General features: G+C 40.0%; 3 protein-coding genes across 4 annotated transcripts; 2 read left to right on the forward strand and 1 right to left on the reverse strand.

Moving 5' to 3' along the window:
- Positions 1-2,493: 2,493 nt before the first annotated feature.
- On the forward strand, positions 2,494-11,741 carry LOC131228162 (uncharacterized). Of its 2 annotated transcripts, XM_058224002.1 has the most exons (8): positions 2,496-2,881; positions 7,760-7,907; positions 8,364-8,514; positions 8,625-8,750; positions 9,301-9,381; positions 9,490-9,682; positions 9,799-10,066; positions 11,196-11,741. In XM_058224002.1, the coding sequence occupies exons 1-8, from the start codon at positions 2,660-2,662 to the stop codon at positions 11,429-11,431; spliced, it is 1,425 nt and encodes a 474-aa protein (XP_058079985.1). In that variant the 5' UTR covers positions 2,496-2,659; the 3' UTR covers positions 11,432-11,741. The 2 variants fall into 2 exon arrangements, with proteins under 2 accessions (XP_058079986.1, XP_058079985.1); XM_058224003.1 differs by lacking the exon at positions 9,301-9,381 and having other exon boundaries at positions 2,494-2,881.
- A 1,010-nt stretch (positions 11,742-12,751) lies between these two features.
- On the forward strand, positions 12,752-33,163 carry LOC131228163 (uncharacterized). Its single transcript, XM_058224004.1, has 2 exons — positions 12,752-13,493; positions 32,531-33,163. Exons 1-2 carry the CDS (start codon positions 13,372-13,374, stop codon positions 32,664-32,666), a joined length of 258 nt encoding a protein of 85 aa, XP_058079987.1. The 5' UTR covers positions 12,752-13,371; the 3' UTR covers positions 32,667-33,163.
- Positions 33,164-38,222: 5,059 nt separating this feature from the next.
- On the reverse strand, positions 38,223-53,218 carry LOC131227634 (respiratory burst oxidase homolog protein E). Its single transcript, XM_058223437.1, has 14 exons — positions 52,225-53,218; positions 51,971-52,130; positions 51,841-51,889; positions 51,645-51,758; positions 49,417-49,836; positions 43,039-43,422; positions 41,898-41,993; positions 41,042-41,157; positions 40,759-40,929; positions 40,500-40,659; positions 39,915-40,115; positions 39,315-39,443; positions 39,074-39,152; positions 38,223-38,953 (listed from the first exon to the last, which is right to left on the reverse strand). Exons 1-14 carry the CDS (start codon positions 52,769-52,771, stop codon positions 38,844-38,846), a joined length of 2,736 nt encoding a protein of 911 aa, XP_058079420.1. The 5' UTR covers positions 52,772-53,218; the 3' UTR covers positions 38,223-38,843.
- Between the last annotated feature and the right edge of the window lie 18,871 nt (positions 53,219-72,089).

A 72,089-nucleotide genomic window follows, 5' to 3' on the forward strand; every position in this document is an offset into this window, starting at 1 on the left:
CACAGATGGGCCCCAAACAGTTCGATGAAACACACGTGATCATTCTCCTTTATATCTGCCCACAGCTGGCGGAATGATCGGTTCGGATCTTATACAGCATGGATCAGACGGCTCTTAGACGTTGAGATAATCTTTCAAGTGCCGGCCTCACTCCTTGTAATCATCTCTCGCTGGCAATAGCATTCCTCTCCTGCGATTCTATCAACACTACAAAAAACACACAATAAGGAGCGTCCAGACAACATGCTCTGTGGGGCCCACTGTAATGTATTTGTTTCATCCACGCCGTCCATCTGTTTTGAAAGATCACTTCAGGGCACGATCCAAAATATGAGGCAGATAAAACGCTCAAGCAGACCACATCACAGGAAACAGAGGGGATTAGTGTTTACCGTTGAAATTTTCTTTGGGGGCAGAGCAGTTTTAAATGAAGCTGATATTTGTGTTTTCCCTTCATCGTGGTATGTGTGACCTTATATACAGGTTCAATGGTAAATAAACATCATGGTGGTCCCAGGAAAGGTTTGAACAGTGGGCGTCATTATCCCCAATGGTTCTTGTGGTGTGGTCCACCTGAGCTTTGAATCTATCTCATTTTTGGGCTCATAGACTAAAATAAGCTGGAAAAACGGATGGACGGCATGGATAGAACAGAAAAAATAATAATTACGGTGGGCCCTAAGGAGTCGGGCCACCAGGTAGTCTTCAGGCAATCTGCATCCGTGAATCTCGACTCAGCATTTTGCAAGATCGAAACAGAATGGATCCTAATGTCCGGTGATCTTAGCCGCTCATTTGGTGGTTCGGCCATGGAAGTCATGATCCTACTCGAGTGGACGGGTGAGCTCTTTCCCTTTGCACGTGAACCGTTGGCAAGTTTCATTCTTGACCGCCTGATTAATGAATGACATGGATGATCTGGACCATCCATCTGATGGATGCTAACATGGATATACCAAGGTAGAAAAATCATAGCAGTGAGACCATCCTACGCACTCAAAACCCGCCTTGAATCTGGACCGTTGAGCAATTACACCATCCACCTAGGTGCCTGCGCACCATCCATCACAGAATAAAAAAGTTCTACCCTCGATAAAAAAACCGATTTTATAAATTAATACCCACTAATTTAGTTTTTGCATTTGGGTACCTTTTAATTGACTTCACAACAAGGTCCCTTGATACATTATTTTTTGCATTTCGGTGCCTTTTCTAATTAGCTTTCCAACAGAAAAACCTTGATATTTATTTATTTATTATTATTATTATTTTGCATTTCAGTACCTTTTCTGATGGACGTTGCAACGAGGTGCCTTGATGATTAAGTGTTTTTTTTTTCTTCTTTACTTCTCGGCACCTTCTATTAAATTTCTTTACCACCTGCTATTTTAAATGGTTGATTTTTAATAAGTGACAGAAATAATCTTGTGTATAAATGACAACAAAAATAGGCCCCCGTTAAATGTCAATTAATTATCTAGCTTGAGCACTGTTCCATAAATAATGTAAGCCGTAGGCTGTAATTGGTATGTTTTTCTCTACGCATGCGTATCCTCTATTACATTCGTCTCTCTGGCTCTTCAAGGGAAGGGTTAGGATCCTTCCACAGCTCGTGCGGTTATACACAATTTCCACCATTCTTTAGTTCTAGCCCTTAAATGGAGGGCTAGGATCTTCCACTGGGTGCATGTACCATTCACTGTAACCTTATAAGATGGAGGAATTTCAGATAACCAGACAATGTGGGCTTCATCTACAGTATCTACACGCTTACTATAACGTTCATGAGCAGGCAAATCCTCTCCCGTGAGATGAGAAAACCCAAAATACTGAGGTGTTCCATTTCCATTGTAGTTTGTGGTGTGGTCCACATGCACTTTGGATTTGCCTGGTTTTCAGGCTCATGGCTCAAAATGAACTGATAAAAGAAATGGAAGGTGTGGATTAGACACATATATTAAAAGTGGGCCCACAAAATTTAGCTTGTCTGGTTTTTCTCAATAATTATTACTCATTTACTTAGATGAATAATTAACTAAACGACCCTAAATAAAAATACATTTTTTGACTCTACTTTAAAGTATAAGAGTCATAATTGTAACAAAGGTATTACAAGGCTACTAATTTAATATACAACTAATGATATTTTAATATAATTCAATTACCGGTTGCAACACTAAAACCATATCAGTAGAATAGCTATATTCATTTAAACATTGGACATTTAAATGAATAATTAGAAAATATCAATGAGTCACTTGTTTGTGATTCTTATATTTGTGGCCTAAGTATTATTTTTTTTGCATTTTAGTTAAAACATATATTTCAATGAACTTAATACTGTATTCATTATATCAAAGGTTACATATACATATTAATTTAGCATATAAAAATTGATTTAGTTAATCAAAGTAAGGCCCTGTGAATATACGGGAGAATTACAGTGCATTCTAAATAGAAGCTGATTTGGATTGCAGTCCATGTCAACCAAACACAACGGTAGATTCGGATATGGATTCCAATCCATCATTTCAAACGGGTCACAATGTTCTGAAGTATTAATTAAAAATACAGAGAAGGGGGAGAGACTCTATTTCTCCTCGTAGAAAATCCTGAGAGGGAGAGAGAGAGAGAGAGAGAGAGAGAGAGAGGAATAGGAATGGAGAACAAGAAATCACTCCTCCGAGTCCGCTTCCGAGTCACGGCCAAAAGACGGGGGCGGGAATCCAAGCCCTCCGGTCCCGCCAAGAACCTGCTACGGGATGCCGATTCCTACAACTCCGTCAAGAAGCTGCAGCGCCGCGAGATCGGACTTTCCAGGAAAATGTCCTGCGGTCGGTCTTACAATGCCCAGGAGAAATTCAGGAACTTCCACCTCCAGGTTAGATTCTTCTTCTTTCTCTTCTACCATTCCGTTCTGCCCGGTGGAATCCGTTTCGGTGCCGAAGACTACAATGAGCTGATGGGGTTCGCGATTGAATGTGGAATTAGGGTTTTTGGATTGAATTATGACCTATTTCATTGTTTAGGGGTGTAATTAGGGTTTGGGATTCTGCGGAGGCACTAGGGATTTTGATTGAATGCGGAATTAGGGTTTTTGGATTGAATTTAGACTTACTTCATTGTTTAGGGGTGTAATTAGGTTTTAGGATTCCGTGGAGGCACTAGGGTTTTGATTGAATGCGGAATTGGGGTTTGGATTGAATTTGGACTTATTTCGTTGTTTAGGGGTGTAACTGGGGTTTGGGTTTCTGCGGAGGCACTAGGTTTGTGATTGAGAAGTAGAATTTGGTAGGGATTGTGTGCAATTGTATGCATTGGATGTTGCTGGTTAGGATTAGCTTTTTATTTAAGTATTAATTAGGGTTTGGTATTTTGGTCAGATTATTGCTTTAGTTCTTGTTTTGGCAACTAAATAGGGTTTTGGATTCTGACTAGGGTTAGTTCTTGATTTAAATGTTGCAGATTATGGTTGGTTTTAGTAGTAGAATTTGTACGTTATTGTTTGTGGTGGAAGGTATCGAGTGTGTGTTTGGGCCAAGGTATTATGGCAATGGTAGGCATATTAACGGTTGAAAACTTTTTATTTAGGAAAAAATCTAAAACATTATTGGTAAAATTCTAATAAATGTGAAGATTGCAAATATGTTATTCTTTTCAGGTTTTGGACATATTTGATAGTGCAATGAGCTTTGGTAAGAATGACATATATTGGGCAAGTGTCTACTTGACCTAGTGAAAGTCGACCAAATAGGCCCTAATCGAACACGAGTCAAGCATAATTCAGTTGATTAGGGCCTGTTACACAAAGTACAACAAACGAAGATAGAACAATGAAAAAAGTGATAGTTTATCCCTTACAATATTTCTCAAAATGGTCCACTTCGCTTTAGTTCATCGATGCTCAAATTTTACATTTTGATCTTTAGACAAGTCCTGCTAGAGTCCTACATCCAGTTTAAACTTAGTTTCTACTCACTTTATGGTTGAAACGAATAAAGAAATGGAAAAAGTATACCGGTTATGGCCCATTTTTTCATAACAGACTGATTCAACCTTGTACCACGTAATGAGGGCAAGTGTTAATGAGGGCAACCGTTTCCTTTACATAATGGCCTTTAGGGCCACAATTAATTATTTTTAGTACCATGGTTTGGGTAGTTAGGCAAAATATCAAATAACTCTACCCTTTAGAAAGCATGGCTGGAAATTATGAATGCGGTTGCTTCCAATATGAAGTTTTAAATTTTGCCTTTTTCCACTGTGAGCCTTTGCCATGGCTAGTTCCAGAGCCCGGGTAGAAAAGGAAGGTTGATTTCCAGTGGGGAGCTGGTCATAGAACTTTGCTAACCTACCATTCAAGTGCTGACCCTAGAGTGCTGGTAGAAAGGCTAAGAGGACGACAATGAAGATGAATCTTGAACTTTTCAAGTCCAACATGCTTGAAAAACTGTTACCTGCCTTTTGTGACATACCAATCAACTGATTAAGTTTTTGTTGTAGATAAAGTCAAGATGGGGCCTTTGTAGTGTACACATTCTTGAAGTTCACCATGAAGATGTCCATTAAAAAACAAAGGATGATTCTTCTCAACTATGGTGAGGCTATATCTTAGAGATTCCATATTGGCAACAATACAAAGGTCCTGTCATACATATTGCAGCAAGACGGCTTTCCAATCTTTCTAAGGTGGCATTGACATACATGTATTTGACATTATATCCACCTTCGACCAACTAATAAATTCACCTTAAGCATGCACACATGAACTTTGAAGGAACCATTCCTTAGTAATATGCAATATAATAAGATATAATAAATGTTTATACTCACCCTCATTGATATATCCAACCATGCTTTTGAATTTTGGTAACACAACAATTGATATAGGACCAAATCTGGATCGAGTTTTGTCAGAGGTTCAACATCTCCTGGTGTATTCCAGACACGGCCTGCAACCTTCTTGCGTTGTGGCATAGATTCAGGCCAGGAAGATCCAGATCCTCCATTTGGAAAATGACCATTTTGGCTATTTGGTGGTCAGTTTGGCTAGAAAGGAACGAGATATGCTTCAACAACGTTTCGACTTCAGTTAGTGTAGTCGGGGCTAGGGCCAAGAGGCTGCTTGTTGAATGGGGGGCTAATGTCAAGGGTTTGAAAGGCGATGACTTTTGTTTCTTAGGGTACTAGCGTCTGTCTGCTATCTCAACAGATAGTTGTTTTCGTTTTCTTTTCTTTCTTTCCTCTGTTTGTGTTCCATTTTTCCTGTTTTAATGAAATTCTCTTGTTGCCTCTAAAAAAAAAAAACAATTGATATAGGACAATTAACCACTTGCTCTAAAAGCTCGAATTGTTAGAGCATGGTGAATCAATTCATTTATCTCATAGCCTAAGCCCCACATCTCATGGGTTAGGACCTCGGCCGAACTCCCCTCGTGGGCTCCAAATCACATGGGTACCGCCTCACACGAGCCACCCGCCTAACAAGGGTGGGGCCCGCCTCACACGAGCCATCCATCTCACACAGGCCACCCACCCCGAGTTTGCCCTTGCATCTCACAGGCAACCGCACTTGAGCTCGGTGTGAAAATGCCTCTGCATTAACAACACAAGCTTGTACTATACGTTCTTGTAAATATAGTGTGTTAGAGGTAGGTTGGTAAGGGCCTCTTCTCTAGATAGAGAGCTTAGGAATTTGGATATATATTTCAGGGTGGAAGATATTTCTCTCATGAAGTTGGAATGGTTCTATAAATAGATTTTAGGGGTTGCTTTGTGCAGTGGTAGACCTTTTTGATTGGATTTTGTCATGAACAAGTAAGCAACAATGAAGGAGGCGAGGATTGCACAATGTGTCTCAGTGGTTAGGGGAGTGGTGCCTTGGGACCTATGCTTCCGAAGAAGCTTTAGAGATCAAGAGACTGAAGAATTCATTTGTTTGTTGGAGTGGCTTCAAAGCATGAATCCTTCACTGACAAACAGGGACAGATGGCATTAGAGACTCGAAGCCTTTGGGAGATTCTTGGTGAAATTGTTTTATAATTTTGTTCGTAGGGTTGTGGGGGATGGGATGGATGTCCCTATGTCCATGACGTATTGAGGTCGGCTGAGCCTGAGAGTTGTTGTATTCGGGTGGCTAGGCTGTAAAGGGAAGGTTCTAACCATCAACCATTTGAGGATGAGACAAATGATGGTCAGGAATGGTTGTGTAACATGTTGAGTGACACATAATCTGTGGACCTTTGCCATGTTCAACTGTGAGCAGCCTTGGCCGCTTCCAGAGCTGGATTAAAAAAAGGATTGCCCACCTACCATTCAGAAACTGACCCGAAATTGTTGCATGCTTAAGGAACCATTAGCGTTTTTTGGCAACCAATCAGCTGATTAAACTGTTGTGGAGAAAGTCAAGATGGAGCTCTACACATACTTCTCGAAGTTCACCATGAGGAGTCACCTTCTAAAAGAAAGGTTGATTCTTCTCACAGCCCGTAGAGAAGCTATATCTTAGAGATTCTATTGGCAACAATACAAAGGTCCTGACATTTTTTTTGCAGCAAGATGGGTTTCCAATCTATCTAATGTTGCTCTGATATATATATATATATATATATATATATATATATATATATATATATATATATGAGACACTATCAATGTCCCTACAACCAACCAATAACCTCTCCTTAGACGTGCAAACATGAACCTTCAATGAACCATTCTTTAGCAAATAAGAATATGCATTAGAGTAAGTGTTTACACTCTGATTGATTCTACTTTTGGTAATACAAAAACATAGTTTTGTACTATAATTCCCTGTAAATATGTGTGCGGGAGGGAGGGTGGCATACAAGGTTGTTCTGATGTTATAGTATGTGCGAATAATGCAAATTCTGTGGATTATCCATATGCCTTTGCAACAGAGATATGTAGGAGGTTTTTGACTCTATTGAGATGGCTTGGGTGATGCTAGGATCGATTGTTGCCCCTTTCCAAGCTATTATGTAAGTGAGGCGGGTGTTATAGAGATTGTCTCTGTCAGTGGGGCTTCTGTCAATTTGGAAGGAAGAAACATTAGGGCCTTCAACAAGATGTTGGAACTGCCAGAAGGGGGTCTTTCAAAGAGCAAGGAAAGGTGATAGTTTAGGCCTTGGGTCTTAAAGCCTTTTACAGGAACCACTGGATGATCATGTGTGATGAGTCTAGGCTTATAGGTGTCGGATGATTTCTCATCATCCTCTATTTCTCATTTTGTTCCATCAGTGCATCTTTCTCATGTGTGATGAGAAGGGTTCAATATCATCTTTGCTATCACAAAAAAAAAATGGGGGAAAAAAACTTTGTGCGAAACTGTAATCAAACGTGGAAAAGATGCTTTTATTTTTCAGCTGGAGTGGGTGCTGATAACAATTCTAATGATAAATTACAATTAATATATTGCTCACCAAACGTCATCGGATGAAGAAGCACACCTCAAAAACGTGATTGGACATTCAAATGCTGTGGTAAGCCAAACACCTTAGGGGGAATCATTAAAATTGTAGGAAACGTATAAATTTGGATTTTCATGTTAAATTGGAAATGTTTGGAAGAATTTGCGTTTCAGTGAATGTCTAAAATTTGGCTGTAATACCTAAACATGGCATTGACGCCCTGGTTGGATTTTAGGAACTCTCATCGTCATTGCCATCTCTAATCCTTGTACTAATAGTTTTGCAATGCCGTGCAATAAATGCCCATCTTTCTTCTTCTGATAATGCAGGAAGAGTTTGATATGTATGACCCAGGGGCTCACTGCTTTCCAAGGTTGCCGTTTCTTAATAAGAGATCCAAAATCATAGAGATTGTTGCAGCAAAGGATGTTATATTTGCTCTGGCACAGTCTGGTCTCTGTGCTGCTTTTAGTCGGAGTAAGGACTTCCTCTTTCGGATTTTCAGTCTTCATTAATGGCTTGTCTATTTACTGATGGGGAGATCTAACCCAAGCAGCACCAATATCTTATATGGTGCACTGCTCTCAAATTGGAAATGCGGTAAAATGATCCGTGATCTGCAAATCACATGGACTGGACGATCCTTCCCGTCTGATTGGTTAGCCTTTTTCATTCAATGCCGGGCATTGCCAATAAAATATTACTTATATTATTGATATTTTGCCCATTCATCAGATCAGAAGTCCGTGAGATTTTCTACCTAAATTGATCCATGCTGTGAATCCTCCTGATAAATGGTCAGGGTCTGGACCGTTCTGGCGCGTTTTCAATTTTTGAGGTGGCTCAAAATGGGCTCCCGAAGTAGTGAGCAGTGCTGCAATAGATAACCTATCTACTGTTGTTGTTGACATTCTCATATGCTGATGTTGGCAGCAACGAACAAACGTATATGCTTCCTGAATATAAGTTCAGATGAAGTAATTAGAAGCCTTTTCTATAACAAGAACAACGATTCACTTATCACGGTATCAGTTTATGCATCGGATAGCTTTAGCTCCTTGAAGTGCAGAACTACACCCATAGAGTAAGAACTAAGACATTTGACTCACGCTTCAGCCTCATCTTCTAGTACTCTGGTAATGGTAGCGTTTATAAAGCCCTGACTGGATATATTTTTCATAAAACTCTTGACAGGTATATTAGGAGGAATCAATTGGACGCTGGATTTCCGCTCTTTGAATCAGAATCACTGAAATGGCCTGGTTTTGTTGAATTCGATGATGTTAATGGCAAAGTACTAACATATTCAGCCCAGGATGGGTAGGCAATTTCCTTCGTACTTGTTCTCGCTTTGATTTGGGTGGAGTCGTAGGGTCCTGATGCATCAGAAATTGTATAGTGCCATGATGCCCCTGGTTATGTACATGTGGTCCATGGTCGTGTGCCAAATCATTGATCTGATGGGCCTACTGTGGATTGGGATGCCCCAAAAATTCTACCAGATTGGAAGACTTAACCCTTCCATCAGCATCTTCTAAATAAGATGGTTAATAAAAAAAGAGAGCAACTGTCATGTCAGCGTGCTTCTGGGATGTCTTGAGCAGTTTGCAGATGGAAATCTTGGCTGGGATCTTCCTAACCCCAGAGTTTTGCAAGTTTGGATCTCTTCAAATCTATGAAAATTTCGGGGCGTCCTCCATTCACAGGTCACAGTGCAGTCCATTGGACCAGCTGTCTGGGCTCCACTTTAATACTGGTGCATCAGAACACCGCAGGTCCTGATGCATTAGGGCAGCTGCTCATTGTTTCAGATACCAACATTGGCTAATAACGTTATTCTGTGATTCTTGGTTTATGCACACCCATGCAGCATTTACAAGGTGTTTGATCTAAAGAACTATTCCTTCCTGTACTCTATATCTGACAAAAACGTTCAGGAGATTAAAATCAGGTCCAATACTCCCTCCCTCTTTCTCTTGTTGCCTGTTTAACAATTTGGGACTTTTGACCCAGACCCTTGACAGCCATCTGGAATTCTGATAATGTTTTGTGACTGCAGTCCAGGAATTATGCTGTTAATATGCTATAGAGCCCCTGGTTATGTTCCTCTGAAGATACTCTCCATCGAAAATGGGACTGTGTTAAAATCTTTCCATCACTTGCTGCATCGTAACAAGAAGGTTGATTTCATCGAGCAGTTCAATGAGAAGCTTCTGGTCAAGCAAGAAAACGAGAACCTGCAAATTCTCGATGTGGGTGGGCTGCTTTAGCTACACACACACACACACACACACACACATATATATAGAACTTGGTTTGGGTGTTTGATGTTCTTATCTGCTTCCCTTTTATTTGACCACTCGATCAGGTGAGGAACTCGGACTTGACTGAAGTGAGCCAGACAGAGTTCATGACTCCATCTGCGTTCATCTTCCTTTATGAGAACCACCTTTTCTTGACATTCCGGAACAGAACTGTTGCTGTGTGGAATTTCCGAGGAGAGCTGGTTACTTCATTTGAGGACCACTTGTTGTGGCACCCTGACTGCAACACAAACAACATCTACATAACCAGCGATCAGGACCTGATAATCTCCTATTGTAAAGCTGAGGAAGGAACAGAAGACGATGGAGAAGGTACATATGATAATTTCGTTTGTTTTCTTCTTTTTCTAATCCATGTCTTGGATATCTGTTATATCAATTCCATAAATTGCATCTTGTGACATCTGAGTTATCAAATCTAGATACCCCACTTGTGCTACTCCCGTAGCACATGTGGGATCCTGCTGTTTATGAGGCGGGCTCCACAGTTATGTTCCCTTGCCCAAAAAAATCAGGATGGCCTGCTTGTCAGGGGAGCTAGATTTCGTAAAATATGGTAGTTAAAAGAGTGTATCCAGCATCCAACATTCAAGTTACATGTGCATCCCACCTGATGAGCATACCGGCCAGATTTTTGGGCCAAGGCCATTGAATGCTGTGGCCTTCCAGATGAAGACTCAGTATCTCAAATGCTCATGCAATTTTGGCATGTGTGGTTCTTTGGGTTTAGCAGTAGCAAGTGGCATTTATTTCTAGTATGGACCCTTAAGCTGTCTTGATCCCATGACCAGTCCTCTTCCTTTGCTGTTTCCATAGTTCAAAAACCCAAAAATTCAACTCGGCTTGATGTCCAGCTGGGTCAGGTTGACTCGAAGACTCGACTCAACTTGATATTTTAATTTTAAATTAATAACAATAATTAAGTAATATTGTTTTTTTCCTAGGATTTTTGCTCCTTTTATTGTCTGTTTTCCTTGTTCCTGCTATTGTTTGTTTTCTTTTTTGGCTTTAGCCTAATAAATCTCATCTTTCAAAAAAAAAAAAGAAAAAAGAAGAAAAAAAAAACAATAATTAAGTAACAGAGCTATTTAAATGGTTATGAATATAAAAATTGACACACGTCATAGATGAAGTGCATTGCTTGCGTGTAGCAGCAGTTGCCTCTCTTGGTAAGGTTGGGGATTCAAATCTCACGCACTGCTTTTATTCTTCATTCCAAAAAGCAATCACCGAGTAACTCAGTTTGAGTCGTGGCTAGTCATGTCGAGTCGACGAGTGGGCAAGTCACTGAGCTCGCCAGAAAGTTTCATGGTGACTCAGCTTGGAATCTCGACGAGTTGAGTTGACTCAGCTAAGTTGTTCTGAGTCAAGTCACTGAGTTTTGGAACTATGGCTGTTTCACTGTCCCTCCCAGAGACTGATTTTGAGAATGTTTGAGCAGCTGGCGCAGTCGGATCAATCAACATGAGCAACATCCTAACAGGAAAATGCATTGCAAAGATCTCTTCGAGCGACCCCAATCTTCAGATCAGCCCGCGGGGCAGAACGGGCAGGTCTTGGATCCGAAGCACTGTCCAGGAAGCTCTCGAAGATGTTACTGCCCTCTTCTATGATGAGGACCGAAACGAGATCTACACTGGCAACAAGCAAGGTCTGATACATGTCTGGTCAAACTAGACACAGGTGGCCCAGTGTCGATCGCATGGTGGGTAAAAAGAGCACCCGTCCGCATTAATATATACATCCAGCTGTATCATATAGTCTAGATAAATGTGTATAGGGTTTAAAGTCATGGTTCTATAAATTGAGTGTCACACTCTTTGTTGGGTGTATGTTCATATCTTGTAAGCTTGACTATAGCTGCTTGAGAAATTGATTTTTTTTTTTTTCCCTTTTTTGTTGTTGCCATGGCCCCAAAAATTCATTTTGTCACATTTCTTACATCGATCCAGTTTTCTATCAAAGGATTCAGTTGTTACATTGATGTGTCTACTTTCTGTGGAAGTAAAAGAGGGCTAAAATTCGTGTGGAAAAGTACTCTCTCTCTCTCTCTCTCTCTCTCTCTCTTTTAAAGATGTGCAACCAAACAGCCATAAGTATGTCTGAGTGGCAGGCGGGCCAAACGTGCTCGACTATGAAATCTGAATAAGTAAGCCAGGAAAACTGCCGATCACTCAGCTGTTGTGGGGTCCATTTGGGTGTCAAGGGTTCACCCCGGTTCGGGGGTAGTGGATTAAGCGCAGCCCTGGCCTCACCCAAGACGGTGGGGCCTTTTACCATGGGGCCCACCTTTGATGTATGTATTCTATGCCCACTGTCCATTTGTTTTTTCAGATCTTTTTAAAGGTATGAGCCCAAAAATGAAGCAGATCTAATTCTCAGGTGGACCATATCATTAAAAAACAGTGGTTATTGACCATTGATTGGCCACATAAGTTTTGATCAAGCTGATATTTGTTTATTCCCCCCCTCCACCCCGGTCTATGTGACCTTAGCAACAGGTTGGATGGCAAATAAACATTAGTGAAACATTATAATAGGCCCTAGAAAGTTTTTAATGGTTGGGTGTTAAATCACCACTGTTTCCTATGGTCTAGTCCAACCGGTGATTCGATCTATCATCTTCTTCTCGGGGCTCATGCACTAAAATGATCTGAAAAAACAGACAGACGGCATGTATAATTGTATATGCATCAAGGTGGGCCTCCACAGCAAGGATAGGATATGCTATTTGGACGGATCAGGACCTGAACCTGCTGCCTGTTTGTGATAGGACGAACAAGTGCCTCTTCTTGATTTTAAGGATAGGGATCTTTTGTTTTTCAGGAACTAAGAACTGTGACCCACTTAATCAAGGGGTGTACTAGGAATGCTCAAGTAGGAAATAGCGATTTTATCAATTCTCAGTTCCGGTTTGGGGGGAACAAGTGCCTTCCATTTTCTGTAACCCTTGATTAGAAGGTTTCCATCTCAAACTGAATTTTGAGAGGCCCATCTTCATGTATGCATCCGTTCCGCAAGATCATTTTAATACATGGGTTAAAAAATTGAAGTAGATCCAAATCCTAAGTGGACCATACTACATGAAACAGTGGCAAATGACCATTAAAATTTTATGGGTGGTCCACTACTTTAGATGAAGCTGATATTTGTGTTTTCCTTTGGTAGAGGTCTATGGGACCTTGTTAGGTTGGATGGCAAATAAACAAGGTCGACCCTATATGAAGTTGTTAATGGTCAGCGTTCAATGTTCACTGTTACTGTGGTGTGGTCCACTTGAGATTTGGATTTGCTTTATTTGTGGGCCATACACTAAAATAGATGGAAAACGGATGGACGGCGGCATATACAACACACACATCGAGGTGGGCCCCACGGTCACGACCTGACTGAATCCGTGCGCAGTCTAGTCGGCTCCACCTAAGGCATGGCGCTGATCTCGCACACGTGTGTGACACGACTCACCTCTTCGATCTCTCTGCCCATTCTCTCCCACCAATCCCATAAACCCTAAAAAAAATAAGTCTCTGCTTCTCTTTCTGTCTCTGCTCGTGAAATCGCTGCTCGGTCTGCATTTTCGAGAGAGAGAGAGAGAGAGAGAGAGAGAGAGAGAGGAGATGGAGAGATTCAAGCAAGGTCTGCGGTCGCTGGCGGAGGAAGGAGGTTCGAACAGCAGCTCTTTCAGAGGCTCTGAGTTCTCATCTGGTCAGACTCAGGTCGTCGTTCGCAGAGCTCACGGGTACCCCTCCAACTCCTTCAAATTTCTCTTCTCATTTTCATTTATTCTCATCTAAACCCGCCCTCTTCTTTCTAAATTTTCTATTAGAATGACCCACCCTTGTACTGTCGTATTACCTAAAAAGGTGACAGAAAGGTTGTATATATCAATAAAATGGCGGGTGTGAATGGCTCTTTAATTCTTGCTTTTTTTAAAAAATATATATGTATTTTTAATTGTTTCTGTTTGGAAATGATCTTTAACTTCTGTGAATTACTTAAGAATTCAATTCCAGGAATTGGATTCCCTTAGAATTCAACTCCATCAGTCATGTTTGGTAGCCTGGAATTTGATTATGTGGGATCCATCAGTTTGGATGTTGTTGAAGAATTTCCAGGAATTCAACTGTGTATTCACATGAGAGTGATCTTGAAGAGGTAAATTGTATGAACTATACTGCCAACATGACCTAAGTGTGCAACACATAAGACCCAAGGTTAGATAGCCTTGGTCTGAAATATTAGGCAATTCGAATTATCAGGTGGCTCACAGAAGTGGGGCCCACTAATTTCATAATTCGAGCTAAAACCCCATACGTCCATGGAAGCCAAAACTATCCGTTTTAAGCTCATTTCTCCATGCCCAAATTTGATTTTTGACACATTTGAAATACACGTTAGAAAAGTGCAGGTGAATGATCAAATGATGAACTGCTAAAATCATTCCCTCCAATTCGTAGGGAACTGCATGAAGGCATCATGTGCTGTGCAATAAATTGGTTAGTGGCACTCTAGTCCTTCATCCAGGCCATTCATTGGTGGGTCCTAGCATAAATAGGCCACATCACTGAAACTCACTGATTCGACAATCTTAACTATCAAAGGTAACATTTAATATAGAAATGAACTGTAGAAAAGGAACATTACCAGTGGTCAACATTAAACCGGAAAAAAATTCAGTACATCGCAGAAGTAGGATTGTTTGATTTTTCAATTTTCACATGATGGCCCTTCCATAGTAATGCTCACCCCATGGACGGTTTAGATCACCGGACCATTTCGGGTGATGAAAAAAGAAAGTAATTGAATTAACCCAAATCAACCAAAGTATCGATGTTCTTGCTTTTGGGAGAAAAAAATTCAATGGGGCCTATGGTGGTTTGTATATTGAGATGAGGCCTTTGTGAACCATTTGCTACCATAGGCAACATATTTGCATGCGATGATATGATGCCAAAGATGATTTGGTTCCACACCAAATTTCCAAAGCTACTTTCCTAGAAGCGCCATGTTTATAGCCTTCAACAATTTGATACTACCCCTTGAATGATTTACAAACTTCCTTCCTTTCAACTAGATGTAACTTGTGATGATTCTCCATCCCTTTCCAAAGAAAATCTCTTTGGATTCTTTCAATCCTCTCTAATACCAATGCTGGGCATTGAAGAACAATATGAAATAAAGAGTGATGCAGGACAATTGACCACTTGCTCTAAAAGCTCAAACTGATAGAGAGTGGCGAATAAATCCCTTTATTTCATAGCCCAGGCCCCACATTGCATGGGTTAGGACCTCAACCGAACCCCCTTGTGGGCCACACTTCACATGGGTTTCGCTTCACACGAGCCACCCGCCTCACATGGGTTCCGCTTCACACGAACCACCCGCCTCACATGGGCCATCCACCCCGAGTGTGTCCCCGCATTCCACAGGCTACCCCACTCGAGCCCGGTGTGAAAATGCCCCTGCATTGATCACCTCTGGTAAGGAGTCTCAAACACAAGACCTCCCGCTCTGATACTACTTTGATGTAGGACAATTGACCATTTGCTCTAAAAGCTCTAATTGATATAGAGTGGCAAATCAATCCCTTTATCTCATAATCCAATCCTCACATCGCAGGGGTTAGGATTTCGGCCGAACCCCCTCCTGGGCCCCATTTCACATGGGTTTTATTTCACACGAGCCACCCACCTCACACGGGTCACCCACCCCGAGTGTCCTTGCATCTCACATGCTACCCTACTTGAGCCTGGTGTGAAAATGCCCCTGCATTAAAGAGGCTTGTTGGTGAGAGCTGACTTAGGGTAATCCTTCCCTGAAAAGAGGGATATCTCTCCTTCCATGCCGAAAGCTTCCTTTCGAATCTTTCTATTACGAGTTCCCCCAAATGCTTGTCTAGCTTATTGACACATGGGGGGAGGTTGAGGTATGTGGATGGTAGCTTTTTTCTTTGCGCCCACAAGAAGCAGCGAAACAACCAACCTCTTCCGTTTCTAAGTGAATGCCAATAATCTCATTCTTCTGAAGGTTAAGCTTGTAACATGACACCACTTTAGAGCATCTAAGGACCAATCTCAAGTTCGTGACTCGTGTCTCATTTTCATCTTAAGAAAGAATCGTGTCATTTACGAATTGAAGGTGTGAAATCTAGAAATCAACATTTTCAATTGTGAATCCCTCTATGACATTCACCAATCTAGCCATATATGTATCCTGCTTTGTGCTTCTGCAATCACACTAAAGAGAAAGGGGGAGAGCAGGTCTTCTTGCTGAAGGCCCCTAGTGCCCCTAAAGAAGCCCTTAGGAGTCTCATTGACAAGAATTGAACACTGGGCATATTACACGCACTCCATCATCCATTTACATCTCCAAAACCCATCTTTCTCATCAGATGGTCTCAAAACTAACAAGCCGCGTGATTGTAGGCTCTTTTCATGTCCAATTTGCATATTGATGAGGACATCGTGCACACGCACGCCCGCACACCACCACCCCTACGCACGTACGTACGCAGAAGGAGGACCCCACCATCGATCTGGCTCGATAACGACGTCCAGGGAGGGCCTCCTAGCTAAAAGACAAGTTTTGGTTCAGAAAAGTGGCCCGATAGTCAAGAAAAGCCCACCATGGGATCTCATGATCGTGGCCCACTCGTCGGATTGGTTTTATATTTTAGGTTTTACTTATTGTTATTATTTAGAACATCGTGAACGCTTTAGATTTCCTTGTTTGGTTTTTTATTTTAGTTTACTTCATCGCCAAGTAATAGGTGTCGCACATGGTGCGAGTTTTTGGGTATGGGGTTCTCCCTATAAATAGGCACCCCTTGTAGTTCTTTCCATTCATTGAAGTTAATAAAAAATTCCTGCTTTATTTTTTTGCTCTCTTCGTGAGTTGTGGAAGAATTCAATAGTGGGTGCGAAGCCCTCCCTTTTTGAAGTGCTAACTACCGTGGTGCGAAGCCACATCGATCCCAATTCACCCCCATCTTCCATCATCTCTTTTTTCCATCTTCCCCCACCATCCGTACTTCGAATTTGTCTTTTTGTTGCATCAGATTTCTTCATTGAAGCAGGTTTCCAGATTTCGGCCCGCAGGCGAGTTGAAACTTCGGCGGAGCACCACGCACAAACCGTACATCGGATCGAGCTGAGATTTGGAGGTTTTGGAGTCCATCCCTGGCCGACCAGGGCCAAGGTGGCATTTTTCTGAATAGTGGGCCCCACACACGTGCGGCCGGGATCACACGCACATCCGTTTGGGCCATTGTTGCTGTCCACACGCGGGATCATCTTTTGGCTCAGGTTTTTATCCTCTTTTGTCCTCTTACAGCCGTTTTTTCATGAATCCTAACCCTATATTACATGATCCCTAATTGATTTGCCCCTTTTTATCACCTTAGGGTTCCTTGAATTGAAATTAGAGAATCCCTTGGATCAGGGACTGATTTTTATGCATGAGTAGTTGATTTTATTTCCCTTTGACATTGTTTGGCTTATAATTTTATTGGTCCAGTCCTAGCCTGTGTCGGCTTGGACCTGCATAGATTCCCCTTTAATTGAATGTTTGGATTTTCATGTGGGATGTGGAATTTGTGTGATTGTTTCTGAATTGGTGTGATCTAAGCCTGAAATCTTGCATATCATATTTAATTTTCTATGTCCTGCATCAAATTTGGTATCAGAGCCTAGGGTTCTTGTAGGGGAATTCACCACATATTTAGGGTTTAGTTTGTTTGAGTCCTTCATGCATTCAGTCCATCATATATAGCTAAATTTTAGTAACAGTGTGTAGTCTCCTTCATATAGAGTCTCGTAGGGTCATTTAGTTTTTAGACGCATATAGTTGTCATAGCAGGTCCTTAGGTTGAGCAAGTCAATGTATGCCCACACGTACGGGTCGTGGTTTTGGTTTGTACCCCACACTAAACATGGAGCAACTACAAGAAACAGTGGCCAAGTTAGCCCAGCAAGTTGAGTCCTTGAATAAGCATTTGGAACAACACATAGATAAATGCCTCGAAGAAATAGAGGCTTCCTTTAGAGCAAACCTCACCACTGGGGAGGATGCCAAATCTCAGGCAGTTGGTCAGGAGGTTAGACCAAGGAATGAAGATGGCCAATGAGCTGGTCATGGGCGCGTACCTGTGCACCCACCCCGTGAGGGACATCATGATCAATATGACCCAGATGCACAACTCCTTAAGGGAGTTAGGGTAGATGCCCCTACTTTTGATGGCCACTTGGACCCTAAAGCTTTTTTAGATTGGTTGGCGGATATGGACCACTATTTTGAGTGGTATGATATGTCGGATGCTCGACGAGTCCGATTCGCCAAGATGAAGCTTGTGGGTCAAGCAAAGAGGTTTTGGGCGACGGTTGAGCGAAAAAAAGAAAGAGCGAGGGAACTTCCAATAGCCCATTGGGGAGAAATGAAAGAAACGCTGAAAGAGAAGTACCTCCCTTTCTCTTATCGCATGCGGTTGATTGAGGAGTGGCAGTCTCTTCGACAGGGTTCCATGAGTGTTGCTGACTATATTGAGAAGAGTACTCGACCCGCTGTGAGGTTGATGAGGACCCCGTACTCACCCTTGCTCGTTTTAAAATGGGCCTCCGTCCTGACATTAGGAGAGAATTGCTCGCCAAAGACATAGACACTATCGAACAGTTGTACCAAGTAGTGTAAGATGTCGAGCAATACCTTAAAGCATCTGTGGGAAGGCGGTTTGACTTTCGCGAATCCGGTACTAAGGCCAGCCCCCATAACATGGGATTCCAAAACAAACCTTCCCTTAATGTTCAGCCCAGACCTAAGGATGATAAGGGTAAAGAGATTGTCGGGTCTAGTTCACGTGGAAGTGGGGCTACTAGGTGTTTTAGGTGTCAGGGGTTTGGTCACTTTGCTCACCAGTGCGGCACGAGTGAGGGCACCAAAGTACTCCTTATTGATGGGCAAGTAGAAGTAGTGCCCCCAGAGAGTGATAGTGAGGAGGAATATGAGCCAGTCGAAACCCCTAGTGATGAGGAAGAGGGAGCACAAGAGTCCTTGACCCTCGCAATTGTGCGTTGCGCCCTGGCTCAAGCCAAGAACACTGATGACTGGCGCCGCAACACGATCTTCTACACTTATGCAAAATGTGGGGAAAAGAGCTGTAAGATGATCGTGGATAGTGGTAGTTGTGCCAACGTGGCATCGACTAGCACTGTGAGTCGTTTGGGCTTGAAGCTGGAAGCCCATCCTCAGCCCTATAGAGTCTCCTGGGTTGATGAAACATCCATTCCAGTCTCGCACCGCTGTCTTGTCCCTATTCAGTTCGGATCTTATAAAGACACAATTTGGTGTGATGTTGTTCCTATGGATGTGGGCCATGTCATTCTGGGTAGGCCGTGGCTCTATGACAGGGATGTTACCATATTTGGTCGTTCAAATGTGTGTACATTCTGGTTTGAGGGCAAGAAGGTCAAGCTAAATCCTCTACCACCCAAGAATACAACTGGAAAAGAGTTCACCACACAGAGTGGTGTGAGCGGCCCAAAAGAAGTGAATGAGTCGAAGTCCAAGTCCAAACCGCTCCATATTTTGAATGCTAAAGACTTTGAGCGAGAGACGGAGGCGGACTCGATGATATACGCCCTTGTGGCTAGGGAGAGTGTACCAGAGACTAGCGTAGAGTTACCCACTGAGGCCATTCAGGTAGTACACGAGTTTTGTGATGTTTTTCCTGATGATTTACCGAATGAGCTTCCCCCTATGAGGGATATACAACATGCCATTGATTTAATCCCTGAGGCAACTTTACCAAACCTCCCACATTACAGAATGAACCCGAAGGAGCACGCTGAGTTGAAGAGGCAAATTGATGAACTCCTAGAGAAGGGTTTCATTCGAGAGAGCATGAGTTCGTGTGCCGTGCCCGCCCTTCTTACACCTAAGAAGGATGGCACATGGAGGATGTGTGTTGATAGTAGGGCCATCAACAAAATCACAATCAAGTATCGATTTCCCATACCGCGTCTTGATGACATGTTAGATATGATGGCTAATGCTACTATCTTCTCAAAAATTGACCTCAAAAGTGGGTATCACCAAATCCGTATATGCCCTGGTGATGAGTGGAAGACGGCCTTCAAGACGAAGGATGGGCTATATGAGTGGCTAGTTATGCCTTTTGGGTTAACTAATGCCCCAAGAACTTTCATGCGTGTGATGACCCAAGTGTTGAGACCCTTCATGGGGAAGTTCCTGGTCGTATACTTTGATGATATCTTGATTTATAGCATGACTAAGGAGCAACACCTCAACCATTTGAGGCAGGTTTGTGGGATCCTTAGGGCCGAGAAGTTGTACGCCAACCTAAAGAAGTGCGCGTTCTTGTCTAGTAGTGTGATCTTCTTAGGTTTAATTGTGTCAGCTGAGGGCGTATCGGCGGATCCCGAGAAGGTTAAGGCCATCGTTAATTGGCCTGAACCCCGCAATATTCATGAGGTGCGCAGCTTTCATGGCTTAGCTACTTTTTATAGGCGATTCATTCGAGGCTTCAGTTTCATTGTGGCTCCCATCACGGACTGCATAAAAAAGGGAGAGTTTCAATGGACAAAGGCTGCCTCGAAGGCCTTCAAGGAGATAAAGGTCAAGATGACCGAAGCTCCAGTTACGCGACTTCCAGATTTTTCAAAAGCTTTTGAAGTCGCATGTGACGCGTCAGGAGTCGGCATAGGAGGAGTACTTAGCTAGGAAGGGCACCCTGTCGCCTTTTTTAGTGAGAAACTGAATGAGGTGAAGCAAAGATATTCCACCTATGACAAGAAATTCTACGCGGTAGTGCAATCACTACGCCATTGGCGACATTACCTGTTACCGCAAGAATTCGTCTTGTTCTCAGATCACGAGGCCTTAAGATACTTGAACTCTCAAAAGAAATTAAGCCCCAGGCACGCTAAGTGGGTTCAATTCCTTCAAGAGTACAGTTTTGTGCTTAAGCACAAGGCCGGTGTAGAGAATAAGCCCGCCAACGCGTTGAGTCGTCGAGTCGCATTACTCAACTCCATGAACGTTGAAGTTACGGGCCTTTAGCGCATCAAAGAAGAGTATTCTGAGTGTCCAGATTTTGGAGTTGTGTATATGTCTTTATTAGAGAGTCCGTCAGGAGCTAACAGTGAGTATTTGATTTTGGATGAATATTTGTTTAGGAATGACCGCTTGTGCATACCACGCACCTCCCTTCGCGATTTTCTTATCTGGGAGTTACATTCAGGGGGGGTTGCAGGTCATTTCGGTCGTGACAAGACCATTGCCCTATTGGAGGATAGATTTCATTGGCCAAACCTCAAGCGGGATGTGGCCAAAATTATAGGGCAATGTCGTACTTGTCAACTGGCAAAGCAGAGGAAACAGAATACAGGATTATATACACTTTTGCCAGTCCCATTCATCTCTTGGCAGGACATCAGTATGGACTTCATGCTTGGACTTCCCAAGACTATTCGAAAGCATGACTCCATATTCGTTGTCGTGGACCGTTTCTCTAAAATGGCCCACTTCATTCCTTATTTTAAGACCTCCGACGCCTCTCATGTTACCAAACTATTCTTTAGTGAGGTTGTCAAGCTGCATGGGTTACCAAAAACCATAGTGTCTGACCGTGACGTGAGATTCATGAGTTACTTTTGGAAGACACTATGGCACATGATGAATACTAGGCTCCAGTTTTCTTCTGCCTACCACCCTCAGACCGATGGCCAGACTGAGGTGGTTAATAGGAGCCTAGGGAGTTTACTTCGATGTTTAGTGGGGGAGCATACCAGGACATGGGACGCCGTACTACCCATAGCCGAGTTTGCATACAATAGTTCTGTCAATAGGTCCACAGGTCTAAGTCCTTTTGAAGTCGTTACTGGTTATAAGCCTAGGAAACCTATTGATCTTATCCCCATGTCATTGTCCCATAGGCCATCAGAGTCTGCAGAGTCTTTTGCGCATCACATACATTCATTGCATCAAGAAATCAGGCGAAAGATCACTACTAGTAATGAGCATTACAAATTTTCTGCAGACCTACATAGACGTTTCAAAGAGTTCAATATTGGGGACTCTGTGATGGTCCGTATCAGACCCGAGCGGTATCCTCTAGGGGTCGTTCGTAAGTTACACGCGCGTAGCGCTGGGCCCTTCAAAATTATAAAGCGAAACGGTCTCAATGCGTATGAGGTAGATCTTCCACCTTCCATGGGAATTAGTTCCACATTCAATGTGGAGGATCTAGTTGCTTTTCAGGGACCCACTGATACTTTGTCCGGCCCTTCGCCCACCCATCCTGATGTCCCAACCTTACCCTTTGATCCATGGCCTCTTCCCAACCTTTCATCCCAGCCTCTGCCTCCCATACCTAGCCTTCACACACCTAGAGAGGAAATAGAGGATATCCTGGACCATGAGATAATTTCCACGTCGGATGGCGGGTTTCAGAAATACCTAATTAAATGGAAGTCACGCCCAACTTCGGACAGCGCATGACTTACTGAGGAGGAGCTTCAGAGACTTGATCCCGACATCCTAGAGCGGTTCAGGAGTTTTATTTCGCCAGTGGCGAAATCTTCGCAGCAGGGGAGAGTTGATGAGGACATCGTGCACATGCACGCCCGCACACCACCACCCTTACGCACGTACGTACGCAGAAGGAGGACCCCACCATCGATCTGGCTCGATAACGACGTCCAGGGAGGGCCTCCTAGCTAAAAGACAAGTTTTGGTTCAGAAAAGTGGCCCGATAGTCAAGAAAAGTCCACCATGGGATCTCATGATCGTGGTCCACTCGTCGGATTGGTTTTATATTTTAGGTTTTACTTATTGTTATTATTTAGAACATCGTGAACGCTTTAGATTTCCTTGTTTGGTTTTTTATTTTAGTTTACTTCATCGCCAAGTAATAGGTGTTGCACATGGTACGAGTTTTTGGGTATAGGGTTCTCCCTATAAATAGGCACCCCTTGTAGTTCTTTCCATTCATTAAAGTTAATAAAAAATTCCTGCTTTATTTTTCTGCTCTCTTCGTGAGTTGTGGAAGAATTCAAAAGTGGGTGCGAAGCTCTCCCTTTTCGAAGGGCTAACTACCGTGGTGCGAAGTCACATCGATCCCAATTCACCCCCATCTTCCATCATCTCTTTTTTCCATCTTCCCCCACCATCCGTACTTCGAATTTGTCCTTTTGTTGCATCAGATTTCTTCACTGAATCAGATTTCCAGATTTCGGCCCGCAGGCGAGCTGAAATTTCGGCGGAGCACCACGCACAAACCGTACATCGTATCGAGTTGAGATTTGGAGGTTTTGGAGTCCATCCCTGGTCGACCAGGGCCAAGGTGGCATTTTTCTGAATAGTGGGCCCCACACACGTGCGGCCGGGATCACACGAACATCCGTCTGGGCCATTGTTGCTGTCCACACGCGGGATCATCTTTTGGCTCAGGTTTTTATCCTCTTTTGTCCTCTTATAGCCGTTTTTTCATGAATCCTAACCCTATATTACATGATCCCTAATTGATTTGCCCCTTTTTATCACTTTAGGGTTCCTTGAATTGAAATTAGAGAATCCCTTGGATTAGGGACTGATTTTTATGCATGAGTAGTTGATTTTATTTCCCTTTGGCATTGTTTGGCTTATAATTTTATTGGTCCAGTCCTAGCCTGTGTCGGCTTGGACTCGCATAGATTCCCCTTTAATTGAATGTTTGGATTTTCATGTGGGATGTGGAATTTGTGTGATTGTTTCTGAATTGGTGTGATCTAAGCCTGAAATCTTGCATATCATATTTAATTTTCTATGTCCTGCATCACATATGATTTGTGCTCTTTGTACCTTGAAGTAAGTCATTCACGGGCCACCAAGCAACCTTCCATGATCTGCCTCCCATAGATAAACGCCCTCTGAGATTCAACTTACCATGAATTGATCTGAATCTTGGAGCCAACGCCTTTGTGAGAATTTTATAGTGGCTCCAGAGAAGCCTAATTGGCTTAAAGTCTTTTAAATCTTCTGCTCTCTCTTTTGTGGGAATGATCGTTGTTGTTACTGGATTCTGGCCAACAGACGAAGATGATGTAGAACTGCTCCCTCCGATGGACCTGCAAGAGCTAGAGAGGAGGGGTGTACCCTTTATTGCCTAAGTTAGGCTTGTAGACGATGATCTCAAGAGTTTAAGCTAGGGTCTAGATCTCACCTCTTTCTTTCTCCCCCTTTTCTAGTTTAGAGTAGTCGTATATATAGGTTCTGGGGTGGTTTGCATCTCCATCTCTTAATGTGATACGCTGGAGAGTCCCTGTTTTGAGGGGATCCTTATCTCGAAGTTCCCTAAGTGTTCTTCGGCCAATATTTGGCCGGATCCTTCTGTGCGAGATTCCCTCCGGATTTCTCGTACCACCTCTTTGGCAGTGGCCGACCTAGTAAGCTCGGGATGTTGGGGAGCTCGGGGCTTGAGCTCCTTTCCCTCAAGTTCCTTACCCGCATTGTAGATATTCCCGGCGGGGCAAGTCCTCTCCTACCGAGGTCCGTCCTCTGACGGCTCAGCTCAACAGCTCGTCTTCGAGCTGGAGGAACTGCTTGCCTTGTGTCGATGGCCCTTTTGTTTGGACTTTGGTCATGCCAGCTTGGAGTCTACCTTAGCACAGAAGCACCTCAGGATCTACCTTAGCTCAGAGGCATATCATTTGTAGTTAAATGGTCGTTCTTCCGGTGTGAGGGACCAGTTGGTTTTCCCCACAAGTGCAATAAAAGTAGCTGCCACTTCCTTGTGAAGGATGGCTTCTGAATGGAACTTGAATATGAAATTAAGCACGCCTGGTTTAACCTCCTCCCAAAAAAGTATGAAACTAAGCAATTTTAACCCCCTTCGATATGTTCTGGTCCTTCCCAGATTCAACAGGCCGGCTGCTCAAGGCCTGGCATGGTGCTAGTCTAGGCGAGCATAGAACTGCGATATGGAGAATGACCCTCTTGGTTGTCTGGTGGTCGGTGTGGGAAGAAAGGAATGGGAGGTGCTTCAATGGTGTCTCCAACACGGCAAGGTCCATAGTCCATGGAGTGAAGCAGTATATAGTCGAGTGGGCTTCTAATGTTGAAAACTTAAAGGGTAGTATTATGCGTATTATGCTCTTTTTTGGAGTGTAGTTGTTTCGCTATCTCAGCGGGTCGACTCTCTCTGTCCTCTTTTTGGTTCTTAATAAAGTAATCGTTATCTTTAAAAAAAAAAAAAAAAAGAGTATGAGACTAAGCAATTGGAAACTTGTTGGGCGTGGTGCTTTTCGCTACCTAGATATTTTATCACCACAATCACCTTATCTTCGGTCTTCCTTAAATGGTCTTTCAAGCCAATCCACTTTCTCTTAGGACACCCGTTGGGAAAAAAAACCTTTATTATACACATATTGTACAAGTACTAAACTTACTAATTACTTAGTGGCTTGGGTTGACGTCTTTTATTTGGGAAATGACCATGTTGGTGTGTTTTGGCACATTAATTTGGAGAAATGTGTGTCTATTTCCTTTCACTTGCATATGCTAATGGTAAAGGCAACTTCATCTAATAAATGAACTACATTTATTACCATTCAATATCAATCTTATCAGTCATGTTGAGCCCAAATTCATCCCATAACTGAAGGTTGTTATTGGCATGCTATATATAATATTTTATTCATGAAGCAATCACCATTGGGATTAGGGTAGGTGTAATAATCCCAATGGTGATTGCTTCATGAATAAAATATTATATATAGCATGCCAATAACAACCTTCAGTTATGGCCCTTCGTAGAGTCAAATAGCAGAACAAGATTCATGTAGCTGACCCCAATTAATGACGATAATGATCATATATAGTATGCCTAACCCCTTGTAAATATAGAGTCCACACCATCCAGTCATCACCATAGAATTGCCCAAGCAATTTTGTCATGCATCAATAGCATTCATATCCCTTCTCACCACCTTAAATGAAGTACTTTTAGGTCTTACCCTCATCCTCTTTTCAAGCCCCTTCAGGCTTCAAATCCTACTCGAAATATCGCTCCTTCCTGAGGCCATCACTGGTTTTCCAAAGCAAATGGTTGAATCATCTCCTTTATTTTATTTCATGTTGAGTCTACACTTAACCCTAAAGATTCTAGGGTAATTGTGTAAGATGTTGGATTATCTAATAATCTAATTAAGCTCATAGAGTGCTCATAGTGAAGTTTGCATTTTTTTTTCCCTTTGTTTATGATTGAATTATTCAATTTATATAGGGTTTTGCATGGAAAGAATTAGATTTTTTTCAGACAGTTTTTTGGTAATACTTAGAATTTCCAACAAATGATCTTTTTTATTTCTAATGATAGAGATAACAACGCAAAACGAACCATAAAGGAACATTAGAAACTAATCTTAGACCAGATCTATGCTCATTTTGAGTTCAAAACATAAGATTTGAGTGGGATTCAATAAATCAAAGTGGAATGAACCACTTTGGGAAATGTTGGACGAAAGGGAAAACAATCCCTCTCTCTCTCTCTCTCTCTCTTAAAAAAAACTTCTCTTTGTTGTATTCATATGTAATGTGCCCGAAATCATTCTTGGTCTTTGTTCAATTAGGACCTATTTTGTTCACTTTCAGCAGGTGAATCTTACAGACAACATTCTTCTCAAAGGACATGCTCATACATATTGAATGCATGTTAAAAACAGAAAATATGATAGATTATAATGTTTACCATTATTTTTACCTATTTACCATTATTTTTTGATTTTTTTGTTCTGAAAAAATTTCAGCCAATATAGGTCCGATATGTTGCGATACACACCGTATTGATTGTTTTTGGGCCCGTTCAATACACCCATCAATACTGTCATTCAAAACCTTGCCAAACATGTCAACATGCATGTCTGTGTGAGATCCAGGCTGTTGAGACCAAAACTTTGGGGCATGGGTGAGTGAATGAAATCTTGGGATGGAAAATTAAGGATTGTTAAAGCTTTTAATCAAGTATCACACACCGAATGTTGTTGAAACATTCTGTGCAGTGTTCAAAGTATCAATATCGCTGCAAGTTTTGCTGGTCAGCGATACGGAAACAATATCGATGTTGTTGATAATATCACTGATAACCGGTAATGCAGGGAACATGGCGAAAATGGTGGAATTTTTCAGTGAAACTTTAGGAGATGCTAAAATACGCATATTCGCATATTTAGGAATAAAAAAAAATATAAAAAGAATGCATAAATAATAAGTTTCCATTTAATGTGGGCCTAAAAGCATGTAATGTCTTAAGAAATCCATCCAACCATCCCCTTTATCCGTCCATCCAATTTTCCATCCAAACATTTGTCGATATTTTAGAATATCTACAGCACACGATATTTCGTTGACAAATTGTCAACAACTGAAAAGAAAACGAAAGATTGTGGTCTCGATATCGACGACGCTGCGATGACGATAATATCATGATATTATTGATATTATTGTCATCAAATTTAACACTGCATACAACTATGCGCCCATAAAAAATTGAAATGGAATTTTTTTTTAATAAACATTTTTTTTTGGATATTAATACATTGGCGATATTATCAAAATATCACTGATACATTGACGATACAAATGACACCTGGAATTTACACAACCGAAAATATTGGTGATACATTGGCGATATCGATTCATTGGCAATACAAGTGACACCTGGAATTTACACAATTGAAAATATTGGGGATGCATTGGCAATATTTAGCAATACATCGCTGATACCTGGAATTTCTGATACTAACAGTGTTATCGGTATCTCTACCAGTGTTGCCAATATCGCCGAGTTGGAGATATGGATAATATTGGGGATATTTCAATAGTATCGGGGATACTTCAAACAATGATTGTGTGTATCATGGGGTGCTATGTGGCTTAAAACTCGTGGACTTGCAACCATTAATGAGAGCTTGAGTTCTTATAGTCACGTGATTCTTCTTTGCAAGTGAGAACCCCGCTGAAGAATCTATGATTTCTAGATCATCATCATCTAAGGCTAATTTCCCAGCTTTGGTATATATATATATTATATCCAAAGGTTGGCTGCCTTGGACCACTCGTTGCCTCTTCAGAGCCTAACTTTAGCAAGAATTTCCATTTTGGGACTTTGTTTGGCGTACCATGCTGGTTTTGAAGTGAGTCCTCAGTTCAAACTCTTGGCCTTGAAAGGCCAATGATTAAGATTGTAGTGCTGGTGAACCCCCAAAAGGCAAATCTGTTGATATGGGTTTATCATGATGGTCCACTCATAGTGTACTGGGCTGTTTGTTTCTGGGAGAATGTGGTAGGTTTGCCTTCAAATGGTCACGGACCACTTGGTTGGGAGTGGAAATTTAGGGTGGATGGTCGCTCCAAGGACACTTCAGTTGTTCTAGGATCAGAGGGTTCTCAAGGAATGATAGGGGCGGCATTAAGATGGTATTCTCCTTGTAATCCAGTGTTAAGTTGGTATTCTCCTTATAATCCAGGGTTGGAAAAGTGGAAATTCGAGCAATACTTAAGGTTGAAACTCGAATCTTTCTACTGGCATCATCAAAGTAGATTCTAAATGTGCCCTCTCTTGAGCCTTACAGAGGGAGGGCCATGGAAAGTCTTCATCTTCAGCAGAGTTAGAGAGTTAGCAGCATCAGTTTGGCTTCGTTCAACCTCATTCCTAGAGCGCCAAATGATCTAATTATCTTGCTAAGGAGTCTCTTGGTCTTATTCCTTTGTGTGATCTTCTGATCCATTATCTTGATGGATGTCCTGTAATACTCTTTGTCAGTAATCCTAATAAAGTTTCATTTCCAATAAAAACAATCATGGGTCTCCTACTGATTCTGGTCAAGAATGCTTGCTTTATTGATGCTCTCAATTGACTGGAAAATGCAAGTACCTCTGCATTTAGGCCATGTTTGGATACCATGGAATCCATGCCAAACAATGGAAGAGAAAATGGATTTTTCTTTGATGTGACAATTTGTGTTGTTTGGATGGCAAATGAAAACGTGAATTCCATAAAATAATTATTACCTTTTCCAAAATTTGAATCCTTGGACTTTTGTAGGAGGACTAAGATTTATAGTCGCTATCCAAACAAGAACTCTAAAATGGAATCCATGTTTTAATAGTTCTCATGGAAATCATCATTGAATATTTTTTATTATTTCCTTTCTTTTCCATTGGATTCCATGTGCCCAAACATGCCCTAAGAGTAGCGGAGGAGAGTAGCTGTCATCTTTGGAGCACTTGGCTATGAAGTAGATGACCCAGCTCTATTGCAACTCATATCAGTCTAATGATCTATCAAAGGTGTAATGAACATTTGGTACGACGCCGTTTGACCTCATTGATGGCAATAGGCTGCCCAACTGACCTTGTCCATGCTTGCTTCTCATCATTATTAAATGCCTCGACACCCCATCATTTCTCCATGCTCCAATATCTTGCTTTTGGAATACTAAGAGATACTAAGAGTGACCTTTCTCCTTTTGAGTTCTGACTATGAGGAACAGCTTGCTCACTTGGCTCACTGAGGTCTTTCTTTTTTTTTTTTCCTTTTTTCTTTTTTTGAATAGCCGGTCACCAAGTTGTATTATGGAAGCAGTCTGCCAATTTATTGTGTTATAAAATTGATACGAAATTTGGGGTTTATTGCCTCGTCTAAAGCTGCACAGCAATTGTTCTTTCTAACATGATGATAACAGTTCTGATAGTTGAGTAATGCTTCCTTGGGCTGGATTTGGATGCACAAGTTCAATCAACTTATCAAGAAGAACCAACAAAGATTACTGATGTTTCCTAGAAATCATAATGGGAATGTTGCCCTCAAGCTGTGGTTGTATTCTTTCATGGCCACTTTGAAAGTAATATAATCACAATTTGCAACCCAAATTGTCAATAAGAATGCTAAGGAAATCACAATTTGGTCATTCACACTTCATTAGACCAATAATTGCATCCAAATGCGATACTGCATCCAAATGCATACTTATTTGGTAGTTGCTCAACATGCACAAAGGCATTCCAAATACGCCTTATTTGGCAGTTACATTACATGGTTTAGGTTCTGTAGATGTTTGCCAGTCAGCTTCAGTTTCTGCTTTCAGTTGACATTTTCCCCCTCTCCTTTTCTATTATTTAAATAGTATATAGTGGATAGGAATAATGGGTAATGAATGATTTTAATGACTTCATCACAAGGTTCGAGACTCACTTCTTCATATGATGTGTATAGCTGAAATGAGAATGTTGAGATGGATGAGTGGCAAGACAAGGAAAGTATAGAATTAGAAATGAATGCATCCCGGGGAACTTGGGAGTATAGCACCAATAGGTAATAAGATGAGGCAAAGTAGACTTAGATGGTTTGGTCATGAGCAATGGAGACCAAGAACGGCGCCGGTTAGCAGTCAGTTGGTGCAAGTTGAAGGCTCTAAAAGGACAAGTGGAAACCCTAAAAGGATGTGGGTGGAGGTAGTAAGAAAAGACTTGATGACCGAATGGTCTAACTGAAGTTATGGCCCTTGATAGAGTGGAATGGCTGAACAGGATTCGTGTAGCCAACTCCAATTAATTGCGATAAGGCCTAGAATTCGATAAGGATCTTTACAATTTGACTCTTTCCCATTGAGATTCCATGACTTTTTGCCTTCTACAAGAATCGGAGTGGTTTTTGCTGGTCTGTTTCTTAACTTGATCTCTGGTTTAGTTGGCTGCTTCCTCGAGAACTACCTTGAGTAATTTCATTTCTAGGAAGTGTTGATTCTCTGATGATAATAACTTGTAATTGTTTCGGATCCGATTTACTATTAGGAACTTGATTCATTTATTGGTAGATTTCATGCTCCAAATCAATGCTTACCTTGTTTGGGTACTCGTCATATTTTCTAAAACTTGGTGGCTCGACTTTAACTTAGCTGACTCAACTTGACAAGATCTTCAGCCTGAGTCACTAGTAAACTCAATCCTAACTCAGATTCGGTCTTGACTTGTTGTGACTTGATGCAACCTGCAATGACTGGGACCAGATCTGTCTCTTGGGCTTTTCATTTTAAAGGAAGAAAATAAGAGAAAAAGATGGTAGGGATGAAGTTCCGGACCCACGGTCTCCATCATAGGAGGACACATCTAACCAACGTACCATGATTATTTGTGTTTGCTCTGGCTATTATATATTTTGATATGGGTAAGCACTTTTAAACATTTATCGTCATCATAAATACTATCAATGGCACAGTTTTCAAGTCGACTGACCCTGCTGGACATCGAGTCGAGTCGAGTTTCAGGGTTTTTGAATGATTGTACTTTCAATAGTACTCAACTAAGTAAATAATTAAATATTCGAACTATAAGACACTAATTTATGTCATTAAGTGATACATATAGAACTTATGAATTATTAAGTAGTTAATTTATATTATTAAATGCTGTCATATCTGAAACTATTTTAATATTTTTGGATTGTACCTGCTAGTGGCATGCACAATCCAAAGGCTGGGAGAAGGCTATGATGATAATGATGATGAGTGGCCCTAAAGTACTAGTATCCAATGCGTATCAGTCAGGGATATGGGGTTACTGCAATCCATTGAAGTTTCTGCATCAAGGTTTGATGACCCATCTGAGTCATATGCCACCCATCCGAGTTGACTCAGACTCAAGTTGCATTGAACTCGGTTGTGTCCAATCTGGTTTGGCAATACAAGTCAGGTAGGGGTGACTCAACCTGCCTTGACTCAGGACCAAATGAGTCCTCACTAATTATTGAGTCTTAAAACTCACATGTAGTTGATGCGCATTCATTAAAAAATACATAATTTTCACATTCTTCTGGTATGAGATTGGTGTGTACTTTCTTTGAAGTTTGATGCATGTATTAGTGTTTTATGTAACCTTGAGATAACCAGAGGGTTATCAATGGGCCAAGGCCTGGGGTTGGCTCGGGCCCGTATTTTGAACTGGTTGACCAAGGCCTGTTCAAAATATCATCCTGGGCCGTGCTCATTGACGGGCCTAATAAACAACATCACAATCTGTTGTTGTGCGGTCCCTTGCATGTTCTTGTAATCACTCGTATGCCCGGGAGGTGAACATGCACTGTCATTTGGTTGGTTGGCAGTCCTTTTCTTTTACTGTCATCTTTGGGATTTTCCTCCTCCACTCACATTTTCCCAAGATTGTAATCCCTTTGCAAGTGCAAACGACAACAAGGAAACCACATGCCATGACCCATTCTTTTTTTGAAATACCTACAACAATGTGACTACACCACCATGCCAAACGAATGTTCAAGAAATCAACTTATGGTATGAGAATAGGTATTATGAACCACATTTTGTAGTTCTATGAAGTCATGTCTTCACTGTACAGTGCAAAACACTTATGGTGATTGGACCATTGATCTGGTGGGCAGTCACATTGATGACTTATAGTGAATGGATGGCTCTGACCATCTGATTTTTGTGACTTTTGGCAATTGTATTCGAACACCACTCATTTTAACTGTCCTCTTTTCAGGCCACTGATCTGAACCATTGGGTGGATACCAAATCCATTTACCTTGATTTGTGAGATATGGCCCATCAGGGTGGCCCACCATAGTGAGCATTGTCTTTTGGGTTGTATGTTACAGAGCACCGGTGTCATATGCAAAATAGAGAATTTAAGTGCACAGTTGCTGTAGAATCTTTCGTTACTGTATCCACATATATCTGACCGTAACGGCTTTTGATTTGTACATTGCAGGCAAGTGGTTTCACTGTGGACTTGTTCGAAGGTGTGCGCCATCAGCTTCGCTGTTGGTGTTGTTGTGGGCTTCACGCTAAAGCGACGTCTCAGGCGATGGGCCACCAAACTGCTCAAACGATGGAAGGATGATTGAAATCCAGCCTCCTACTGATGTCATCAATCGTCTCATCATGGTTGTCCGTCGGCAAGTCATTCATCTCCCTTAATCAAGCTACCACTGTAATCTTTTTCTTCGGCTGGCCTTCACTCTACCCAATAGAGCTCTTCCAAATGTGTGTGCATTGGGGGAGCTTTTGGGCTACGTTGGCATTTTGGACGGATTCTTTTGTTGTTATGCTTTTGCAGTTGACAAGGACAGCCATATACTAGAATTCTCAAATTGATAATGTGGGCCATCACTCTACCCAATGGAGCTCTTCCCAATTTGTGGAGCTTTTGGGCTACCATGGCTTTTCAGATGGATCGACACACCGAATCTTTTGTTGTTATGCTTTTGCGGTTGACAAGGACAGCCATATACTTGGATTCTCAAATTGATAATGAGATTTGCGGTAAAGGAACATAACCTTTCTTTTTTTCTTTCATGGGAAAGCATTGTAACTACTATTATTTCAAGTTGTTTGTGGCCCACCTGTGATGTGTATGTAGAATCCAAACCAATTCATTAGGTGAGATTGTTCATAGGCAACTTACATCCACGGATCATTCCTATGGAATCTCAGGTTGGAGATGCTGCGGTGAGTAATGTACAATCCTGCTTGCAATCAATATGTTCACTTGTTGTGGCCCACACAAATTTTGGAATGGTTTTGTCCAGTAATCATGATTAAGGGATCTTAATTGCCTTGTAATTGGGATTGCATAAGATTCTCATCATTCTAATGTGTCCCAATAAAAAAGTCCTCTTTACTATTTAGATTGTGGGCTAGAAGTGAAAAGGGTGAAAACTCAAGTTCATTCTGGAATCTTCAATTTGATTTGTCGGTTCTACGTATAACAAGCGCACATATTTTTTTTATATTTGGTTATGCCATAAGAGATCTTTGTAATGTTGATTATAAGCAATTTATATTCGTTCAACATATCATTTTTAACTAACCATTACTTACAAGTAAGGCTGACAGGTCAAAAATGAAATCAAATTTCTGAATAGAGCCAACTTGAAGGTTTGGCCTAATTAGTTAATATCTAGACTTTGGGTCCTTCACATTGTCAAGGCTAATCCATTTGGATTATTAATTGGATGCTTTGGATCATCAATGACCTAGGTTTAGGGCTATTTTTTCAGTGGCCAAAATCCAACCTATTTCATGGAGTCCCACCCTCCAGATCCATTTGCATACTCCCTAGGGTTTTTATAATGTATGATCCATGCGATGACCTGAACCGTTCATGTTCTGAATTCTATGGCCATCATAGGAAGCATTTGTTGAATGAGTATGAAGATGAATATTTAATAGCTCATATTTAAACCCAAGATTCAGATCAGCATCATCAATGATCAATGAAGCATATTTACAAAGACAGCTTATATACAGTAGTAACAAGAACTATGAATGGTTTAGATCATTCTAAGGATGCAATCCATAGGTGGAAAGGTGGCGCCCTACCCTATCAAAGCCCACACTCTTCGTTTGAAATAGTTACTGGGATGCCTGCCACCTGTCTTTTGAAAATGGGTGACACGTGTGCACCGATAATATGACCGCACATGTGCACACCCAATGGAAATGCACACGCACTCTCTTTCCCAAATATAAATAGTGAAAGAAAGTAGTTGTACCTAAAAAATCTTCGTGAGAGCTGATTTATTAGTAGAATGTGCGTTGGCAACAGTTTAACTAACCTATGGCAACTCATGTCCTCACGGGCATGTCCATGCAGAGCCATCTAGACCGTCCAAATTATGGGCCCCATTGCGAGGGATCAAACCCCACCCAAAACTGGTGATGATCCGTCCATCTTAACCATCCGATTCAGCTAATTCAGTTTGGACTCTTGACCATTTCCTTATCATCCATTCGACGGTCACGAGTCAATGATGTACGGCCCGGCCCATTGGCCCATTCCATTATTAAGTGGGCCACCCTTATAATGGTTTAAATGCATTTTTTTATTTTTTATTTTTAACGGTTTCCATTCAACGTATATGTGCAGTTCATAGATAGTTACTGGATCTGGGGTAATGATTCAATGATCCAAGCCGTTGATTTATTGTGGACGGAGGATATCCAACCCTTCATTGTAGTGTGGCCCCCATCGGCATTTTGGGCATGGACAAGAATATGCTGAATAAGAAAGAAAGAAAGAAAGCCAGTTGTTACTGACGTCTATGATCTGGAATACGTGGACATTTGGACGGCTGTGATGAGTGGAAAGACATAAAAGAAATGTAATAGTCAACGAGAATACCTGTCAGCGGTTGAGATTGGTTGGGGTAGGTATAGATACCATATAAGAGTTTAATACTCCATATTATTTGGTAATTAGAATTATTGCGTATTATCTATTATCAAATGGCTTTGGCAAGCCCACACGCGTGTACAAATCAGCTATTGCACACCCACCACATATGCCAGCATGGCATACAAGTGCAATATCCAAGCCATCCATCACAAGGATACCACTATGTAGATTCTCTGTCCCGAGAATCATATTAGACCATTAATCAGGTGGTCCACAATTAACTAAATAAATGTACGGTTTTGAAAAAAAAATCAGCTGAAGTTTTCTACCCGTCAACGTATTTCTAATACCTCTCCACAGCTACTGACTGGATCAATTTTATTTTTGGGCAGTAACGTCTATGCAGTGAGGTCCACCCAATGGATGGGTTGGATATTTCACTGCCATGCTGGCATATGTGGTGGCCGTGCATTAGCTTACTTGTACACGTGTGTGAGAGTAGAAAATCTCATTATCTAATATTATTTTATTAGTTTGATAAACAACCGAAGAATAATAGAAATTTATTCATAAATTTGTTAATTAGAGTTAGATACATTATTTAGTAGTCAGACAGCATGCGCAGATGCACACGGAATATTTATTTATTTTTATAAATTTAACTAAATAAATAAATAATTTAAAATTTAAAAAATTATTAAGAAGATTTATTTGAGATTTTATAATTAAATTTATTTATTTTATAATGAAATTATTTAATTAAAACCTCAATGATACAAAAGGGTAAGACTGTCATTTTTTAATTAAAAGAGAAATTTATAATTAAATATTTAAAATATTGTATATATAGAGAGATGATCTCTTTAACATATTTAAACTGTTATATAATATTTTAAAATTAATTAATTCAAATTTGCACAATAAATGATTTTACAGCTATTATGAGGTAGTAGGATTTCTTAAAAAATTATTTTAAAATATTACATAATAAATATTTAGTTAGAAAATTTAAAATTTTAATAAAAATTTATTAAATCTTTAATTAAATTTATTTTTATAATTAAAATATCTAAAAAGACAACAATAATTCAAATTATCCAATTATTGTTTTATTAAAAGAGAAATATTCATATAAAATGGTGTATGATAACTGTTACATGCATTTCTTTCTTTCCCTAATTTAAAATTATTTCAAATATGTAAACTAATTTAATCAGATTTTTTTATAAAAATTCCTCTGTAATTAATTTTTCCCTAATTAAAAATTTACTAAGCAATATTTTAAAACTATCTAATTTATACTAATTTTAAATAGGTTAAATTTTGGTACCCATTAATAATTGCAATTTCATCTGTAGTGTAATATTTTAAATATTTAATGTTTATTATACATTATTTTAAATAATTTAAATTTTAAATAGGGAATTTTATCATAAAATGATTCATAAATTCAAAATTTACCAAATAACTCTTCCATGGATGAGCTTTTCCTGCTATGCATTTTGAGGGGTGAAATTTTAAAGTACTATTGTTTATGTTTTCTTTAAAAATTAATCAAGTCAAAAATTGTGGGGCCCACATGGTATGTGTATAACATGCAATCCATCTAAAATGTGCATCATGGGATGATGATAAGGCGAACAAAAAATCTGGCCAATTGGATCATCATATGAATTTGGATGATTATGGGTGGTGTATATTGTCTTCTTTGGTGTGGCCATTTTTTGTTTGTATAATCATTATAGTGGGGTTCATCAATTGGATGGGTAGGATGGCTACACTTTTAAAGAAAGAAATAAATCAGGACCAATTCTGTATTTTGCTCCCGAAAGTTTCTTATGAAGGATTTTGAGTCATGGAAGCCTTATTTGGTAAAATATGAACTTTTGAGGAATTTTGCAATATAATTCTCTTTTAAATATTTTAAAATTTAGGTACATCTTAAATTTTAGTTATTAAATTTGAATTAAAATATTTAGTACTCTCTTAAAAAATGATTTCATTTCTTAATTAAAAAGTCCAAAGTTTAAATTCTACATAATTATTATGTAGAATTTTGATATACAATTTGTGTATGTGAACATAGGTATCTCTAATTATAGAGCCCACACACAAACACACAAACACACACACGGATATATATATATATATATATATATATAGTGTTGATAGGAAAATCTTAATGGGCAAAAGTGTTGTGGTCGATGGCTAGAACTAATTAGTGTGATATTTTGCACATCACTATCCATGATAGCATACAATAAGGGAACAATTTAGGTCAGGAGTTAAGGGGTTATGGAATCTATGTAAATTATGTTAGTAGTTATATTTGACTGCTTGTAATTGAAATCCACTAGAATCTTATAACTTAGCAACATATACTTGGAGGAGAGAGATAACTGGTAGCAATCAAAATCTATGTAAAATGACATTACATAGTTTTGTTGTGATATATAAAATTTGTCTTTTGATATATTTGGTATGTAATCGATCTCCAATTCTCGCATCAGATACTCCAAACACCTTTGAAGTATATTTGCTTTCATGATATGAAATGTAACCTTAGCATTAGTTAGGGCAAGCATGCCCTACACCAAAAATCAGGCTGGGTGACTCATCAAGTAGGCCATCCATCATCATTATCTGAGCCTTTTCCCAATTAATGAGGGTCAACTATTAGAATCTTATTTTTCCATTCCACTCTTTCTTACTGGCTTCATTCATGTCCATTTGGGCTTTCTCGTCCTTTTAGAGCCTTCCACTTTCACTAACTCACTCTCTCTACCAGCATGATAGGTCATCCATATATGATGTGTTGCAGTCTCTTGATGTAAATTGATATTGTTGGGGGACCGTGGAAGTAAATCCCAAATCCAAATTATACGGCAATAAGCAAACACAAACAAAGCATGCATAAGTACACGTAATTTTATGTGAAAAAACTCATGTGAGAAAAAACTACGGCATAGAGTGACAACAATCACTATCAAAACAAAAGGTACAAGAGATGGATGCACCTACAATTGAGAAAACCCTCATTTTCTCATTTACAAACCCTAGAAACATTTAAGCTCCAATTAGAATAACCTAATCCTACAATTACACACAAATATATAGCATAACAACCAAAATTAAAAACCAATTGTGCAATTATGTAAAATTGTGTACGCCATCGATTTAACCAAGGAATGGCCAGGATCTTGCACACCTTTGAAATGTTCACACACGTTCCACTCAGCATTTCTGTATGTTTTTAGTAACCCATCTAATAAAGAGAAAAAGAAAAAGAAAGAAAAAAAGAATCTTTATATATAAATGCTAGCCGCAAAAGCTCAAATTGCTATAAATTGCTTGTGAGAAGCTATAAACCTCCTTTATCTCTCTATCTTGAATATGAATTCGTTTTGCCTCTGTCGCGATCCATGATCCCAGGAATCTGTCACTCCATTGGGGCCCACATGCTGAGATGGTCCAATGATCAGATCCATCCACGTTCTAGATGATTTGTTAATCAGTCCACCTTATAAACTAATACTCAAGGGGAGATTTTGATCATCACTATATGTAGTAGATGAATTTAGAAAATTGAAAATAAAGTTCTCAAACATTCTACTCCAAGGCTTGATATTGGACCAAAGCTTATTCAAGTTAGCACGGAGAACATGGACGGTTCCCATCACCGGACCATCTCAGCACATGGGCCTCAGTGGGGCGACAAACTGGCGGTCCTGAGTCGGGACAGAGGCAAAATGAATTTTGTAAATATAAACTATTTTCGTATTATATTATTTACATTTGGAAGGCTAATGACATACTTTTCTATTTAATTACAAAAACAGATGACACACTCCAAGGCTTTTTTTTTTTTTTTTTTTGTTGTTGTTGAATCTTTTTTCCTTGGAGATTAGAAATACTCCTTGTGAAACTCGAACCGAGTCGAGGTGCTATGAGTCAACTCATGAGATAAACGCTTCAGCTCCTTCGCTAACCCGGGCATGCCACAGTAGAATACACCTACATTAGTAGCACACACTTATTGAATTAATATGGTTGAGATGTTTAAATAAGGTTAGAAAATTTCTGAGTTTTGATCAGACAATCAAGAGAGTCTGTGAGTGAATGTCTAGTGCCTACCTACTGTGGCGCATGGATGCTTTGAAGCTATTTTTGCAAACACTTCTTTCCAATTTGGCCTTGCGAAATGTGTCCTTACCTGCCATTATCCATAACCATAACATGTTCATAGAAGATTAGTTATAAGGGAGATGATCTTTACACCAGGGCCTGTTGATTGGTCCACCTAACTGGTAATGTGGTCCATTAAATGTAAGGGTGCATTGCAAATCATATGATTTTCTCTCTATTTAAATCATACCCGAGTTCCCGAGACGATGTCGACGCCGTGTTTGGCATGGTTGAGAGCTTGCACCATGGTTAGAAGCGTTGATCTTGCATCCCCCTCTTCGTAAACGCTTGTAAGATAGTTATGCATCTCGATGACGCCCTGTTTCAGCAACAATGAGATTATCATTTTTCTTTCTAGTTAAGTCTGCATTTGGTTGCACCCAATATCATGATATTTTGTGATTGATTAGTCTAAATAGGTGCAAATTTTCATGATATTTCATGAAATCTGATCTGGTTCAACCAAACACACCCTACAGAAATAAAAATTACAGCAGAACGTTGTTCTTTAGATTTGAATGTAAGGCTGGAAATCCATTGTGGTGGTATCATGTCCCTTCAAAGGTGCGAGATTTTCTGCATCCCAAATGGGTGAAACTGTCATTTTGCGAAAGGCGATTTTTCAGCTCTCATGACCTGGGGTGAAATGGATCTTTACCAATGTTGACCACTGACCTAATGATCTGGGGTCATCAAAACCGTTTATTAAAATGACCCAAACACCCACATTTTGTAAAGATATATCAAGATAGAAGAGAAAAAACAAGCAAAATTAAAAGAGAAGGCCCACCTTCTGATCCATTTCTGCAACCTCATTCATTACTCCTTTGAACCATTCAAAAGATCCTGGTTCTCTTGTAACCCAATAGAAGTGTGCACTGGTGGTCCTTTGAGACTTCTTCTTGCCATTGCTTTGCGTCGTCGTCATCGTTGACGATGACGGAAAGCTGTTAGCGCTATCGTCTGATCTGCTTGTCTCCGTGATCAAATCCTATACCACAAACCCAAAAGAAGACGCGGTGTTACATGATGCTCGATCAAAAGAAATAGTGTTCTTTTGTTCTACCCTACAGTGGAACAGGCGGGGACAACCATTTGCTGATCTTATCCTTTTATTTGGACGGGCCCCATCATGGGAAGGTCCATGGCCAAATTTCTTCCTGATCAGATGGTCTGGTCCTTGAGATAAAATGAAAATGGGCACACAACTAATGGTTGACATTCACCATGTGTTCCGAGTACGGACAATTTGGATCACCAAAAGTGTTTTGCCCCGCATTTGAAGGGCCAAGCAGATGCTTATAAAAGAAAATCCATAAATTCAATAGCAATGTCTTAAAGTAATCTAGAATCATTCTAAGAGTATGGATTTTACCATCAGATCTTCGGCTATTCTTATGTTGTTGAGTAGGTCTCTGAGGATGCTTATAAAAGGCGTTGCTCCGATTCCAAGCCCAACAAGGAGTAAGACATCGTAGTTCCTGTAGTCCTGGGCTGGCGCTCCGTACGGGCCGTCAACAAGCAATCTTGGCAAACTGCATGGATTTTTCTTGGTAAAGAGCTTAAGATGCCCATATATAGAGATTTTGAATTCAAATTTGAGTGGGTAACGTTTCTAATGAGTAATGAGTTACCCTTTATTATCTCTTCTTCCCAATTCGCCAAACCTCGCTCTTCCAATCACCGTTGGTGCACTGTATTCCTCTGTAAATACTCTCCTCAGTTCTTCAGTCCAATCTCCTAAGGTTCGGATGTGAACACTGAGATGATCGTCTCCAGGTGCTGAAGTAATAGAGAAAGGGTGCCTGTTTAATTTAAATTAGTTTTTAAACATGGTTAGATTGATTAGTTTCACAATTCAAGAAAGAGAGGAAACTGCAGAAAGATGGAATGTTTGATGAGGGAAATGAAACCTACCATTCAAATGGGGAGATTGTGGGGCACTGGAGGAAAATGTATTGCCCACTTTTATAACGAAATCCATGGGGCTTGGACATGATCAAGCTCAAGACACTTCCTGGTAGGACAGAAACCTGTAGAAAAAGATAAGAAAAGAAAAAAAAAAAACTACTGTTTTTTTACTTGCTTGGCTCAGTTTTTTTTTTTTTTTTTTTTTTTCTTCTTCTTCTTCTTCTTCTTTTTTTCCTCCGGAATTTGCAAATGGGACTCTGGATCCACACATGATTGAGATCCTGATTGTTCATCAGGTAGACTGCACAATTTAGATTTTCTGGCACAAAACTCGGGTTGATCTGCTAATCATGTGGGCCAAACATGTAGAAAAGAATGGATGGTTAAGGAAACTTGATTCATAGCACATTCAATGCATGCATGCAGCCCACCAGATAGCACGTCCATTTTTTTCACCATCGAATTTACATTGTGGGGATTGCCTTATGAGTGGCTTGGATCTTGCACACATGTGCCACATTGTCACATGTGTGCTAGTACAGGTTAAGAAAAATTACATTAAGACAACAATGTTTACTCCAGGATTAAGTCGTAATTTGAATGTAGTATTTTTTCTGTTTGTTAAGGGTGTGTTTGGTTCCACCAAATTTCATGAAATTTGGTACTGAATTAGACTGATTATTCATGAAATATCATAATTTGGTGTGCAACCAAACACACCAAAAACAATCATCTACAAAGAAAAACACACTAAAACACCTTAGAATTATAATTTGGAATTTTCTTTTAATCCTTTCTCATTTAGCTTTGTAAGGAAGAACACATCAGAATGAAAGAGAGAAGAACAGAGACAGAGACAAACCTTCAGGATCTTAACTGAGTAAGATTCGGATCGGAATGTTCTTAGAGTCCTCTCGCCTATATAGAGTAGCAGAGGAATTGAGATGTACATCCATGTCTGATTAACCAATAGCCTAACCATTAGCAATTTAAACTCAAATTGAATAATATCTGCAAAAACCTAATCCTCAACAGAACTAATCAGTTCACCTGCACTTATTAAATACTGTTTTCCTTTTCTTGATATTCCCTTATACTCATGCTTATTCACATCATATACATGGATCAGTCACCTACAATGTCTGATAATCCTACTACATATCCAAAATTCTAAATTGGCCAAGGGTGATTGGCCTACTCCTCCCTAATAAACTGAAAGTTTACAATTTCAATTGTATATAATGCAGCCATTGGATATACTAAATTCGAATTTACCAATAGATTGTAATGTGAATTCATCGGTTATATGTATTTCTTGAACATCTGAAAATTGGAGAGAAAAAAATGTTGTGGGATTTGGAAAAGAGTACATAATTATTGATAAGTACTGATGAACAAAACAACAATCATGTGGACTTGAAATCCAAAAACGGATGTTTTGAACTAATCAACGAACCCAACAACCGAACAGATTGACCCAACCTGGGCTATCAACTTCCTCGGGCTGATTAGGATTGGGAAAGGCCAACCCAATTTGAAATAAAGATTGGGTCCTCTGAAGGTCGGGTCAGGCCCGGGTCGACCCTCAACCTGACCCAACCCACCTGAGTTGCACATTTGCCCATATTTTCATGTAAAGTGAATTTGTAATTAGAGAATCAATGTCTGCACCCATCTTGATTGATTGACTTACACCATTTTCCATTTGAAGAAAAGAGTACTATTTCAATTTCCAAATTTGGGAAATGGGTGTAACAAGTGCAATTACTTGCATTGGTAGAACCAAGAATTCTACCATCCTCCTACTAGCATGTGAGATCCAGTCCGTTCATCTGGGGCTAACCAGAAATGTTCCATAACCAAAATAGTCCAGTAATTAGGTGGGTCATCCTTCTTCGAAGAAATGGACGGCCCTGATCTAGCACATGTGCCAGATTTGGGGAGAGCAGGATTCAACAGGGTCCAAATTACTAGTACTAAGTAATTTCTTTTCAGGTTCTTACCGTTCTCTCATACCATTTGTTGACGAGATACATGAAATATCCATGCACAATCAGCAATCCATAGACTATGGCGAGGAGGTGATGCGAATACCAGAAGGCATTAAAGCCCGTCAGCCTGTTGAAAGGCGACGGTAGTTTCACGAGGTTCTTTCGGAATCCGCGGGCTGCGAGGGTGAATGCAATCGTCATGAGGATCACCATTGCAATCCCAGTGACACCTTCGATCCCCGTCAGGAGGCTTACGTACGTGGGCTTCTCGTTATTGAAATAAGATGATATGGTAGCGAATTGTGTCGGAGATGATCTAATGAGACGTGGGAAGTCACAGGCCAGATGATTTCCAGCATGGACGATGATTCCAATCCCGATGGCGGAAGCGATTATCTGGACAAATGTAGAAGAATTTGTTAGTTTTAAGTGCAAAATGGCTACTTCTTCCTGCTATTCATCTCTTTAAAAAAAGGAAAAAAGAAAATAAAAATAAAAATCTTCCTACCCCTTCAGTTCTATGGGATTCTATGCTGCAGAAATTGGAGTCAATGCAAAGCAGAGGAAGATGGATGCAGAGCATTAGAGTGGCATTATGGTAATTTTTGTGGTATTAAGGCCTTTTCTTTTCATTTGTTTGCATTGTAGGGTGTAGAAAGTAGAGTCAGTGAAAAGCAGAGGAAGAGAGATGCCGAGAATTTTAAGTGGCATTAAAGTAATTTTTGTGGTATTAAGGGTTTTCTTTTTCTTTTGGTTGGGGATTGTTGGTGCAGAAATCGGACTCAAATGCAAAGGAGAGGAAGATTTGGGTGCTATTGACGTAATTTACTAGAGTGGCTTGTTGGTAATTTTTTGTGGTATTAAAGTCATTTAAGTAACCTTTTCCATGATCCATTGGGCGTACCTACGGTGTGATTTCTTCACCTTGTACTAAATAATGGCCACTTATTCATCGTACATCTGTGCCTATCCTGACCGTCTATACTGTGGGGCTAGTTTAAATGATGCAATTCCTATTTAGAAAATGGTCAGTCGCTCTAGACGAGCTGAATTGGACAGTTAAGATGGTTATACTTGGGGGCAAACGATGGTCTCCTGACTGCGACTGCTGCAACGTATGTTGAGATGTGGAGCTACATTTGGAGCCGCTTAACCAGTTGAGTGCCTTGCGTGACTAGTTGAGTGGCTCACTTGACCAGTCATGGACTGGCTCGACTTAAAGTTCAGTGAGCATTAGTTTTTGGATTCCGAGGTACTCGACTGGTAATAGCTTGTACTCGACCGGTCAGGGGGTCCGCTCGACCGATCAAAATTATGTAAATTCGTTTTTGGATTTAATGCGGACTACGAATTTTTGATGTAGTTTTCAAAGGTGTGAAAGAAAAGTTGCCTAAACTATAAATAGGTGTCCCTAGAGTTTTTTTAGGATATGAGAAATAATTCTAAGGTGTAGGCAAAGGGTTTTTTATATACTTCTAAGGAAGAGGTTAGTATATTGTTTTGTAAGTTTTATTTCTTTTCATAGTGAAAGTTTACATCTATGATTTTTTTTATCTTTGTTAGGTTTTTCTACGTATATCTTGTTTTGTGGTTTGTTTTGAAATATTTTGATTATTTTTTTAGTTTATATTTTTTCTTGTTTATCGTTTATAGGTGAGACCGGAGATGTGATCTCAATTCACTTTGTTATTGGCATGCTGCACAACAACATGTGCCACATCTATGGTTGCCACCTTGCAATGAAGAGTGACGAACGCATGGCAGAACAGAACACATGCGCCAGCGGTCGTTTATCATTTAATTTTTGTCTTATAGTATAAATCTAGCTTTTGGATTTAGGCTCTTATTTCAATGATCCATGCCGTCCATATGATGGGCCTCCTAGAGAAAACATTGAAAGACATAAAGGAAGATGTTACAACCGTTTGATCATTTGAATTGTTACTTTGGACGATCTACTTATACTTGCAATAATCCAACGGTTGAAATATTGCCATATGAGATTTTGTTGGGTATCTTCATAGTACACCCATCTTATAATCGTTACGGGTCATTCCAAAGGACTCTGATCCAACGGCTAAAGTCTCAGCCTATCCTACTGCAATGGAGGGTGGGGATGTATTCTAGAAAACCGCTTATTTGTGTAGTTGACATTGACTATTCCACATGGGTAGCCATTTCAGTCGAACATGTGATGGTATATCAGATCTATCCAAGAGGAGGGAGACACCAACATGATTATCTGGTTTGAAAATCAAGCTAATGCACTCAGCCGTTCATTCAAATCAGTGCACTTCTGTGGACTCTATTGGCTTTATCTTCATATGAGGTAGTAATAATCCTGTGGCCCACCTTTTTAACGGATCGGATATTCTACATATTTGACACGTGCCTGAAAAGAAATGCTGTATGCTAAACTCACATACAGCCGTCGCTGTATGTGATCACTTCTATATTTTTAGAGGTACAGCTACTATTACCGAAACCACCTCAATCCCGATGCTTAGATAGCCAATTCGGCGTTACGCACGCAAAAATTGCAAAGACCAATATACCCCTCACGAGTGCAGAGTTGGTCCGTCTTAGGGGCGCAGTTTGCGTACAACCCCACCGGGACCTAGCTAGAGACGGACGGTCCTGAAAGGACCCACTGTGATGTATGTATTTTATCCACTCCGTCCATCTATTTTGAAAGATAATTTTAGTGGATGAGCCCAAAACAGAGACAGATTGAAGTCTTGAGTAGACCACACCACACAGAACAGTGGTGACCATCATCCCCACCGTGATGTTTATTTTCCATCCAACCTGTTCATAAGGTCCGAAAGACCTGCTAGAAGGGTACAGTTAAATATAGGCTTGATCGAAAACTTCTGTGGCCCACATTTTGTTATTAACGGTAGGCGCTCCATCCCACTGTTTCCAGTGTTGTGGTTCACATGATAATTAGATGTGTCTTATTTTTCGAATCATTCCCTCAAATGATCTATAAAAATGAATGGACGGCGTGGATAAAATCAATACATCAATCTGGGCTCCATAGATCCCCTTCCAGGACTCTAGATTCGAGGGTAATTTTGGTCAATCATGAAAATTAAGAAACAGTGGGCTCCACGCATCTTGCGGCTTCCCAACGTTGGAGAGCTCCACACGCGTCCCTCTTCACAAGCATCTTTCCACGTAGCACACGTGCATACTTGGAAATCGCGTGGAGAAATCCGAGCAGTAGACAACATAGTCTCCACTGTCACAAATGAAAATAAGGCCGGTCTACTTATCAGGAGGACACATGTGGAAGTTTAACGTGAACCGTTGGTTAAGCTGTCCATTCTTCAAGTATAAGAATAATGGCTCACCTGATACCTGGACCAATCCTGATTTTACTGATGATCAACGTGGGGGCCACCTTATGCACGTTTCAGATCTCCTCCATAACGGATGGCACGTGTGTGCGGTGCGCGTGGAGATCGTGCGTATGGGGATAGCAAACATCTAATTTACCCACAGATTGTGTGATCCGGTCACGAGATGATTACCGCGCACCGAGGCGGTGCATATCATACTTGGTTGCGTTTGGTTGCACTAAATATCATGATATTTCATGATTAATGGTTGTAATTTGAGGAAAGATTTCGTGACATCTGAAATACGAGGCAACCAAACACACCTTTCAACGAAACCGCATTGCTGGTGAGTGTTGACTTGGAGCAATGCCATCACTACTCGCAAGAGTAGGATTAAAGGGACGCGGATTTCCTGCGAAAGCCTTTCGCAGGAAGTTACAGCGCTGGGAACCCATGTGGGGCTCACTGTGATGTTTGTGAGAAATCCTCACCGTCCATCCTTTTTTTGAGTGCGTTTTAGGATATGAGGCCAAAAATGATCCGTATCCAATACTCAAGTGGTCCGAAAACGGGGTAATTGAACGTCCACAGTTGAAATATTCGTGGGCCAATAGAAGTTTTGAATCATGCTAATATTTGTGTTTTCAATTCATCCTACTAGGAATGACGTTATTAACGGTATGGATGGCATGTAAACATCACCGTCGAACCAAGGAAATTTTCAACGGTAGGAATTTCCCTAAACACCTTTTCCTTTAGTACGGCCCACTTGAGTCTTGGATCCTTCTCAATTTTTGTCTTCTCTTATGAAATGAGCTCACAAAACGGATGGAGGGAGCGGATTCATGAAAAACATCACAGTGGCCCCACCTGGGTTACCAGCGCAGGAACTTCCTTTCGCAGGAAATCCGCGTCCGGATTAAAGCCTGAACTTCGCAGGCGTGCCAATGATGTAGACGCATGTACTCGACATCTTTTTTTTTGTTAGCTTGATGGTATACCCTCAGTTCACGCATCACTGTTAGCCACCCACTAGGGAATCGATACGAAGACTTCAGCCTGGAAACAAGGTATATTTGGACCTTCAAACCTTCCATGTTTTGTCGCCTAGATTTCAAGTGTGGTTAGCTAATTCTACGCTCGTGTGGGACCCTCACACATGCATACGCGTGGGAATGTTTTCCCACTTACCATGTGTGAGATCTGAGCTTTTCATCGGACGAGCTATTATCTTCTGTCACTAGAACCTAGCTAGAGACTGACGGTCCTGTCAAGGGCTCTGTGGGGCCACTATGATGTATATGTTTTATCCACGCGGTCCATTCATTTTGAGAGAGCATTTGAAGATATGAACCCAAAAAAGAGGCAGATCCAATGCTCAAGTGGACCACACCCCAGGAAGCAGTGGATATTGAAAGTACACGGTTGAAAACTTTCTAGGGGATACAAAAGTTTTGGATCAAGCTGATATTTATGTTTTCCCTTCATCCATCCAAATCTATGTGGCCTTAAACAGGTTGGATGGCAAATAAACATCATGGTGGACCTCAGGAAGTTTTAAACGGTAGGAGTTCAATCCCCACTGCTTCCTGTAGTGAGGTCCACTTGAGCCTTCGATCCACCTCTTTTTTAGGTTCGTTCCCTAAAATGATCTGTTAAAATAAATGGACGACGTGGATAAAACACTGTGGGCCCCACAGAGCCCTTGACAGGACTGTCGGGCTGTAGCTAAGTCCTGGTGGGAGTAGTAGGCCACGTCATATCAAAACAAATGAATGATCGAAAAGTTTTGACCGTAGATTTGGTACGTCGTGGCCCACCTGAGAAGTGAAATTGTCCCAGGATCTAAGCATCATTTCCAACCTCCCTCGTGGAAACGCTCAGATCTTACCCACGTGTTTCATGCGTGCCTTATCATCCACATTAGAAGCATTTCCGTGGCCCAACTGATGATTCGGCACGCCTGATTTTGGTAAGTCACGTGGAAAGCGGGGCCATCTGAGGAAGCGTATGGATCTTGCGGACGAGTGGTAAAGTCACACAAATGGCGGGACACGAATTTCATGCGAAATCCTGCGCAAGGATGATGGGTGGGGCCCACCGATATGTTTTTGAGAAATCCACCTCGTCCATCCATTTCATGGGATCATTTTAGAACGTGAGACCAAAAATTAAGTGTATACAACACTCAAGTGGGCCACACGATAAGAAACAATGGGAATTCAGTAAGCACCGTTGAAGCATTCTTATGGCCATCAAAGTTTTGCATCGGGTTATCTTTTGGTATTTTCACTTCATCACGTTAGGAATAAACTTATAAACGGTTTGGATACCATATAAAGATCAAAGTGGAGCCCAAGAATTCACGTGGTATGGCCCACACGAGTCATAGAATATCCCAATTTTCGAGGAATTCATTCATCCCGACATGTCCCGTCAGATGAGTGGATTGGATGGATATACACACGACCGTGGACCCCACACACAATGTAGACTATTTTAACGGTGGGATCTGTTTTCCCATGGTGTATCCCACACGAGTGTTGAATCGGCATGATTTTTCGGCCCTGGTCCTCACACAGGGTGCCACCTGATGGATAGTGTGGATTTCATTGTCGTCGTGTCCACATCAGCAAAGTAACACCTCCGTATCCGTACAAAAGTCAACCTTTCGTTATATGATACTCAGGCTACGTACTCAGAAATTATACACGTGGCATAGATTAACTCGAATAAAGCCGAGCCCACATACAAATCATGATATCCGATTGGTTGAAGATTCTTAACCTTTAATTCGTGGACACTTTTGTCCTGGAAGCAGGACCGTTGGATTCTTTTATTCATTTTTAACCGTCCAATAAATGCCCATTAATCAGAAAATCAAATAAGATTTATTTTTGGTTGAAAATAAATCTACACTGGATACATGATTTGGACGGTTTAATTTGACAACTTATATGCCGCGTGTGCAATTTCCATGTGCATGCGTATCATCCATCATACTTTGTCAGAGAATCAAAGCTTTTATCTTTGAAAGAGGAATTACCTTGTGGAAGTTTATGTTGTCGTCGAAAGGGACAAAGAGCCGAACTCTTGTTGACCGGAGCCACGTCAGCGTGTTGCGGCACACGGGAAGCAGGATGAGGGCCATGTTAAACTTCAGTGTCTCCGCAGCACCTTTTGCCGTAGTCAAGCAGTAGCCCATCACGTGAAAGGCAGCTCTATTCCGATACTGGATGAATTTCCATGCGAACAGGCCAGCCATGATCACTACCCAGAGCATGATAATCCACGCCCTCTGCCAGTTCTCTTGGATGAGACACCGTAGCGCACCGCTCATCCGACGCACCAGGTTCTTTGGTTTGAGTCCGATGTTCTGGCTCCATCCCGCGCTCGCAGTGCTCAGCGGCCTGCTGTAGTTCATATACGTGTCTCTTTGCAGCAGCAACGCTTCCAGCTGCCACAGCTGAAAAGAAGAGATTCTCCTTTAGGAATGGCAAAATCGTTATTTAAATACTTTCTTAAGGCTAGTTTTTCAATGGGAGGTCTTAACTCTAGCCGGTTGGACGAAAAGTTCCGGTACAACCAGCGGATTATTTTCGAAATGTTAAGTTCATGGAAAGCTATCCCTTTCAATTGGAAGATCCTACCATAAGGATTACCTAAAATAGAAATTATCTCCATCCACTCATTAAGTGGGCGACACAACAGGAAAAAAAAACTATCTATTGATAAAAGAAAAATATAATTTTGGTCCTCATCATGTTGGAAACCTATTGGACGGTTTGGATTTTGCATGAACATGACATGTTGGAAGATATACTCGGGGTGGACCGGAACTTATAGTCCGACCTGTTGAACTTGAGAACTTATCTTTAAATGGAGGTTAGCTAATTCCGCAAGCATGTAAAGCCGTGTACACGTACACAACCGAACTGTGATACACGTGCAAATATGAAGAACGTGTGTAAGATCTGAGCTTTCCGTGTGATTGGAAATAATTTTCAGATCTTCATTCTAAAATATTACATAATTTTACTCTTTCTGTGGACCACAATATAAAGTAAATTGAGGGCTAGAAATTTTTTATAGCCATTCATTGCTTTGATATACTGTGGCCCACCTGAGGTGTAAAATACGGTGATTTTAATGGATGAGATAGAAACAGTGTAGTTCATCTGATGGAAAGTTCAGATCTCACACGTACGTGAGATTAAGACATATGAACCTGCGTGTGGATGCGTACGGTTCCACACATGCGTGTGGAACAATTAGCAAACCTTTTCATCATGTGCACCAACTATTATTGTGCAGTCACATGTACTGTACACCTAGAAGGTCCAAAACTCTCATCTGGTACAGCTTGCTCTTCGGTGAGCGGATTAGGTACGGCCCGCACTCACCCAACACAGTGCGGCCCTGAACGTGGGGCCCACCCTGATTTATTTGTAGTATATCCACGCCGTCCATCCGTTTTTTCAGATCATTTTAGGAGCTTATAAGAAAATGAAGTAGATATAAATCTCAGGTGGACCTCACTACGTGAAAAAGTGGTGATTGAACCCCTACCATTAAAAAAGTCCTAGGGCCCACCGTAGTGTTTATTTTCCATCCAACCCGTTGATGAGGTCACACAGATCTGGATGAAGGGAAAAATCATATATCAGATTGATCAAAACCTTTTATGGGCGACAAGAAGTTTTTAATGGCCAATCACCACCGTTTCCTATAGTGTGGTCCACATGAGATTGGATCTGCTTATTTTTTGTCTCAGTGCCTAAAATGATCTATAAAAAAGTATGGACGGTGGAGCTATGCTATATATACATCAAGGTGGGTCCCACACCTTGTTGGTGAGGTCGCACCTAATCCACTCCCACCCTCCCTACTCTTCCTTGGTCATCCTTCTAAAATTACACTAGTATTCGATCCTAACCATCCGATCTTTGACCTTACGTTTGTAATTGGATATTTTACCTACCGCTCACCGAGATCGTTGGGATTGTTCAATCGAACAAGATACTCATCATGCGAAGTGAGGGCCATTGTGCTTGATGATCCAAACCCTTCATCTGGTGGGATTTCAGAGGAATGATCCCAACCATTAATTCAGTGGCCCATAGTAAAATAAATAGTTGGAGTTCTTTTTTTTTTTCTTTTTTACGGTGATCTTGATCATCCGTTTTGGACCAATTAAACGGATGGTTAGGATTGTTCCATTTGTCTCATGCATGCAAACTATATTAATTGGTCCTACGTATATCTACGGTGTACCTCAATGTAGCCAAGATTTTCAGGATCGAGTTCTTCCATTATCAAAGATGCGTATTCTTCCGCCTGTTCTTTCAACTTCGACAGCTTGTTTGCAGAAGCACTCAGCGTTATCAGCTACAATAAATATAAAAATTTCAAGATTTGTTGCTAAAATACGCCATGGGTGCGTACGGAAGAAGAAAAGAAAAATACTCACCTCTTGCACTTCCTCTCTTGTTATTTTCCCATCTGCATTGCTATCCACCCTACGAAAACACCACCAAACTCAGTAAATAGAGAGAGTGGCTTTTATGTAATTTTCTGAGAAATGAAAAACTGACACACACATGTCAAAGAATATCTGAAGCCGGGCGTCAAAGCTCTGGTCTGAAATCTGCATCCAGAAATCGTAGAACTCTTCCTTTGTAATTCTCTCTATGTTTTGACGCCTTCTTCTCGCCAAAGCGTCGAAAATCCCCACCGCAAATTCCTTTGAATCCAGCATTCCTGTCAAAAACACCAAACAGATGAAAATACAATCCCATGAAAAAAAAACGAAGAAGAAGAAAATAGATAAAAAGAAAAAGAAAATCAGGAATACCAATGCATTCAGCAAAATCGTCTCTCGAGAGCAGACCGTCCTTCGCCAGCAACTCAAACCGCGACTCCACCTTTTCCCATAGCTCGCACGTGCCGACGCTCCCGGTAGTCTTGCTTATAAACCTCAGCCCTTTCAGCGCTTGCTGTGCACCCGATCTCGTTCTGTCCAGCCTCGCCTTCAGCCTCCGAGCATCACGAGCGGCCACCGTCGGATCTTCCGCCGTCGATGCCTCCGAACGCGACGATCCCGATCTCAGCCACGGGAACTTCCGACGGATCCTCGACGTCGTCGACATGCTCCGGCTGTAAGACCTGCCGTCGTTTGCCGTCGGGGTGACGCTGGAGACGACGATGGAGTCATCGTCGATCTCGAGCGTTACTTCGACGAAATCCTTCTGCTGGTTTCTGCTCAGATCGGCGAGGAAGATCGGCAGCATTCCGCCGCCGACACTGCCATAATCGGCCGAGTTGCGATCTCCGTCGTAGTAGTCGGAATTCCGTTGGTAGCTTGATCTTCTGGAGCTGCTGGCGATCGACGGAGCTCGCATTTTCTGGTATCTCTCTCCCTCTCTCTCTCTCTCTCTAAAGCACCGAAGGCGCCTTCCTTCACACGCTTCAAAACTAGCTTCTTAAAACAAACTAAAAAACACGATTTCAACGCTCGTTGCCGAGTCCAGCTTAGTAGTTGGGATTTGTTGAGGAATTCGGAAAATATAAAAATCTGAAAAAAAGAAAATCTATTTTCTCAGGTTGGGATTTTTCACCATTTCCGTTACCGTTTTCACGGCGGATGTCTCGCTAACATTTTCCGGTTTAAATCGGTGGAGGAAATGGTAACGAGGGGTGGACAGTCGAGATTTTTGTACTGGATGCAAAGTGACCGATGGATTTGTGCCACGTGGTGGTCGAGATTTTACATGCGTCGTCGTTTTCTTTTTGAAATCCGTCGTGTCGTGGGAAGAGTTTACCGCGAACGGGAAAGAAAGGGGTTTGTAAGTTTTTGAGTTGCTTTTGGATCCGGGAAATGGTTCTCGCTTATATAAGGTGGTCAAACTGGAGGTTGGCGGGGAAGTGGGTGTAGAAACCTGCAACAGCCGGTTGAACGCTCGTACGGCAGGTGACTTGTACGTTGCCTCGGTGATTTGTAAACCAAAGATCGGGACCGTAGTTCCTTTGTCCGTTTGTTTTTCGGGGAATTTTGAGGCGATTTGCGCGAGGAGAGGTTGAAGAGGCCATTCAATGAGATGCGGTTACGTAGAATATATGTGACTGATCTGAGCCACTCATCAGGTGGGGATCACACTGAAAAATATTCTTGATCTCAGAATCGATAGCGTCAAAATTATAATATCAGCCACACTTATGCAATGAATAAAGACAACGTTAGTCCGGTTTCTTTAATAAATCTCCCTATCTGACTGATATAATAGAAGAAAATTCTTACCCTGGAATGATAAAGGTACTCCCCACCTGATGAATGGTTCAGATCTCGTCTTATACGTTTTCCGTTTTAGCACGTATGGTAAGTGCGACGGTACTTGTCTTTGTTAAAGTACCAGCAGTTCGCCAGGTACGTCTTCAGTTCGCTACTCCGGCTGTCAACGGGCCTGGCTGGTAGCTCTCGGTATAGATTTTGAACTGTTTCGGGCTGAGATGTCGGGCTTCGGGACGGTCTTGTTAAAATTTCAGAATTTTAGTCCAGAGCCCGGCCCACCGACACCGGTGTTCGCCACCTTCTGCTGATTACTTGGGACGCGGATTGCGTGGTGAACCCAACACCAGCTACGTGGTAAAAGGACTAGGTGAGGCTCACCGTGATGTATGCGTTTTATCACGCCTTCCATCCGTTTTGACAGTTCATTTAATTTATAGCTTGAGTTCAAAATTGAAGTACATCAAAGGCTCGAGTGGACCACACTATAGAAAAGGGTTGGGAGAGTGATTTCTACAGTTGAAACCTTCTTAGGGCCCTCAGTGATATTAATTTCTCATCCAACATATGGATTGTGTCACACAGGCTTAGATGAAGGAAAAAACACAAATAGCTGCTTGATTTAGAAATTGAAGTACATCCAAGGCTCAAGTGGACCGCACTATAGGAAAAAAGTAGGAAAAGTGATTTCCGCCATTGAAACTTTTTTAGGGACGCAATCATTTTCTTGTATCATTTTAAGATATGATGATAAAAATGAGGTGGGTCCACAGCTCCAATGGACCACACCAAAGGAAGCTGCATTGATAATGACACCCACCGTTGAAACCTTTCTAAGGGCCAATCTTGATGGTTTTTTAACCCTCCAACCTATTCATAGGGTCTTGTAGACGTGGATGAAGTGAAAATACAAAAATCAGCTTGATAGTCTCCAATTCTCAATAATTTTTTAACGGTGAAAGTTCAATCCCTACTTTGTTATCCACTTGAGCCTTAGACCTGCCTCATTTTTAGGATCATACCTTAAAATGAAAGGAGAAAAGCGGTGACCAGAGTGGATAAAACACTTACATCATGGTGGGTCCCACAGAGCCTGCACGGATGGTAGATTACCGTCCGGACATGGTAGGACACAATCCGCGTCCCTTTTGACCCCACAATGACGTTAATTTCTCATCCTAACCTGTTGATTATGTCACACAGACGTGAACGATGGAAAAACACAAATATCTGTTTGATTTAAATCTTCTACCCCAGAAAGTTTCCTAGGGTAAGCGTTCAATCTTCATATGATATTTGAAGAAGCTGAAATTTCTGTTTTCCCTTCACACAGACCAGTGTGATATTATCAACAAGTTAAGATGACAAATTAACATCACTCTAAGTTTGAGGAAGGTTTCCATGGTGGGCATCTTTATCCCCACTATTTCCTTTGGTGTGGTCCACTTGAGATTTGGATATGCTTCAATTTTGAGCTCATTCCATGAAATGATCTATAAAAATAGATGGACAGCAAGGATAAAATACATACATCATGATGGACCCCACAGTCCTTACACCAGGTGGTGTTGGATTCACCACGCAGTCTGTGGTGTGGTTCACTTTAGATTTCCATATAACTCATTTTTGGCTTCATGCCATAGAATGATCTCACAAAGTGAATGAACAGTATGGATATAACACAGAGATCATGGTGGGGGGCCAAAGACGTTGGTGACGTCAACACACCACCACCTAGTTCTGCTAAGTGGGACCCATGTTTAGGCAATCCGATCCAATGATCTGCTTTGTCAGACATTGGATGTGATATTCCTTAAAAATTTTCCTTCATTGGTCGATTTTAACCTTTTCATTTGTGGTCCACGAATAAACGGCTAAAGAGAGCAATGGTTTGGACAACTAGGCCATGGGCTTCATTTGTGGTCAATCTTAACCTTTTTATTTGTGGTCCAGCATCATCTAAAGCTTCTGTGATTTTTCACGCTGTCTGTATGCGACTAAAATGACCAGAATGCCCTCAACGAAGTCCGCACGGTGTCGCTATTTTTTACCGTTAACCCGTTCATGTTTTGTTTCCCGAGGAAGTACGAGGCCGTGGTCGTTGGAGCGCCGATTCCGGTGGCAGGCGCTGTGGCACATGTGCATTTCATGATGCACGTGTTTTATATCCCACCGGTCCGTTTTTATCAGCTAAGGCATTAGCCCAAAAATGAAGCAATCCAAAGCTCAAGTGGACCATGCTATGGGAAACATATAGCGAGGATAATGACACCACTGTTTAAACCTTCATAATGCTACTGTGATATTTATTTTCCATCATTGAAAATATCTAAGGTAATGACACCCAAAGTTGAAACCTTTCCAGGGCCCACTATGATAATGCGCAGCTTGTTCAAAAGATCACAAAAATAACATAAATAACAACTTCATCTAAAATTTTTGTAGCAACGGGTAAGTTTTCAATGGTACGCATTTAATTATTATTGTTTGTTGCCTGTGATTTACTTCAGTTTTGAATTTACTTCAATTTTATGCATGTCTTAGAATGAGTTGGTGAAATAAATGAATGATATATATGGATGAAACATATACATTATTATACATTGTGATGTGCCCCACAATGCCAGTCATTAGTGGTATGGGAAGTAGACTGTCGGGTGACCTAACATGGTAGGATTTGATTGAGCCACGCCGAGCCATCTAAAATGAACTAGTTTACTTGTCTAGTCACTTTTAAAAATGTTTTGCATGGGCTTCAATTTTACAGTATGTGATACCTTGGTACCTAGTGTCCTGTGATTTAATTGAACCACATGTTATTATTGGAAATAGGGCTAAGTAAAAGCATGTTTAAAAGCCAAAAGCTGATTGCCCAACATCCTTGGTAACCCACATGGTAGAATATAATCAAGCATGAATGAACAACATTCAAGCATGCTTTGCAGGGTCCCATCCTGAGCAACATGATATAGCTCGATCAAATCCGCTTCATGGGTCATCAATGATTCTACATCCTTGAAAGATGTTCGACACTTGACCTACCTTATTTTTTATAGCGGTAAGTGGTTCAATTAAAATCCATCACATTAGGAATGGAAATATAATGAATGGTCCACAATCAACAAAGAATAGTCAAACTATTGGTATCTTTGAATCTCGTTGATTTTCAGGCAAACTTATCTAATGTTGGGTTTGTTGGTGCTCGATTTTGTATTTATGTCATGTGATAAGTACAAGCGTATCAGAATTGAATTTGTGGCTCAATTCAAATCGTACAACTATGACCCCAAGTGTCGAGGTAGGCAGATACATAGTATATAATTAAGATTGAATGAGATTGGTCACATATTCATCCATGTAAAAAGGATTAGATAATATTTAGATGATAAAGTTCGTCCTCTTATGATAAGTTACACCTTTAACTTTTATACAAAAGACCTTTTCAATGCAGAAAAAATAAAATAAAAAAGGAATCCTTACGACCGGTTACAAAGAGCAGTTGTAGAATACATTCCTAGAAAGAGAACTAAATTTAGCATATGAGCGTACATCCAAATTACAACTGAGATTATTAGCTGGTTGATTAATGCTATGGGTTACATTATGAAATGTAAACAATAGACGAAAAGTAAAAAAATTACACTGAAAAATGTACTTAATTGGGAGAAAAGTGAGTGATTACACTATGAAATGTAAATGATAGTAATTGACAGGTATATTGGGTTAATTAGGTTAATATGAGATAAATTTTCATACTGAATTCATTTATTATTTATAACATTAATCTAGCCATTTGGATGCTTCTCACGTTCTTGATAATTACTCTAACCATTTCAGTACTACTGACCTTATAAATACTTCTCACGTTCTAATAGTTAATGTAATCGTTTCAGTACTACATGTCATTTGGAGACTTTTTTTTTAATTTATCACATTTCCTATTAACAGCTCAAGGTCTCTTTATTGACTTGACCGCATTTCACTCAGTTGCTTGGTCAACTTATTTGATGACCATCGCCGACTTGATCGACTTAGTTTGTTTTTAAATTCCTCATAATTGCTCTTATCTTGTCATCTTGTTAATGGTGATCACGTACAAAACACTCTAAGCATATTCAAAGATATTTAGCCATTAGTATATTTCCTTTTTTGTAACACGTGTACTTTTCAATTTAGTTTCTTAAAAAGCATAATAAATATGGTACAATATGGTCTATTTGATCAACTGACACAGGGAAGGATGTGAGGTCGAGCACCATCTTCCTCAGGGGGATAACTGTTCCGAATCCACGGAACTTCTCTAGACTACTCACAGAGACTTCTCGAATCCATGAGAAAAGAAAGCAAGAAGAATAGAAATAAATTCTAATAAATTTGTAATTTGATTGATGAATGAAATAAATAAGTTCACAACTCTTTAAATATGGATACCAAGTAATGTAAGAAATTTCAGAATCATACTACAACTAAAACTCTTAAAATTCGCAACTTAATATAAAAAGTAAACTTACTATTTATGGATGGTCGTGGTGTCTACTAGTGCGCAAGGTTTTCGGCTAAAAATAATAAGTGTCCTATTTAGCTTCACCAAGCTGTTCTCTTAATTGTTCTAAGCATTTTTACGTTGGGCGCAACTCCCAAAGCCTCATGGATGAAGAGTTATAATTAAACTAAAACTTGTGTAAAAACGGAGTTAAAATAGGGAAACGACCGTCGATCCGGTGGTATTTTGCAAATTTAGACTATACATCCCGGCTATGTTCTACCTCAAAATCATATATTTGACATATAATAACTCGTTTTGAATTATGAGATACATCCAATTTAAGGTCTGATGGTACTATCACTTCTGTCATTAACCGGGCTTTTTTATTTTTTTGTCTTTTCTTTTTTAATCCATCTTGGCCATCAAACTGCCCGTGACAAGCTCTATATCATCAACTCCCTTTATCAGTGAACAATGACTGAACAACGGTCATAAAGATTTCGAGGGCATTTTTGGATTGAATAAAGAAAAGTGAGTTTATTTTAAGACGCGGACCGAAAAGCTATTGAGATATTCCGTAGCGACACCAGCTAATGCCAAAAGAAGTATAAAAAAGTCAGCAGAGCGTATCATCCAGTCTGAAGCCTTTTTCATTATTCCGAAAACACCCACCAACCTCATTAAATAACTGTTTTCCATATTCAAGTTCATGTATCCCACTCATTCAAGCTTCTCAAGACGGCAGCAGATTAGGTGAGATACCAGCCTCACCCAAGACGGTGCAGCCCTTATGATGGGGCCCACCTTGATGTACGTATTCTGTATCCACACCGTCCATCCGTTTTTCCAGATCATCTTAGGGAATAATCAAAAAAATGAAGAAGATCCAAATATCAGGTGGACCAAGATCTAGGAAACAGTGATGATTGACCATTAATGGGCCATAAAAATTTAGATAAAAATGATATTTGCTTCTTTCATCCAGACTTATGTGATCTTATCAACAGATTGGATGGAAAATAAACACTAAGGAAATATTAAGATGTGCCCTAAGAAGTTTATAATGGTATGGTATTCAATCACCACTGTTTACTAGAGTATGGTCCGCCTGAGATATCGATCTTCTTCAGTTTTTGGATTATCCCCTAAAATAATCAATAAAAACGGATGGACGGTGTGGATACAGAATACATGTATCAAGGTGGGCCCCACGGTAAGGGGTGTATTGTCTTGAGTGGCTCCCTCTCACGACAGCCCCGATGTCGGTTACCTTTCTTCCCACGAGAGTGAAAAAGACGGAATTAACCCCATCGATGTCGTTTTGGACGCTCGGCAGCCGTCTAAACAGATGGTCTCAAGCACAACCGGTTGGACTATCAATTACGGTCCATCAAGTAGATAACTTCCAATACCGTCCAATAATATCCCCAATAAGTTATCCCTATTAAGAGGTTCATCTTGTGAAAAAATCATCCATATCCACTCGCTAAGTAGACCATGTTGTATTTTTCTTTTTTATCAATGCGTATATATATTTTTATTGTGTGGTCTACCTGAGGAGTATAAAGGGATAAATTTTGTAATATATGATACTCATATTGAGGATAACCTATTGGAAAGGTTGGATTTCACGTAAACATAAAGATTGTAAGTTATCTACTAGTTGGACTGTAACTTGTGGTCCAATCGGTTGGACATTAGACATTTTCCTTGTAAAATACCATGGTTAGAGACGTGCTCGCCGTGTACTTCCGCTCCACCCAAAAATCTTCTATATCGGTTGGAACAGCCAGCTACGTCCAACTGTCACGCTAAAACGATAATCCTGGCCATTGATTTGAATGTGAACTGTTCCTCGGTCAGGATCTTCCCTATAATCAGATTTTAGGTTGTGGCCCATCTACAACAGTTCACAAAAGATGGGCGGTCTCAGAAAGGGCCTATTTTCACGCTGTTACATGGATGTGACAACACGGTTCATGCGTTCATTTTAATATGTATATGACATCTAACCTGTCAAACAGAGACATCCGCCATGATAATCATGCTAACAAAAAACCCATTTGATTTAATTAGCATTTTGATGTTTTTAACTAGTGTATATTATTTTTCATCATTTATTACTTTTTTAATGGTGTGGATTTGAGTTTATTCGGAATTCAAAAGTCATTCAGTAGCTCGGATTCAAAGGTATTTAAAATATACAATTTTATTGTATTTTGAAAATTTTAATATATTGTACACATGATTTGATGATGATACTCAAAACAATTGAATCATCAACAATGTCACTATGATTATATCAATAGAATGATCTGAATAATCTAAACATTGGCCATATAAATTTGATAGTTAAAAAGTGTTGGCTAATTACTCATTTGTGATTCTATGATTGTATCCCACCCATGGCTTGGAATTTCACATATATATATATAAAACCTAAGTTTATATTTGAATGGGTTTTTTATAATCATTTTGTCAAATATCGCATGTATATTAATTAGAAATATTAAAGTTAATTTAGTAATTAAATTCAATTTTTTTATAAATATATTAAAGAATTTCAAAGCATTGTTATTTTTATATTCTAGTGTATTTTGATTACAAGTTGCCAGATAATTTATAAATTCAGAATCACCTTGATTTGTGGTTTGAATTTCAATACATTTTAAATACAAATTGAATAGGTCCTCATGTTTAGGTTTATTCTTATTTTTTGTTTCATTTATTAGATGAATCGGAGATAATATAAATATAAAGTGGGCCTCTAGATTTTGCACCTTAACACTCATTCAAAGGACAAAGTTTACAATGGTATTATGAAAATTTTACTATCCATATGTTACTTTAACTGCATTTTAGTTGGCATCTAATCTTGAGAAATCAAATTGTATAATTCATGTATGCCTCTTGATAGATTGTAGTATATCCACACAGTCCACCCATTTTTTCAGCTCATTTCAAAGGTTGAACCTAAAATTGAGTAGATCATAGGAAATGGTGTGATTTAAGATTTGTACAGTTGAAACTTTGCTGTGATTTAAGATTTGTACAGTTGAAACCTTGTTAGGATCCACGATGATGTTTATTTGTCATCCAGCCTGCCTATTCTTAAGATCACACAGATATAGACGAAGGGCAAATACAAATATCAACTTGATCCAAAGCTCATGTAACCCTTGTGACTTTCTCAACAGTAAAAATTCAATCCGTAATGCTTTCCATGGTGTGGTCCACTTGGGCTTTAGATATACTTCATTTTTTAACTTAAGCCTTAAAATTACATGATAAAATAGATAGGCAAAGTGAATAAAATACATAATAAATCGTAGTGGACCCCACAAAGTTTACTCAGAATGCAATCCATTTCCATTATGGGGTAAAATTCTAATTTCCAGGAAAATTTGCCGTAAAGATTAGAAAAATAAAATAATGCAAATATCCACAAGACCTATATCGTGCATAAAAGTCTTCTAGAAAGCGTCTATCATGTAACCGCACAACTACCGCATGAGAATCGCGCGTTTGCGTGAGGAAGGAGACTTTTGAGATTAGGAATTAGAAGCTTGGAAAGGCATCTACCAACTCTTTTACTGCGGTACTACGTTCTCTGACGATTTGACAGGACATGTACTTCTAACATCCCAGGAAAGGACAAGAAATGTACTATCTTGAGAAATTCGGATACTCTGGCCGAGTGTTCATGCTCTGGGGCAATGTGATAGATGATATGCATGCATTTAATTGCTAACAAGTGACGTTTAGAAATTACTAACAAGTGACGTGCGTTTATGCAATTAGTTTAAAATCAACTATCCAAATTACGGGTCGAGCTTTGCTTAGCTGAAAACTATGTTTATTTAATTGTTTAACTAATGGATTGGTGGGCATTTATTGGACGGCTTATGTCTGGTTCGAGTTGATGTAGGACGTAGCACCAATACATCCCAGCATGATTGGACCAAAAGAAGGTGAACTGTAAATTGATCATTACTTATAATTTGAGTATCGTTATAGGACGTACAACTTATTAATATTTAATATAATGGACTATCCAAGGTGAACTGACCCACTTTGTCGCATCTGTATGTTTCACCATGAGACATGCACTTTCAATTGAAAAAAGAAGAAGAAAATTTAAGAAAAAATTACTATTTTTAGTAATTTCAATTTTTGTAATTTTTTTATTTTTATTTTTAGAGTTTTAAATTTTCTTCTTTTTTAGAAATAATTTTTAATCATAATAAGACTTTTTTAGTAAAAGTTTATTTAAAATTTTTACTTTTAGAAATTAGGTTTTATAAGAGTTTTACTAGGATTATGATTTTTTTTAGAGTTAGAATTTTATTATTTTTTATAATTACGAATTTTGTTTTTTTGCTTTTGATTTTTTTTTATATTAATGGTGTAATAGGGACACAAACATTAGACAATTATGAATCAATTTATTTTAAATTTTTAGAATTTATTTGTATTTTTTTCAAAAAAAATTTCCTTGTGAATTTGAGGTATCTTTGTGAACAGTCCAAGGTACCTCCATAAATTCAGAATAGATATCTTCATGAGGAAGATGGTGATTGACCCCATTACATCCGTCCTTTCCCTGGGCCCAAATGAAAAGGATCTAATGAATTTATTTTAATAGACAAGTTTTGACAAATCAAAGATCGGGATTATTCAATCAAATTCGACTTTGGGACTGTTACCTATCGATGATGGATTTGGCAATTTATTTAGTTTCAAGCGGAGCTGACCTCCATATTGTTAGGATTATATGGGACTCACCTTGACATCCGATGTTTTTCCTTCATCCAAATACGTGAGACCAAGTAGGTTGGATGACAAATAAACATCACTATGGCCCTTAGGAAAGTTTCAACCATGGAAGTACTCTATTTCCAGTGTTTCTTGTGATGGGGTCCACTTGAGTTTTGGATATGCTTCAATTTTAGACTCGTAGCAAAAAATGAGTTGAAAACATGGATGTAGGGCATGGATAAAACACGTACATCACAATATGCCTGCATAGTCCTCCCACTAATGAGGTGGCTCACATGAGTTTAAACACAAGTGAAAAAAAATATATTTTGATGGTATATTTACTACTTTTAAGATTTAAATACAGTACTTTTGTTTTAATATTATGCCAAACCATCCATTTCTTAAAAAGCTTGAGTGGTCAAAAAGTTTACAAACATGGCAGTTATTTTCTTAGATAATAGTCTCTTCACATGCTTTTTTATTTATATGTATTTATTTTTTTTTATACACGCCTTGCATGGGCATTCGAACCCATAGCCTCAATGTTGAAATGCACTCTGTTTACCCTTGAGTCACAAGTTGGATCCCAAAGATTCCCCACACAATTAGATGACGTAGTGATTTATTATTATTATTATTTTTTTTTTAATTTTTTTGTTTTGTTTTTTTTTAGAAAAAAAACAAAAAAAAACGGATCATGTATCATGTATGTATCCAAACCATCCAAATTGTGGGTCCCATTGTGGATGGATAATATATCTAACATCACTTGGATTAAACAGCACTAACCATCCAATTAATGGGTATCAAATAAATAGTTTAAAGTAAAATAGTGAGGAGTCCAAATTAAATGGAAAAAAATGAGGTGGTTGGTATTATCTCTCAGCACAATTTCTTAGTTATACTCCATCCACAGTCGTGTCATTAGCATGGATGGTCTGGATTATCCTACAAGTATGCCGTATATTATGCCACCACTTTTGCGAAATTAACAGGTGAGTCTACCCTTCTACGTACTATCAAAGGAATTTTTTTATGACACATGAGTGGGAACTTGAAGGTAAATTTTTTTCATTGATAATAATTTCAATAAATATGAAAATATATCTTTTCAAATCTAGGAGACATAAGTCATATAATATAATATAATTTAAGAGATTCATCCATTTTATAATAATTTTACTGAAATACATTTACATTATAAACCACTCCAAAAATGTCATTAAAAGGTTGAAACTCATCGTAAACTTGCCTGGCCCAAAAATCAGGTTGTCCACTTGTCAGGTGGGCCAAGAAAAATTGAGGGCTAGAAAACAATATGACCCAAGTTTCATCTTCTTAGGGACGTATGTGTGGCCGAGCTACATTTCTTTCATGAAGTAATGCACTTTATGAGCATCCATCTGTCCATTTCTTTCATATGCGGTGGCCCACATAATCAGTGAACTAGCTAGATTTTTGAGCAGGGGCATCTACATGTTGGTGACCAATCTGACGGACGGCTCGGATCTTGCTGCTGTGTGACAAGTAAAGGGTTTACCTTATACACGTGTGTGGGATTTGTTAGGAGAACATTCCACGGAGGCGCATGGAAAGCATGCATGTGCATGTTTCATTAGCTAAGGATATGATATAGACGTTGGTTAGGACCCAGCCTCGTGTCCAAGTACGTTCTATGCCTCTTGAGCTCGTGATGCATGAGAATAGGAATATTGTCCTAATGCACCTATTCCATACAACTGTGGGCCATGGCTCGTTGATCCAAGCCGTAGATCTTTTGGGAGTCACTCCTAGTAGTCTTAAACCAAAAAGTATTCTAATACTTAGGGGGGTGTTTTGAGGGTAAATTACTTAAAGTTATTTATGCTTCAAGTAACTTATCTAATTTTTTACTTATTCCATTGATAAGTACATTTGCTGAGGGATAGTACTTATCAGCCAAAAAGTTGAAGAGTATCTTTGGTTTCTACTATCACACGATACTTATTCCTCAAGTTTGTTCCATCCACCTTTAATATCCATCCTGATCATGTGGGCCCAACCTTTGATGTAGACCATTCATTATATTGGGCTTACCATAGCCCTGTCTTCAATTGTGAATTGTCCATCATGTGGGGCCTACCTTCAATATGGAACATTCACTTTATGAGGCCCACCTTCGAAACGTGTTATCCATCATGTGGGGCCCACCTTGGATATGGGTACTTCCATCATGCAAGCCCACCTTTAATGTGAACTGTTCATCATGTAGGGCCAACTTCAAAGGATTGGGGACATATTGGATGAGGGCAATTAATCATTAAGGGCTGATCTTCAATGTGGACCATCTATTATGTGAGCCTACATTAATATGAGTCATCTATCATGTGGGGCCTACCTTTTATGTCAACTGTCCACCATATAGGCTTCAGCTTCTATGTGGACCATCCATTGTTTGGGGCCTCTTTTGACATGGACCATCCATCAAAGAGAGAGAGAGAGAGAGAGAGAGAGAGAGAGAGAGAGAAGTAGAATATTAATACATTGAAAAGCAAGTGATAAACAATTAATGAGTTAAAGAGCAAGTAAAAACAACTTATGGGGATAATTAGCTTTCATTACATGAGTTACTTTTGTAATAACATTTGAGGGTGTTTGGATTATAAGTTGCTTAAGATAAGCTACTTATTCTACAAGTAGCTTATCTTAGTTTCTACTTATTAAGAAGATAAGTATATTCAGGCAAATAACACACTTGTCAGCTTCTCCCCTCTTTTGTCTCCATAGATGCCTCCCTTTGACAACTAATGAAAAGTAGAAAAGTTAAAAAACTTAAGTAATTATGTATATTTAAATAAAAAAGTTACTTAAAACTAACCATAAACCAAACTTACCTGTCTTGAATAAGTCACTTATCTACAACCGTAAGTAGAAAAAGCAAGTTATTTGGTGGTATCCTAATGGATCCATGCTAAATTAAGTTTAAAAAGTAATTCATTAACTTACATAAGTTATAAAAGTTGGTTGGGATCCAAACAAGCCCTTAAAGATTATATCCCTATAATGTTTGGGGAATTAGTTGATACATGGGCTGCATGAGAGCTTGATATGCAAACACTAAAAAATCAGACACAAGGTGTATATATTAACTCAAATATATTGACTAAATTGGCGGACTCGCTTTGATGCGTCATGGTCCAAAAATCAGGTTGGTCCGAAAATTCTAACCTCTGCTTTGTGTACAGGTGTTTGTTGGAACGGGATCATTCGATATTTTCATTATCAATCGACAAATAAATGTCCATCAATCAGGTGGCTAATGAGATAAGTCATAAGTTTTATATTTACAGTGTGTTTAAACAAGGACTCACAATTTAGACACTTTAATTTGAATTACATATGCTATAGGTATGCAATTTTTAAGTAATTTATAAAGGGAAAAGATATTATGAGGTTGACCTCATGGAAAGCTTCCCATGATGTTGAGCTTTGTGGGCCCCATCATGATGTGTGACAGGCATCCATCCCATTAATCAGATGCACCTTTCAATGGTGAGGTATGGGCCTAAAAATCAGGCCAATCCATGACTTAGTGGGCCACACCATAGACAATAGTTGAGAGTGCATGCCTGCCCATTGAAATCTTCTTCTTTGTATGTATGGCCTAGCTAGATGAGGTTTAGACATCCGTCCCATATATTGTGTGTGTCCCACTTGGATGACGGATCACACAAATGTTAGGCCATTCCAAAACTCAAGTGGGCCTCACCAACTACTTTTAAATATTTTAAACATGATTTCCCATGGTTTAGATGGTGTGGTCTACCTTAGTTTCAAATAAGGCTGATTTTTGGCACATCACATAATCTAGAGGGGACCTACCAAATGCACAACATGGATGTCCATCACACATCATGGTAGGCTCACAAAGCTCAACCTCACGGGCATCCCATGAGGTCAACCTCATATTACCATTTATCATTTATATATATGGCAAATCATCCATCAGACTTTACTAAAGTATTAAAGTTTTCCTCATGATATATATATATATATATATATATATATATATATATATATATATATATATATAAAACAAAACCATAGACAACAAATTGGATGATTTAACTTGAGTTACTTGCATGTCAATTGTGTAATTTCTTTGCACCTACACCGCCAAAGTATCAAGAATTCAGATGCTCTGCATATCACAAATAGAAAATTCAAATTTCTTACAATGCAATTAGGCCACATCATCCAATTAGGCCACATAATCACAGGCTGCATTTAATGCAGCAGTGCCCACAATATCAGTGATTATGTAGACTAATAACAATGCAGGAAACAAGGAATTCTTGTTTGTAACAAACAGAGGATCCATATTCAAGTATAAGGGCTGATGGCATTGGCAGAAAGAACATGGGTCCACTCCCATTTACCTAAATGCTCTTAAATTTAGTTAATAACCTTACGCATGTCTTTAAAAAATTGCATAATGTTAACTACTCATATAACAAATTGTATGAAAATTTTTGCCAAAGGTATCTGGTTTGTTCGTCTAACGTTAACTGCCTTGGATTACAAAATGGTGGTTAAAAGAGAAATCCAACCATTGGTCCACATTAATGTGAAAAAATTGTCCAGCTGGATGTCAAGATCATCTCAAATCATGTGAATTTTTCGACACAGTGTATCTATATGTTGTGGTCCACCATATGAATGGCCCTGATCTCGTATAAACGTCACAAGTATTGAGATAGTGCCAGCTATCTGAGATGGGATATTTTAAGTTCTCTTTCTTCTAAATAGTGAGTCCAATGCTCAATCTAAACAACCACAATGGTACTCAATCAGAGCCCGGATCTTCTTCAAAGCTTTGTACATTAATCTACAATGTGACCTCTGTGGCCCACGATGATGTGCACATGATATCCAATCCGTCCATCACGTGAGTCCCCTCACATTATACTTGTTACCAAAAAATTAATACAACCCAAAAACCAGTTGGGCCACACCATAGTGAACAGTTTGGATGGCACCATGCACCATTAAAAACCGTCCAGATTGTAGTACGGTGAAATATGTTTTTTTACATACCATCCAATCCATTCAAAAGATGCATCTCATCGGGATAAACACAAATCCAAAAAATCAGGCATTCCAAATCTCAGGTGGGCCACGCCATGTGATTTTAGAATTTTCCGCATGATTTTACATGTTGCGGCCCACCGAGTTTTAGATCAACCTGGTTTCTAGCACCGAGTAGAAACATGACAGCTACACAACATGGGCTGATTGTATGTCATACACACACATCACAGTGGGCCCCACATCACATTGTTGTATAAGCTTAACCTACAAAGATGTGCGGTGGATCCAGCCTCAATTAATGAAAGGGAATTTATGCCTACAATTCCTTTCAAATACAAATCAAAGTCGCTTGTTAGGTTGGTAGAGGGAGATTCCCTCGACCAGGTTGACGTAGAGGTTTGCTACTCCTACACGCACCTTTACATGCTGCACACGTGTAAACCTGGCAAGCGTGCGGGACATCTGACACCCATATAAGGTGGACCAACATGAACATGATCATACCTGAATATCAGGTAGGTCCCCTAATCAGACAAACCACAAGTCTGCTGTTTCAAATGCGAATTTTTGGCAATTTAATATAAACCGTCCATTTTGTTTGTATAAAGTGGTCCACCTGATTATTGGACCCGAGCTTATCTTTTCCGTCCATTATCATAGTCAAATCACTTTGGGGGCTTTGATCAGCTGTCACACACATTTTCCAGGTGTGTGACTATGGTGGGCCACCTGATTACTGGACCAGCTTGTCCTTAGAAAAAAATAAAAATCAACGGTTGTGTAGACTTTCATGTATCCGAAGCTACAGCCGACGAGCCACTGTCATTTTCCAGAAGAAAAGGTCTTATTTTCAAAATTATGGGTGATGATGTTTAACTACCGACTGATCACAGAAAAATGATCCAGTGCTTTTATATCAATGTATGTTATAGTACTCCAAGTTGAATCTGGCCCTTGAATAATCCAATCGATCATTCCAAACGGTCCATTATATTCATTGTATACTTTGTGGGCCACAATATAAAAATCACAACAATCGGATGATCTGAACCATCAAAAATTTGGTCATCTTTTCTATAGCCATATTCTTCTCCAAGATATGGATTGGATGGTTAGGATTATTTGAAAATGTGTTTCTTTATGAATATAAGCAATCCATGATGGGACCCAACAATATATGGGTCAAATGTTGGTAAGCCCTTTTTTATAGATGATCTCCACCGTTAATTTTATAGGCTCATTGGTGTGAGTTTTACATGAGATCATGAAATGTGTGTTGGAGAAAATGGACGGCCTAGATCGATCGAATTGAATTGGTGCACTGTAAGTTACAGTGCTCTAGGTGTAGTGGATTATTTCTTCTTATTATAAATCTAAGTTCTTAACAACCTTTCTAGAACGTATGATTTTTGAAGTCCGGGCGACTCTCATAGGTCACCACCGTCCTCATCATTGGTGATAGGCATGTATGTATATCCAGACCATTGAAATTGTGGGGGCACGCTGTGGATGGAGCATCTCTTGAAAATCTCACTCATCATGTAATCCTAATCGTCCAATTAACGGTGATCAAATGGATGGTTGATAGAAAAACATTGAGTGGTCCAAATTCCAAGAACGAAATCAAATGATTACTGCCATATCTTTAAGATGTTTTAGGTTTATTCTCCATTCAAGATTGGTCAATGATTTGGATGGTCTGGATTGCCGTAAAACTATGCCATGTGTTTTGTGGAAGAGGTGATAACATTTTAAAAATGGTGGTAAACTCCTGGGAATTCCGTACTGTGTTTAATACGAGAGAAGTTGTAGCCATGTAATAAACGTTGAGAAACTCCGAGGCAATTGGTGGCACGTGTGAGGGATCCAGGCCATTCATTGGGTGAAGACTGCTACGAATATGCCCAAAAGTTAAAATCTAAAGATGGTCCACTCATCAGGTGGCTAACTTGTGGAAGTTGAATACGGACTAATAGTCATCATTTGTTCATTATCTGATGGTGGACCTGCATTATTATTGTTTCACGGCCTATTCACCGATTTGTCTTATCCGATGAACGGCTCTGATCACATAGAAATGGGCTACGTTGCCACGCGTGCCGCGAATCACAGCATGCAGGTCTTTTCGCAGGAATCTGCTAGCACATCCCGTAAAAGACAGAGCATAGACCTCCTGGAAAATGAGATAGGTCTCCTAGTTATTTAAATCCTGGCCGCCCATTCGGTATTTTCTAGACATGTTTGCATGCATGTATGGAGCCAGGTGTCATCATGGTAATCTTGCGCATGATGTATGCAAGGACGTTTAAGGGCTGAGGCTCTGAGGGCTACTGAGGGGCCCTGTAATGTATGACTTTTATCCATACCGTCCATCCATTTTTAAATATCATTATAAAATATTGGACCAAAAAAAAGTCATATTAAAATCTCAAATCGATCACACAGTCGGGATTAAATTCCTACCATTGAAAAATTCTCAAGGACTAAAGAAGATTTGGATCAAGACGATATTTGTTCTTTCACTTCATAAAGGTGCATATGACCCTATCAACATGTCGGACGGAAAATAAACGATATGCTGGACCCTAATAAGGTTTCAATGGTGGGGGTCCTTAGCACCGCTGCTATTTTGTGGTGTGGCCCATTGAACCTTCAATATATATTATTTTCGGTCTAGTACTTTAAAATGATATAAAAAAACTGGATGGACAGTGTGGATAAAATTCATAACTTACAGTGGTCCCTCAGTAGCCCTTGAAGCCTTCGCCTTGGAACATGCGAGGGTAGTACCTAATCCGCGCCCACCAGCTGCCGGGTCCAAATCTCGGGTCTTGAGTTAGGACTTGGCAGTTGGCAGTAATATCGACCAGTGGCTTGGTCATATAAGGCGCGGTAGCCTCTTCCGAGCTCAGGATAGGCAGAGGCTCCTAGGGCAATAGAGGCGCCACTGTGATGTATAAACTTTATCCACACCATTTATTAATTTTTACATATGATTTTAAATTATGAAACCAAAAATAACGAATTTTCAGTGCTCAAATAGACTACACAGTGGGAATTAAATTCCTGTCGTTGAAAATTTTTTAAGGACCAAAGAAGTTTTGGATCAAGACTATATTTGTTTTTTTTTTTTTTTTTTTGCTTCATCCAACTGTATATGACCATATCAACCGGTTAGATGAAAAATAATCCACACAGTGGACCCTAAGAAGGTTTCAATGGTGGGCGTCCTTAGTACTGTTGTTTCCTATGGTGTGGTCCATTGAGCCTTAGATCTGCCTTATTTTCAAATCAGAATTCTAAAATGATAGGGAAATATGGATGAACGGTGTGGATAAAACTCATAAATCAGGGTGGCCCCTCAGTGGTCCTCGGAGTCTCTGCATGTCCCGAGCTCGGAACAGGCGGATGCCTAATCCGCACCTGGTCATATGATATGAGCGGACGCGGTTTGGCTAGTGAGCCCGACACCAGCCGCTAGCTGATGTCAAAGCTATGTGGGCCCATTATGGTGTATATGTTTTATCCACTCCGTTTATCTAATTATCCATTTTAGTTTAGGGCATGAACCTAAAAATGAGACGGATCCAACTCTCAGGTGTACCACAACACAAGAAAAAAAGGGACTGTTTGGGAGCCACGGAATTTTTCGATCAAGCTGATATTTGTGTTTTTACTTCATTCAGGTTTTTTGAACTTATCAAACTGTTGGATGGGAAACCAACATCACAGTAAGCCGTAGAAAGTTTTTAATGGTGAAAATTCAGTCAATACTGTTTTCATGTGGTGTGGTCCACTTAAGATTTAGGTCTGCCTAATTTTTAGGTTCGCGTCCTAAAATAATCTAAAAACATGGATGAACGGTGTGGATAAAACAGATACATCATGGTGCGGCCCACAGAGCTTTGACACTAGCTAAGTGGCTCATGTTCGGGTCACAGGCCAAACAGCTCCCGTCATAAGCATGCCGTCTAATTGAAATAAGGCGACCAACAACCCGGTCTTGGGTCAGCTTTAGCCCGGATATTGAACCATACAGGCCAAGCCCGGCAGCCAGGTCTATTCACGATTTTGATTTTGATTTTGATTTTGACTAGCCCGGGCTTGGGTCATTAAC

This window comes from Magnolia sinica, chromosome 15, assembly GCF_029962835.1.
Source record: "Magnolia sinica isolate HGM2019 chromosome 15, MsV1, whole genome shotgun sequence".
In the NCBI taxonomy this organism is placed as follows: Eukaryota; Viridiplantae; Streptophyta; class Magnoliopsida; order Magnoliales; family Magnoliaceae; genus Magnolia; species Magnolia sinica.

Bases quoted from the DNA above. Each gene is read 5' to 3' on its own strand.
- LOC131227634 (XM_058223437.1), bottom strand. From the start codon at position 52,771: ATGCGAGCTCCGTCGATCGCCAGCAGCTCCAGAAGATCAAGCTACCAA. The intron at 40,116-40,499 runs GTAAAATCCATA...TTTGTGGTATAG, and splicing joins GAATAGCCGAAGATCTGATG to GATTTGATCACGGAGACAAG. The intron at 38,954-39,073 runs GTAGGCACTAGA...CTACTAATGTAG, and splicing joins GCATCCATGCGCCACAGTAG to GTGTATTCTACTGTGGCATG.
- LOC131228162 (XM_058224002.1), top strand. From the start codon at position 2,660: ATGGAGAACAAGAAATCACTCCTCCGAGTCCGCTTCCGAGTCACGGCC. The intron at 8,751-9,300 runs GTAGGCAATTTC...ACACCCATGCAG, and splicing joins ACATATTCAGCCCAGGATGG to CATTTACAAGGTGTTTGATC. The intron at 9,382-9,489 runs GTCCAATACTCC...TTGTGACTGCAG, and splicing joins GTTCAGGAGATTAAAATCAG to TCCAGGAATTATGCTGTTAA.
- LOC131228163 (XM_058224004.1), top strand. From the start codon at position 13,372: ATGGAGAGATTCAAGCAAGGTCTGCGGTCGCTGGCGGAGGAAGGAGGT. The intron at 13,494-32,530 runs GTACCCCTCCAA...TGTACATTGCAG, and splicing joins GTCGTTCGCAGAGCTCACGG to GCAAGTGGTTTCACTGTGGA.